The 72,089-nt window shown below is 42.9% G+C and overlaps 1 protein-coding gene across 1 annotated transcript; it reads right to left on the bottom strand.

The window, feature by feature from the left end:
- Positions 1–26,766: 26,766 nt before the first annotated feature.
- On the bottom strand, positions 26,767–42,799 carry LOC148146037 (NACHT, LRR and PYD domains-containing protein 3-like). Its single transcript, XM_087999237.1, is given in 6 exon segments — positions 26,767–26,895; positions 31,727–31,894; positions 33,690–33,776; positions 38,957–39,909; positions 39,911–40,704; positions 42,673–42,799. Coding segments are annotated over 6 exon segments (2,121 nt in total). The 5' UTR covers positions 42,704–42,799; the 3' UTR covers positions 26,767–26,807.
- Between the last annotated feature and the right edge of the window lie 29,290 nt (positions 42,800–72,089).

Below are 72,089 nucleotides of genomic sequence, written 5' to 3' on the forward strand. Positions count from 1 at the left end.
ATAGGGAAGAGAGAGAGAGAGAAAGAGAAAGATGGAGACAGAGAGAAAGAGAAGGACAGTGAGAGGAAGATAGAAAGACGGAGGCAGACAAAAGGACACAGAGAGAGAGAGAGAAGAGGAAAAGTCAGACAGGGACAAACAGTAGTTAAGACATGGACAGACTGAAATGGTGATACTCATATTCCAGTTAGTCCCAGCTCTCTTGATGGTGTCTCATATTCCCTCTCTCCCAGCCTGGGAATGTATCAGTGTGTTGTATATTTGTGAGTAATCTCTGTGTCTGTGTCTCTGTCCAATGGAGTGTCTTTTGTTTTGGGGATTAATTCCCTCTTTCTCTCTCTCTTGTGTTTACAATGATACCGGCTGCTGAACACCCCATGCCATTGCACAAGCATCAACAGCATTTTCTTCGAGTGAACTTTTTTGGAATTGAAGTAACAGGTTGTTATTCCATCAAAAAGTCTGATCCACTGCATTATTCCCTTGATGTAAAACATGCTGTGCCAGCAGCTGCCGTGACATATACAATGTACTGGGGGAATGTTCAGCTCAGTGTTGTTGTTACTGCAAACATTTATAAACTTTCAATTGTTAGCTGGCAACAACAAGTCCCTTCAATACTACCTTACTGCCACCCTGATATACTTTCCAACCATCAATAACCACAAAGCAGTCTGGAGTTATTCAGCACCTAAGTGTGATCTTCAATAAATCACCTCACTTTCACACAGTGATTCAAACAACATGAAAAATGACAAATAAAAACTGAAAGAACTGCAGACGTTGTAAATCAAAAACAAAAGTTGCTGGAAAAGCTCAGCAGGTCTGGCAGCATTGGTGGAGAGAAATCAGAGGTGATATTTCAATTTAAGTGGCCCTACCTCAGAACTGTCATCCAAACAGGAGCTGAACATACTAAACTGCCCTATGTGAGGTCAGTTCCCTGAATAGCCATCCCCAACCAGCAAAGGGTCTAGTCATGAACAACTACCCATAAAGTGAACACAGGCGAGCAGTCATTCCCACTCACCTCCTTTTCAACCACCCAGAATGCAAGGAAGATGCAATAAAAATTCTAAGAAGTAGATTGGCTAAAATTGCCCAGCAAGATCTTGAACTGACTTGTACTACAGCAATTATAACGGGTGGAATTTATATATCTATATAAATCTGCCTCTGTGGTGTGAATCACCATCACTGCTTGGACAGACGTCCCATGTGACAATCGGTGCAATGATGTCCCACACCATGATGCAAAGAGCATCTTGTAAATCACAGTTGACAGATGATTCATATTCTTTTAGCAGTGTGCTGCTGATGAACTATGAATCAACTGGTGATCCATTTACAGCTTCCAACTCATGAGTCTCTCAATGTTGTATTTCAGTTCAACTGGAGGGCACAACAGAGAGAAAGCACTGCAGATGCTGGAGATTAAAACAAAGTGTGGTGCTGGAAAAGCACAGCAGGTCAGGCAGCATCCGAGGAGCAGGAGAATCAACATTTTGAGCATTAGCTCTTCATCAGGAATACACACTAGCAGCACCAACTTTCATTCTGTCAGGCCAAATGTTCTTGATCCTAATTGAAGCCTTGGAGCAGCACAAAAATATCAAATATCCTAAATCACACGTCAGTCACCATAAACCAACTTGGCTTTCATCTGTGAAAAATCCTTTTGGACCAACCAATTTCCACAGTGGTGAGGCCTCTGGACCAGGTCCAATAACAGAGATTTCGCAAAATTGATGGAGTACTGCATCAAGGTGTAACACTATGGCCTCACAGTGAATTGGTCTAAAAATATATCCGGGCATTTATCTGTAAAATGTCAGTGCCAACAAAATAATAATAGCAATAATAAATACTTATGCAAATTAATAGCCTAAAATGAAATAACAATCCCAAGCAAATGTACATGTGTGTATCTTCACATAGACCATTATCGTTTGGGGAACATCAAAGGATAACAGCAACAAAGGACAAGATGGGAAACGTCCTGTTTGACAAAGTTGTTTGATCCTCTGTGGGACAGCTGCTACCACAACACTCCAGATCTCAGTGTTTGTCCTGTTAAATTGTGCACCACAGCACTTTGCCTCTTTCTACAAATAGCATAACTCACACGTCTTTTTGACAAACAAATAATTCAACAATACACATCATAAATGGAACCCTGTGCTTAACACTGCTCCCAGTGAGCTGTCCTCACAAATACTGTGTCTCCACACATCCACTAAATGATGAAATCACGCAGATAGTCAATGCCATCTGTGCTCACCATCAGTTATCACTACATAATGACTTGTTAAACTCACCTTTTGCTAATATTGTACCTGGGCTCCCATTTGGAGCAAGCTGCCTGAGCAAGATCCACTAACAACATCTCTTTCCATCAAGGAATGGGAAACACCAGGTGTCACTGAGAAGTGGGTCATTACAAAACCCATCTGAGAAATAGCAGGCTTTAAACTACTACAGGGAAAGACTGTCTTGCTGAACACTTTCTTGACCAGATAGGGTCAGTGCTCAGCTAAATTCCATCAATGTGGCCTCAGTGTATACACATTCTGTACAGCATAGAGAAACCCACAATACTGCATATTACTGAGGAGCCTCCAATCTGACAAACTATTCACTTTAAACTCAGTTAGTGAGCAGACTGTCATCTGGCATATCAAGCGTACAGTGGAAATGTAGAGATTTATATAACTTAAGTTGTTACAAGATTTACCAGGCACACTAACAATGTGAAGGAAGACGTAGCATACTTTCAAGATAATTAGCCTCGGAAAGTACATGTTGTTGTTTGTGAAATAACCTCTCCCTTCCTGCTGCTGGCAATGTCTCAGAATTGGAGAATTATCTCAAAATTGAAGAAGAGACTGTTTCAGAGACTATTTTATCTTGTGTGGTATCTCTTTATTTTTAAAATCATTGAATGACAGCAGGTTTATTTTAATGATGTGATATCATTGAGATTTATGTTTGTACTTCAATACTCCAAAGACTGGATTAATCTGACCTATTAGGTCTCAAATGCTAATTCCAACTTGTATTCAAACAACAAGACTTGCATAATTTCACCCACTATCAGTCCCAGCAATATTGAAATATCTTTCAATATTCCTTTCAGTGATGACCTTCATTTTGCTGAGGCTAGTCAGCCAATCAATACCTCACATTGTAGAACACCTTGAAAGCTGTTTTAATAAATACTGTTATCCCACTGCTTTTCTTGTTAATTCAGTTTTGCAACCCATTTAGGAAATTCTATCTGTGAATGAGCACTCTAGTACAGAACCAAAAGCTGATGCTGACTACAACAACTGATAGAACTCACTAGGTAATACTTTCTTAAAACAAATACAAAGAAAAACAGAAACAAATTCAGATCCTTATCCTCAGAATTCTCAAATGACAGAATAACATCGAATAGAAGAGGCCCTTTGGATCATCATGTTTGTCTCACCAAAATTACACTAAATCTACATCAGTCCCATTTTCCAGCACTTGGCCATAGCCTTGAATGTTATGACATTTCAAGTGCTCTTCCAAGTACTTTTCTGAGGTTTCCGATTTCAATTTCAGGCCCCTTACCAACTTCTAGGTCCCCTCTAAACGTCCTGCCTTTCAGCTTAAAATTATACCACCCTTTTATAGGCCCTTTGAGTGAGGGGAACAACTGCTTTCTATTCACCCTGTCTATGGTCTTCATAGATACTCCGATCTCTGTTCTTCGTGAAGCAACCAGAGCTTATCCAGCCTCCCTCTTCACAGCTAAATTGCTACACCGAAGCAACATTCTGCTGAACCTCCTTTGCACTCCCTCCAATGCAAACACATCCTTCCCATGCTGCGGTGACCAGAACAACACACAATCGTCCAACTATGGCCTAAACAAAGTCCAACAGCACTTCCCTGCTCTTATAATCTACATCTTGACTGGTATAGGCACATATCCTGTACGCCTTCTTAACTACCCTAGTAGTCAGTCCTGCCACTTTCAGAGATCTGTTAACAAGCACCTTAAGATCTTTTGGTTGCTTTATGCAGCCTGGTGTCCTCCCATTCATTGAGTACTGCCTTGTTTTGCAACTTCTGGCAAAATGTATCACTTCAGGGTTTCATCAGGATTAAATTTTATCTGCCGTTGATCTGCCTGTTTGACCAATCTACCTATTTTTGTTTGTCGCGTAAGAATATTTTCCTCACTGCCAACCACTCAGTCAATATTTGTGTCATCACAAACTTACTTAGTATCCCCAACCACCGCCACCCCCCAACAACACATTCACCCATATACATGAACACACACACATGCAGACATACACACACACACTCTTTATTATCATTTACGAATATCACAAACAATGAAAGATCCAAAATTGATCCCACTGGATACCAGTCTCCAATTACACTAACAGCCTTCTTTCAGCTTTGCCTCTGCTTCCTCTGACTGAGTCAATTTGCTAATTTATTCTGAATTTCATGTGTTTTTACTTTAGTTGTCAATCTCCTATGTGTGGCTTTGGGACAGTTCAGTGACTCAGTGCTTGGGTGACTGTCTGTGTGGAGTTTACACATTCTTCCTGTGTCTGTGCAGGTTTCCTCTGGGTGCTTGATTTCCTCCCACAGTCCAAAGGTGTGCAGGTTAGGTGAATTGGCCATGCTAAATTGCCCATAGAGATAGGTGCATTAGGCAGGGGTAAAGGTAGGGGAATGGGTCTGGGTGGGTTAACCTTTGGAGGGTGAGTGTGGACTTGTTGGCCTGCATGGCCTGTTTCTGTACTGTAGGGAATTGAATATAATCTTGTCAAAGGCTTTGCTAAGATCCATACAAACTACATCAATTGCCCTACTCTCATCCAAAGACCTGGTCACTTCCTCGAAAAATTTCACCACACTTGTGATGCATTTTGTCCCTCTGACAAAACCACACTCACAAAAAAGAACAAAGAAAATTACAGCACATGAACAGGCCTTTCACCCCTCCAAGCCTCTGCTGATCCGGATCCTCAATTAAAGTCCGTCGCCTATTTTCCAATGATCTGTATCCCTCTGTCCCCTGGCCATTCATGTAGCTGTCTAGATACATCTTAAACGATGCCATCATGTCCATCTCTACCTCCTCCCTGCGTCAAGAACTTTCCACTAATATTTCCCTTAACCCTTTCGCATCTCACCTTGAACTTGTGACCCCTAGTAATTAAGTCCCCCACCCTGGTAAAAAAAAGCTTCTTGCTATCCACCCTGTCTATACCTCTCATGGTTTGTCGACCTCAGTCAGGATCCCCCCCAAACTCCACCTTTTTAATGAAAATAATCTTATTCTACTCAACCTCTCTTAATAGCTAGCATCCTCCATATCAGGCAACATCCTGGTGAATCTCCTCTGCACCCTCTCCAAAGCATCCACATCCTTCTGGTAATATAGCAACCAAAACTGTATGCTGTATTCCAAATGTGGCCAAACCAAAGTCCTATACAACTGTAACATGACCTGACAAATCTTGTACTCAATACCCCGTCCGATGTGGAAAGCATGCCGTACGCCTTCTTGACCACTCTATTGACCTGCATTGCCACCTTCAGGGAAATATGGGCCTGACCACGCAGATCTCTCCGTATGTCAATTTCCCCAGGGCTTAAGTCCAAAGATGTGCAGGTTAGGTGAACTGACCTTGCTAAATTACCCATCGTATTCGGGGATATGTAAGCAAGGTGCATTAGATAGGGGAAGTCTAGACTAATTGGTGTAGGGGACTGGGTTGGTGTGGACTTCTTGGGCCAAATGGCTTGTTTCCACACTGTAGGGATTCTAATTTACTGTATAGTTTGCTTGAGAACTGGGTCTTCCAAAATGCATCACCTCGCATTTGCCTAGACTGAACTCCATCTGCCATTTCTCTGCCCAACTCTCCAATCTATCCATATTCTGCTGCATTCTCTGACAGTCCCCTTCACTAACTGCTACTCCACCACTGGTCACAGTTCTTCATTTTGAGAAACTCCCTTCCACTATTACTCACGACCTCCTGTTGTCCAGCCAATTCCCTATCCATCTAGCTAGTACATCCTGGATCCCATGCAACTTCACTTTCTCCATCAGCCTGCCTTGGGGACCCTTATCAAACGCCTTATTGAAGTCCACGTATATGACATCTACAGCCCTTCTCTCATCAATCAACTTTGTCACTTCCTCAAATAATTCTGTTAAGTTGGTATTATCTCAGAGAATAGATAAGGGAGATCTAGTGGACGTGGGTACTTGGATTTTCAGAAATCTTTTGACAAAGCCCCACATAAAAGGTTAGTTTGCAACATCAAAGCAAATGGGATCAGGATAATATACTGACTTGAATTGAGAATTCATAGCAAACAGAACGTGTATTGTTTGGAGTGGAAGGTAATGACATTGGGTCGTATAAAGATCAATGCTTGGGTTCCAGTTATTCGCAATAGCCTTCGTGAGATTTTTTTCATTCATGCGATGTATATACTGGGTTCTCTAGACTACTCTCAGATATGTTGTTTATTTATTAATTGGATAATTAATATGACAGGATACTTCATCATTTCTTTGACTTGCAATCTGAATTTGAACTGAGTGTTTATGCAGCAATTTAAATTCACCAGTGAAACGCCAACCATTGCAAATATAAATTCTGAACTGTTGTAATGTCTCAGGTATGTTCCCCGAATGTTATAATAAAAGAATTCTATCATTCTTGCACCGACCACAGAATGATGAAAGTGTCGGATAACGACAAAAGTAAAATCACAGACTTTCTTCTGCTTTCCACCTCAGGGTCACTGGGATTCTCTCCTTTGCTATGGCCCTTCAGTCTCTGATGGGCCCAACTTGTCACAAAAATATGTCTCACTGTCAGTACTGAGTGACAGAATGAAAGTGTATGGAACCAAGGGCATTAAAACCCAATCAAAACAGTCAAATCCCACCCAACCGGCACAGAAAAATAATTCTGCTTTGGATAACAGAAACAAATCGCAATTACCTCTGTCGGTTCATGTCTGTAGTAGAAGGGGATGTTTTTTAAAAATACACCAGAATGCATGTTATTCAGAGGACGACATCTGCATTTTTCTTGGCGCAATACTGTGTATCCACGTTCTGGAAACAGATGACAATTACATCGATCAAAGGAGGTGGTAACTGTCAACCAGACAGAACAGTTTTTGGGTGAATGAATCAGAACATTGTGTACACTACACATAGTGGTGAGATCCAGGAAAGACAGGGGAAATTAATACATTTAATCTGCCACAGAATAACCTCTGTGATTATCATAAATAGATCTGCCGTCACCACAGCCATGAGGTAACGGCTGGTGCAGGTTGAGAGGCTCCATTTTCCTTTGGCCAGTATCATAATTCCGAGTAAACAGGTCCTTCTCCTGTTTAAGATACCCCTTAAAATTCATGTCTTTGAATAAGTTATTGTCATCTAACATAATATAGACAATAGGTGCAGGAGTACGCCATTCTGCCCTTTGAGCCAGCACCACCATTCATTATGATCATGGCTGGTTATCCTCAATCAGTATCCTGTTCCTGCCTTATCCCTAAAACCTTTGATTCCACTATCCTTAAGAGCTCTATCCAACTGTTTCTTGAAAGTATCCAGAGACTTGGCTTCCACAGCCTTCTGGGCAGAGCATTCCACACACCCACCACTCTCTGGGTGAAGATGTTTCTCTTCAACTCTTTTCTAAATGGCCTACCCATTATTTTTAAACTGTGTCCTCTGGTTCGGGACTCACCCATTCAGCGGAAACATGCTTCCTGCCTCCAGAGTGTCCAATCCTTTAATAATCTTATACGTCTCAATCAGATCCCCTCTCAGCCTTCTAAACTCAAGGGTATACAAGCCCAGTCGCTCCAACCTTTCAAGTAAGATAGTCCCACCATTCCGGGAATTGACCTCGTGAATCCAAGCTGCACTCCCTCAATAGCCAGAATGTCTTTCCTCAAATTTGGAGACCAAAACTGCACACAATATTCCAGGTACAGTCTCACCAGGGCCCTGTACAGCTGCAGAAGAACCTCTTTACTTCTATACTCAATTCCTTGTTATGAAGGCCAGCAAGCTATTAGCTTTCTTCACTGCCTGCTGTACCTGCATGCTTGATGAGTCAAAATTAACTTCATTTAATTTGTCATGATAAAAGTGGGTACATCAGCATCAGGCCAGGATGGACTGAATGGAAACAGACCAAGTAAAGTATTGCTGAAAATATGTTTGCAATCAAAAGACACAGATTTTAAAAAAGTATGTGATTTAATCTTTATAATGGAGCATGTTGTCCTCTAAATTCTTGAATTTATATTCTCACCTGTTTACCTGTATTCAAAATCTTCCATGTTCATCATTAATTTATTTGCTTTCTTGGACAGGTGTGAATCACATTTTGTAAAATCTCTATGGAAGTGTCAGCGGTTCTGTTGTGATGTAAATGTTACGAGCTGGTGTGACCATGAAAGAAATGACCGATTTCATAGAATTAAGTGAAATGAAATGCAGGTAAGAATGCCAGAAACAACAGTAAGTTTGACAATTGGGAACAATCCTGTGTCACTGCGCTGTCCAAACTTCTCGATTCCTTCTCTAAGTCCTTCTGATTATCCAACTCCGTCTCCTAAACCTATACCCTCTAGTTTTGCACTCCTCTCCCCTGGGAAAAAGACCTTGGTGATTCAGCCTATCCATGCCCCTCATGATTTTAATAACCTCTATAAAGGTCACCCCTCAGCCTCCAATACTCCAGGAAAAATAGCCTCATCCTATTCAACTTCCCCCTACAGCTCAAACCTTCCAACCCTGGCAACATCCTCGTAAATCTTTCCTGAAACTTTTCGAGTTTAACAACATCTTTCCTACTACAGGGAGACCAGAATTGCGCACAGCATTCCAAAAGGTCTAACCAATGTCCTGTATAGCCGCAACATGACTTTCTAACTCTCATACTCAACACACTGAACAATAAAGGCAAGCACACCAAAAGCCTGCTTCACTACCCTGTCGATCTGCGACTTCACTTTCAAGGAACAATGAACCTGCACCCCAAGGTCTCTTCATTTGACATCACTTCCCATTAAGTGTATTGGTCCTTTCCTGATTTGCCATACCAAAATGCAAAACCACATACTTATCTGAATTAAACTCCATTTGCCACTCCTTGGCACATTGGCCCATATGATGACTATTCCATTGTACTCGGACATAACCATCTGTACTGTCCACTACACCACCAATTTTGGTGTGATTTGATTTTGATTATTATTTTATTGGCATGTGCATTTTACATAAAAAATACAATTAAAAAGTGAAAACATTTCATTTGTCACAATGACACAGCACTATTTTGAATAATTTAAGAATAAGAAAAAATGGAAAGATATGGCTGAAGATGAGCCGGCTAAACACGGTAATCAATGCCTATGCCATCATCCTCCAGTTCTTCCTCTTATGTAATGTGAACTGTTTTTAAAATATCAATATTTATTTCCCGGAAATCTCAAGCCCCCATTTCTTTTCAACAGTAAAAATTGATGTGAAATATTCAGTTACCATCTCTCCCACCTCCTGAGGTTCAACACAAAGACAACATTGTTGATCTTTAAAGGGTCCTACTCTCTCTCTCTCTCTCTCTCTCTCTCATTGCTCTCCTGCTCTTGAAGTGTTTGTAGAATCTTTTTTGGGTTATCTTAAATCTTACTTGCCAAAGCTATCTCATTTTCCATTTTTGCCTTTTTAAGCATGTTTCTACCCTCTTTATACCCTTCCAGCAACAGGACCATATGCTTCTGAATTCTCATTATCACACTTTTAAAGACTCCCACTTGTCAGTTATACTTTTACCTGTAAACGGTCTGCTCTAATCAACTTTTCAAAGTTATTGCATCATTCCCTTAAAATTTGCCTTATTCCAATTAAGAGCTTTAACTTTTTTGGAAGATTTATCCTTTTCCATAGCTATTTTAAAACTAACAGCATTACAATCACCAGTTCCAGTCACTTGCTCTGCCTTATTTTGCAAAAGATATTCAAGGTTTGCTCATTCTCTACAGGAACATTTATATATTGATAAAGAAAATTTTCTTGAACACATTTAACAAATTCTTCACCAACCAAAACTTTAACACTATGACAGTCCCTCAGAAATATCTATTCTAATTGCAGTAGTAATGTATTCCTTAATTAAATATGCCATTCCCTCTCCTCTCTTACTATCCCTCCTATAACACCTAAAGCCTGGAATGTTGAGCTGCCTCTCTTGTCAATTCCTCAGCCAAGCTTCTGTAGTAGCTTTGACATCCCAAACCCACATTCCCATACATGCGCTGAGCTTATCAGCCTTACCTGAAAGTTAAATCATTCTCTGACCGCTCATGTCTGTCTTTTCGAATTAACTTGCTCTTTTCTGATTCAGAACCATCCTCATATTTCTGTCTATGCACTTTACTTAGAAGCTCACACCTCACCACTCTAAAAATGTTGACAGGATCCGAAAGCAGAACTAGCAAATCTCCCCAGTCAGATATTGGTCCCTTTCCAGTTCAGGTGAAACCCATCCTTTTTGAACAGATCTTTTATGTCCCAGAAGAGATCCCAACGATCCAAGAGACTGAATCCCTGCACATTGCACCACCTTTTCAGCCATTGATTTATTAATCCTATCCTTCCCTCAAGAGAAACCCCCAAAAATGCAGAAATGATGTGCCGTCCACATTTCGGAAATAAGCCCTTCATCAGGAATGTGACTTGTTTTCAATAGATTCCAGTATCTGCAGTAATCTGCTCCTACATTTTCTCCTGTATCAGCTTTTATTTCTCCCTGCCTCACAATTATCCATCCCCTTTATCTGGGTCTCTTCTCTCTCTTTCTGGGCTCCATCTCCACCTATTGCAGGAGTGAGAGCCACTAACTGCACTTTTTTTCCGAGCTACTTTCAGGACTGATGAAGGGTCACTGAATCTGAAACGTTACCTTTGTTTTAACTCCACAGAAGCTGCCAAACCTGCCGAGTTTCTCCAGCGATTTCTCTTTTCATCCACATTCACTTCCAGATGACGTTCCCAACGCGGGACCGCACTTCTATTGGTTATAAGCACGAGATTGACAGGTTTTCTGATCAATCAGAGCTGGATGAGAGTAAAGGCCCGCCCCGAGGGCTCACGCGGGGTCTCGAGGCGCGGCCGTTTAACCGACTCTGCGCGAGCTCGCGGTTAGGAATTTGGAGAGTTTATTTTCAAATGTTTCCAGTGAGGGTAAGAAAACATCTATGATACTAATCAGTAAACTGTTAATGTGCGGATACACTGAGGAGGAAAGTTTTTCTATCCAATTACCTGTCCAAATGATGTTGGCTCTCGGGGTTAACAGGACACCAGATCAGGATGAGATACATCCAAGGATTCTGATTGAAGTGAGAGGGGCACTGGCCACAACATTACAGTCTCCTCTGGACTGAGAGGAGGTGTCAGGAGACTGGAGGGTTATCAACATTATGACCTTGTTCTGTGAAGACTTGTAAGTTAATCCTGGAATTGACATCCTTGTCAGTTTAACACTGGTGTTGGGAGAGCTTCTGGAAACAACTATTGTGATAAAACTGATAATCACGTGTGTGGGATATTGGTAAAGTAGTGTTACTTCTGCAAGCTTAATTGCTTATGCAAGGTGAATGAATTAATCTACGCCAGTGTATAATGGTTTCAGCAAAGAGCTGAGTAAGCTAAAATGTGCATACAAGAATGGAACATGCCTGCAAACACTGGAAGAGGTTACAGACAAATAGATAAGTTGAAAAAGAACATCAAGATACTCTAAGCTCAGCAAACTTCCCTCATGTCAGCACTGAGGCAAGCCAAGTCACTGATAGGGGGGAGGGTCGCCCGGCTTGGAGTAGGGGAGAAGTAAACAAGGGCAGAGCACAGCTGGGCAGGGGCAGAACACAATAAGGAATACTGATAGGTTTGAAGGCCAATGAGGTAAACGGGGAAGTACTGAGAATTAAACTGTATAAATTGTGGAGTAATTTTTGGATGGGGGTGGCTATCTGCTAGTCACCCCTTCTTGCAAGAATGTTTCAATAAAATTTGCTGCTTCAGAATTTGACTCAGACTGAAATTTATTATATTGTGAGCTCTGTTTCTCACACATCAAAAAAGGTGGGTTGGTTAAAAAATGTCAAGGGGAAATTGTGTAAAACTATCTTGCTGAAGTTTTCTGATGACTTAACAGAAAGGGTCAATGAGGGCAATGTCACTGATGTGATTAACATGGATTTCCAGAAGATAGCGTACAACAAATTGTGCGGAAGATTATAAGTCATGGTACAAGAGGCACGGGCAACATGGATACAACATTAACTGAGTGAAAGGAAAGAGAGAGTCAATGGTCAGTGGATATTTTTCTGGCTGGAGGAAGATTTGGAGTGGAGTTCCCAACGGGTCAACATTGGGACCGGCATGTTCCAGTAAGGAGAAAGGATAAGGATAGCAAGGTAAGGGAACCTTGGATAAAGAAGGAGGTTGTGAATTAACTCAAAAAGAAAAAAAGCAAATGCAAGGTTTAGGAAGCTAAGATTGGACAAGGACTGTAAAGAATATAAAGAAAGCAGGAAAGAATTCAAGCAGGGAATTAGTAGAGCAAGAAGGGACCACGAAATTGACAAATAGGTTTAAAGAGAATTCCAAGGTATTCTAGGCATACATTAAAAATAAAAACAAGAGGATAATGAGGGAGAAGGTAGGACCATTTGAGAATAAAGGAGGAACTTGTGCTTGGAGGCTTGCAAAATCCTAAATGAGTACTTTGTGTCAGTATTGACCCAGAAGAAGGATTGAGAGGATAATGAGATTAGTGTGGAGCATGCTAATATGCAAGGCCATTTTGAGATCAAGAAAGTAGTGGTATTGGGTTTTTTGAAGAGCATTAAGGTTGATAAGTCGCAAGGGCTTGATACTACCTATGCCAGGTTTTTGAGTGAGGCAAGAGAGGAGATTACTGGGACTTTGACCAAGACATTTGTATCTTCACTAGCCACTGGAGAGGTACCGGAGGACTGGCAAGCTGCTAATGTTGTTCCTCTGTTCAAGACTGCAATTAGGGATAATCCAAGAAATTATAAACTGGTGAGTCTTTCGTCAGTCATTGGGAAGCTATTGACAGAATTCTCCAGGATCTAAGCACATTTGGAAAAGCACTGCCTAATTAGGGGGAGTGAGCATGGCTTTGTGTAGGGCAGGTTGAGTCGTACTAACTTGGTTGAATTTTTTGAGGAGGTGATCGATGAGGATAGAGCGGGTGGATATTGTCTCCATGGATTTTAGTAAGATTTTTGACTAGGTCCCTCATGGTAGGCTCATCCAGAAGAGTATAATGCATGGGATCCACAGTAACTTGGCCGCATGGATTCAGAATTGGTTTGCCCATAGAAGGCAGAGAGTAGTTGTGGAAGGGTGTTTTTCTGGCTGGAGAATGGTGACTAGTGGTGTTCCGCAGGGAATCATACTGGGACCTCTGCTTTTTAACAGATATAAATGACTTGGATGGAGTTGTAGATGGGTGGGTTAGTAAGTTTGTAGATGATGCAAAGATCAGTAGAGTTGTGGATATTGTAGAAGGTTGTGAGAGGATGCAGCGGCATATAGATCAGTTGCAGAAATGGGCGGAGAAATGGCAGATGGCGTTTAATCTGTCTAAGTGTGAGGTGCTACTCTTTAGGAGATCAAATGTTAAGGAAAAGTATATAGTTAAGGGCAGAACCCTGAACATATCGATGTACAGTGGGATATTAGGGTTCAAGTTTGTAGCTCCCTGAAAGTGGCCACGCATGTAGATAGGGTGTTAAGAAGGTGTGTGTCGTACTTCCAGTATTGGTCAGGACATTGAGTCCAAGAGTCAGGATGTCATGTTGCAGCTTTATATTATGTTGGTTAAGCATACTTAGACTATTGCATTCTGTTCGAAGTTAAAAATCACGCAACACCAGGTTATAATCCAACAGGTTTATTTAGAAGCACTAGCCTTCGCAGCGCTTTCGATGGTCGTGGAATATAAGATCGTAAGACACAGAATTTATAGCAAAAGTTTACAGTGCGATGTAACTGAAATGATATATTGAAAAAGACCTGTGACTTATAATCTTATACTCCACAACCAACTGATGAAGGAGCAGCACTCCAAAACTAGTGCTTCCAAATAAACCTGTTCGACTTTAACCTGGTGTTGTCTGATTTTTAACTTTCTCTTCCATCATTGTATAATTTGCTCTAGAAATAGACTTGCCTCACCTATGAGATAGTATGCTTACTCGCATGACTAATGAACTGCCTTATCTGGAGACTGTTTTCAAATGCTGATTAGCGACAGAGTATTGACCCAAGTCGTGAGAACAATGCTCCATCAATACCCATTCTTGGCAAGGTCTCAACTCTGCTGCATGCAAGTGTAAGTCGGCCATCTAGTGGCTAATCGTGGTACTGAGTCTAGTTAAGCAAATTGTCGTTGGGCCATTTATAAATCCCCACTGAACTGGAGCTTTTCGATGCAGTCGCGATCCATTTGTTTTATGGACTGGCTGCTACCCATGACATATTTTGAGATGTAATAAGCTTGGTCAATTCAAGGTCTGCATCTGAGATTTTCTTCAACACCGTCCGATGAAGGAAAGCATGCCGTATGCCTTCTTGATCACTCGATCGACCTGCATTGCCACTTTCAGGGCCTGAACACTCTGTACGTCAATTTTCCCAAGGGCATTTCCATTTACCGTGTAGTTCGCTCTCGAATTGGATCTTCCAAAATGCATCATCTCACATTTGCCTGGATTGAACTACATCTGTCATTTCTCTGCCCAACTCTCCAATCTATTTATATTCTGCTGCATTCTCTGACAGTCCCCTTCATCATCTGCTAACCCACCAATCTCCGTGTCATCTGCAAATCAGACCACCTGTACATCACTCCAGATCATTGATGTATATAACAAACAACAGTGGTCTCAACACAGATCCCTGTGGAACACCACTGGTCACAGTTCTCCATTTTGAGGAACTCCCTTCATTGCTACTCTCTGTGTCCTGTTGCCCAGCCAGATCTCCATCCATCTAGCTAATACACCCTGGAGCCCCACCAAATGGGAAAAAGTGAGGACTGCAGATGCTGGAGATCAGAGCTGAAAATGTGTTGCTGGAAAAGCGCAGCAGGTCAGGCAGCATCCAAAGAGTGGGAGAATCGACGTTTTGGGCATGAGCCCGAAGAATATCCGAAGAATGAGCCCGAAGATCCCTGAAGAAGGGCTCATGCCCGAAACGTCAATTCTCCTGCTCCTTGAATGCTGCGCTTTTCCAGCAACACATTTTCAGCATTTTTACATCATCCTCAGTTGCAAAATGCAGTCCAATTACTGAGCATGGGGAGAAAGCAGAAAGGTTTCATATTTAGTATGATTTTTATTGCTTTTGTAGGATGTTTCAGACAAGCTGACCAACCAATTTAGTTTTAAAACCTGTTGTGTCTTATGAAAAGTTGTTGGAGTTGTAAGATGTTTACCTGTTTTAAGGACATTCCCAGAACAGCTCCAATTATCATGCTCTGCTCCCAAGGCAAAACATTTATTTCCCTCTACAGGAACTAAATAGTGCATCTACAGACCGAGTTATAACATAGATTAGACAATCAATCCAAAATTGCACCTCATAAATCCATAATTTGAAGGTCTCTTATGGTAAAATCCGTGTGTCTTGTCAAGGAGGCCTGGGATCAAATCCCACCTGCTCCAGAGCTGTGCAATAACTTTGAACATAGAACATATCTACAAACAATGCACCTGAAATGGAGCTCCATTTGTGTTGAGAGGTTATGGATACGTGATTTTCCAGCAATCTTGTTTTTAACTTACAGTTTAGCAACAGGGCCAACACTAGCAAGGCTTGTCATTCACTTCCATTGAGACAGTGCTGGTGAGTTGCCGACTTGAACAACTGGTTATCTGGTGAATGTGCATCTATACTGATGTTAGGCAGGGACTTCCATGACTTTGATTCAGTGACAATGCAGGAATACCAATCTAGTTCCAAATTAAGGTAGGACACGAATGTGAAGGCACCTGTCAACTTTGTCTTTTTCAATGATGGAGATTCCAGAATTGGAAGCAACAGCTTGACAAGTGGCTCCAGGATACAGTAAGGACAGGAGCTGCACATGGTGCTTAACATTGTACGGTCATCAGTAAATATTCTCGCCTCTGACATTATGAAGGAGCAAATAGATGCAAAGATTACAATAAAGCAAAAGATTTTCTCCCGATTTTGAAAAATCATTAGTTAAGTCCCAGTCAGAGAACTCTGCTCAACACTGGGTAACATAATATAGGACGAATGGCAACGCACAAAAAGGGGATTCTCTGAAATGGTATTGAAGATAAAGGATGATAGCAAGAATAGTTGGAACCAAGAGAAGCTAGGAATATTCTTCTTACAGCAGAGTAGGTGAAGGGAAGATTTGATAGAAGCTATTTATAGAAAAAGAAACAGGCTCCACTGACAGCAGGATGAATGGCCAGTGGATGTATTTGATGGAGGAATGATAGTTGATCAAGGGTGGTTTGGTTCCACATGGGACTTCCCTCCAAGTGTCCCTCTTCTCCATCTCCATTTACCTTTTCCCCAGGCAGAATTCAGCCCCGTTCCCTATTCTCCCCCCATTCACCAATCCTTCCATTTCCCCTGCTTCCTATAGTTCCTTGACCTCCACATCTCCCCCCAGTCTCCCTCAAGCCCTCCAACTTCCCTTTTGCTCCACCCTCAGTGAATGGAAGTTGGTTTCTCTTGCTCTGTGACTGCATGGATAGAGCGTGCTAAAGCAGATAAGTTAGGAATACCATGCAAGCAACAAGAGGAATTGCTTACCTCTGCAGGGGCTATCACCAATCCGGCCAACCAAGGTGTTGGTTAGGCCTCCAGTGGAGGTGGCACAGGCCACATTCCCAAAACTATCTAATGCAATAGCACATGGTCACTATGTTAGCTAAAAACGAAGCTTAAGAAATTGGAAATCAAAATTAAAGTATCAGTGCACAGCCCTTCAGTATTAAACTACCTTAACCAATTAAGCACAGCAACTAGGTTAAAATGACCTCTACTTGTCCACTTGAACTGAAGCAAGTGTTAATGCTCCAATAATGACATAATATTGTTCGCAAATAGTCAAACTTCAGGACATGAAGTTAGTGCATGGTGTACTGAAGTTATGCTCACGTTTCTGCACAGCCTTAGTCACAAAGATAAAATCTTTTATGAGTGACGGCAGAAATTGAACTCCCCCTCCCACTCTGACAAGGTCATGCAGGTCCTGGGCCTCCTCCACCGCCACTCCCTCACCCCCCAACGCCTGGAGGAAGAATGCCTCATCTTGCGTCTCGGAACACTTCAATCCCCGGGCGTCAATGTGGGCTTCACCATTTCCTCATTTCCCCTCCCCCCAACTTACCCCAGTTCCAACCTTCCAGCTCAGCACCTTCCTCATGATCTGTCCCACCTGCCAATCTTCCTTTCCGCCTATCCACTCCACCCTCCTCTCTGACCTATTGTACACTTTGCTACCTTCTCCCCATCCCCACACCCCTCCCATTTATCTCTCCACCTCAGAGGCTCCCAGCCTCATTCCTGATGAAGGGCTCCTACCCGAAACATCGCTTTTCCTGCTCTTCGGATGCTGCCTGACTTGCTGTGCTTTTCCAGCACCACTCTAATCTTGACTCTGATCTCCAGCATCTGCAGTCCTCACTTTCACCTAAAACTTTAACATAGCAGAAGGAAACTGCTGGTTACTGCAAGTATAAGTGATTAACTCTGATATCACATGCCTGGTGATCGTGTTCCGAGGATCTGTGTCCAATGTGATAAACACTATTGCGAATGTGACTATTTTAGGCAAATGGAGGGTGAATGAATAACATCCAAGTGTAAAAGTAGCTCTGGCCATAACCCAGGCTCGTGCTTCTTTCTACATTTTGGCTCAGATTCTGCAGATATGGGAATTCAGAAAATCATGCTCAACTGCAGCTCCACATCTAACACTATAGTGAAACAGGGAAGGTAACAGGCAACTTGATTCAAACAAGTACCATATTGTAAGAAATGCTAATTATATTAAATGAGCCCACACTAAAACCCCATAACCATAATGATACTGAGGTCAATAAAAATCATTGTACAGGATTCTGTACAAGGTATAGTTTAATGAACAAGATAAGATAGAATTAAATACACTTCCATTTGCGAATCCACTGGGGTGGAAGCTGCTTGGAGGTTTCGCTGCCATCAATCCCCTAAACGTTCTGTAATCAAAGCCTCCATTGGGACTTCGGGAAACCCCAGTGTTTCAGCAAATCGCGATGCCCCTCGGTCACTCAGCATCACATGATTGGTCTGGAACAGCAGCAGCTTCCAATCAGCATTTAATTAAACAAATCACAACATATCACCAACAAAAACAGAATTTGCTGGAAGACTTTAGCAAGTCTGGGTGGCACGGTGGCACAGTGGTTAGTACTGTTGCCTCACAGCGCCAGAGACCCAGGTTCAATTCCTGCCTCAGGCGACTCTCTGTGTGGAGTTTGCACATTCTCCCCGTGTCTGCGTGGGTTTCCTCCCACAGTCCAAAATGTGCAGGTTAGGTGAATTGGCCATGTTAAATTGCCCGTAGTGTTAGGTGAAGTGGGGGGGGGGAATGGGTCCGGGTGGGTTGCGCTTTGGTGGGTCGGTGTGGACTTGTTGGGCTGAAGGGCCCGTTTCCACACTGTAAGTAATCTAATCTAATATCACCAACAAAAACAGAATTTGCTGGAAGACTTTAGCAAGTCTAGCAGTGGCTGTGGAGAGAAATCAAGATTTAACATTTTGGGTCCAATGACTCTTCCACAGAGCTGCTAGTCACTAGGAAAGCGTTTTTTTATGCAGAAGATAAAATGGGTTGGGGGTGGGGGAGGGAAGGAGTAAAGTGGAGATGGAGCCCAGAGAGAGAGATAAACAGAGAAGTGGAGCAGCCTGGGAAATCAAATAGCTATTAGGGGGATAAATTAGTGGCTAATAATGGGTTGTATGTAATAGCAGGCCATGCAAGGACAAGGCTTGGGGTTGGGGCAAGGAATGGGAGGTGTTTTAAGTTCTAACATTGTTGAACTCAGAGTCTAGAAGGCTCTAGAGCTCTCAAATAGAAAATGAGGCACTGTTCTGGAACAATGCAGCAAGCCTGACACAGTGATGTAGGCCAGAGAGCAAGATGGGATGCTGAAGTTTCAAGCAACTGGAAGCTCAGGGACATTTTTTTGCACACAGAACATGGATGTTCTGCAAAGCAGTCACCCAGTCTATGCTGTTTCCCCAGTTTAGTAGAGACCACATTTTGAGCAGGGATTGCAGTAAACTAAATCGAGTGAAGTACAGATTAAGCATGACTTCATCTAGAAGGTGTGTTTAGCCGCTGAGATATTGATGATGGAGGAAGTAAATGGGCAGATATTCCACCTTCTGGGGTTGCAGAATGAAGGAGGAGTGCACCAGAGTCTCCCAGAGAGAATGGTCCTTGCAGAAGGCTGACACGGGAGGAGAGGAGAGGAGATGGGAGGACATATTTGTTGATGACATTTGGAGGTGGCAGAAATGGGGCTTAATGAGTGTAGAGAGACCTAACTCAGTTCTGCTTTTCTTCCCTTGTCCACATACCCCACAAAGAGACAACATAACTGGGCTCTACGTGGGTATTCATGGCCACCTCTCTGACCTGAAGAAGGTGAGTGCCATTAAGAGAAGCTGTTCAGGTGAGGATAAGCTCAGCCAGGTGGAGGAGGGTGGTGGTGGGTAGGGCCCATCAGGCTATTTTTCCAGGAAGACGCAGAGAGCCCTGAGACCACCCTGATGGGGATGGATGGGGAAAGGATTGCTTGGCCACAGTAAAGGGGAGGTGGCTAGAGCCTGCAAACTGAAAATTCTGAAACTGACGTAAAGTATCAGAGAAATTATAGATGTAAGTGGAAAGGGATTGGTCAATGGAAGAAAACCAGATGTGAGTTAGGTATCTCTACACTGCATAAGACCCATTTCTGCCACCTCCAAACACCATCAACAAACTGGTAACTGTTTGTGTGGAGTTTGCACGTTCTCCTTGTGTCTGTGTGGGTTTCTTCAGGATGCTCCAGTTTCCTCCCACATTCCAAAGATGTGCAGGTTCGGTGAACTGGCCAAGCCTCCCATGAGAGGAAACATCCTCCCTGCATTTTCCGTGTCAAAGCCTATGTTTCAATGAGATCACGGCTCATTCTTCTGAATCCCAGTGAGTACAGTCCCAAACTGTTTAATGTTTGTTCATAAGACAATCCATCCATTCTTGGGACCATCCGAGTGAATCTTCACTGAACTGCCTGCAATGGAATGATGCCTTTCCTTAAATAAAGGGACTGAAACTGTTCACAGTCCTCCAGATGTAGTCTCACCAACCCCCTGTACAGTTACAGGAAGACTTCCCTACTCTTATACTCCAACCTCCTTGAAATAAGGGCCAACAATCACAATTGCCTTTTTTTTCCAGAATCCCTACAATGTGGAAATAGACCCTTCGGCCCAACAAGTCCACGCTGAGCCTCTGAAGAGTAACCCATCCAGACCCATTCCCCTACCCTACTACTCTACATTTACCCCAGTCTAGTGCACCTAACTTGCAGAGCCCTGAACACTATGAGCCATTGGTTTAGCTCAGTTGGCAGGGCAGCTGGCTTGTAATACTAATAGCAGAAGTTCAAATGGCATCCTGGCTGAGGTTACCAAGAAGGACTCTCCTTCTCAACCTTTTCCTTTGTCTGAGATCTCGTGATCTTCAGGTTAAACCACCACCAGTGACCTCTGTCTAATGAGAAATCAGGACTATGGTCACTTTGCCTTTTCTGTTCTGTGTGATTTGAAATGGGCTTTAATGGAGTGTATTGCACATATTATTTCATAAAATGCTGCATACTTTTGCAACAAAAAAAATCATTGATTCACATAAATTATCCAATTGTATTACTTAACAATTCAGTATCATCATATTCTACCTCATCAGTGTTCTGACATGGATAGCTGCCAGAATTTGTTTACCCAAACTGTACACAAAATCTTTGAAAATGCTGCAATCTGAATGTCCCTGTGGAGATTTCCAGAGAATGTAGATAATTGGCTTCATTGACTCCAAGTTTAATTCAGTCGGGTTGTTCGAGGCAGAGTAATGCAGTCAGAAAATGCACGGAATTATTCGCAACGTCAACAAAATATATGACATGATCCTGGCCATCATTGGTATTCCGGGTAAGTAGGTTTGTACAGAAACTGTGTAAATATGCTGGTTTTACTGTGGGACTGATACTGCTGACCGTCTTTCTGCAGATACCAGGTCACTTTTTATCATATATTTTCAAACTGGTCGGTTCATCTCAATTAACTCTGGAGTTTTGATTTACTGCCTCGGATACAAGTGAGGTTCTGATTGTAGTTGGCATGACTGTTTAGTACAGTGATATCTAAACCAGCGATGCCTGCAAAAGAAAAATTGATATTATCAAATCAGAAACAGAAATTGCTGGAGAAACTCTGCAGGTCTGGCAGCATCTGTGGAGAGAAAGCAAAGTCAACGTTTTGAGCCTGGTGACCCTTCTACAGAATTGAATCTGTTCCAAAAGCTTTGGCTTTGTTTCTATTTGCTTCATCGTCCCAGCTCATCTTGCTCTCCTGCTCCCACCCCTACCCAAATGGGGAATCCAGAGCAAACTGAGGTCCAGCTGCATTTGGTCCACTTTGGTGACTGAGGTCACTGCTCATGATATGGTTCTTTGGCAACGTGTTTAAACTTTGGTCAGAAGACAACTCTTCCATACAGGGCTTCATCCTCGTATTTGGACCTTCTGTTACTCATCTGCAAGAGGCCACTCAAGTCATCATCCAGAGGTGTGATGGGAAATGGGGTAACATGGTGGAATCTGGAGTGGAATTCTGGTCCAGGTAATGTCTAAAATTAGGAATGTCTAAAATTCCAGTACGATCTGACGATACAACCGGAATGGGATGCATTTATTTGTGGGGCAACATAGTCCAAATTCAGGTACCAGATCAAGAAAGCAGTGAAATGTTCTTTTACATAAAACATAAATCAGCATTGTAATGAACAAATAGAACAGCATAGTGTCCAAATACAGATCCTAGTGTTTCCAAAGCAATGAAGATTTATTAATATCTTAACTTGACATTTGCATATTTCTAGTGGCTGATTTTGTGGGTGGATGAATGAGATGCTGCTGGGGAACGGTGTGTAGGGGGATGCAGGTAGTGTTGTAGATGGTACAATAATTGTGATTCTACACAGAGCTGGTATCCCATTATCAGGTCACCTTTTATCTACATGTGCACAGTACACCGACTGTGGGTAGCCAGCTCAGAATCAGTCCCTGAAGTGAGGAGACTGAATTTCCTATTTTTTTTTTTCTTTTCTCTTAAACTATTTCAGATGGTGGTAATTCTGTGTGAAATTGTGCTCTGTTATTATCCTTATGCAGCCTGTTTCAGAAGTCAATTGCTCATTCATTCTCTTTGCCCAATCTGTCTAAATCATAGAATCCCTACAATGCAGAAGGTGGACCGTTGGGTCTGTCCTAACCCTTCAAACAGCATCCCACCTAAACTCAGTGCATCACCTTAACACTGTAACCCCAATTTACCATGGTCAGTTCACCTAGCATTGTACACCCCTGGACACTACTGCACAGTGAATCCACCTAACCTCTACACCTTTGGACTGAAGGAGGAAACCCATATGGACACAGGGAGAACATGCAAACTCTACACAGACAGGGGGTGGAATTGAACCCAGGTCCCTGACACTGTGAAGCAGTGATGCTAATCACTGAGCCACCATGCCAACTTTCCCACAGATGGAAGAAACTGGAACCAAATCAATGAAAACAGAGGAGTAGTTATGGCTATATCTTCACCCCAATATTGTATAATGTTGCAGTACCATTGGCATTACCTCAGTGTCCCTTAGCTTGTTGTCAAGGAAGAGCTGAATCTCATGGTCATTTGTACAATTAACAGACTTGTATAACAGATCTGTGTAATCACTGGATGGCCATCTGTGAAAAGGATTGATGTTTACCCTCAGAACCTCAATCAAAAAGTAAAACTTGCTGACTTTACAGGTTCATGTCAGTCTCATTCATACCTTGTATTGATCCCGTGGGAATTGTGTGAAATAATTGCTGGAATAGGGAAGGGTCCAGCAATTCCTTTCCCTCCAGCTCAGTCTGAACAGCATCAAGAAGATGTGACTCTGGGACTGGAACAGATCTGCAGCAATCTCGACTGGTTCTAACAAGTCAGTCTGACAGAGAGAGAGAGGTTTGTGTGTGGATGTGGGGATGGCACGGGCTGGGTCCTGGTCACTGGATATCCCACACTTAGTCTTGGTTCAACCCTCCCTGTTCCACTAAGCTGCCTGGTCGCACTGTATACTGCAAAGGTTGTGCATCCTGACAACATCAGTCTCTAAAAATTGTGACATGCCTAATAAAGGTGTGCCAGTACAGCTACAGTGCTGGTTGTGGAATACAATGTCTACAGTATGAGATAACTGATGTATGGACAGTCCACAGTGTGCAACGTATTTACTGTCTACAGTAATACAATATCTACAGTAATGCAACATCTACAATATTTGATAACTAATATACGGACACTCTGTAGTGTGCAAAGTGTGAACTTTCAACAGTGATTGCTGTCTACAGTGTGTGACAATGACATGTGGACAGTTAGCAGAGTGCACGTTTGTATTGTCTACAGTAATACATAGTCAACAGTGTGGGAGACTGATATTTGAATATTTAGCTGAGTGCAGCCTGAATTGAACACACGGGTGCTAGGTCCTTTCCAGTCTTTACCATTGGACGATGCACCATTTGTTGAACTCTAAGACTGAATGGAGCCTTGTGGAGATCTGTGTTAGAGGCAAACATTTAACAGACAAATCGACAAAATTGCCGTTGGACACTGACAAGTTGACCCGACCCTGCAACCCGACATGAGATAGGGACCAGAGATGGTCAAAGTGAAATTACAGTGAATGTAGTGGGAGCATCAAAAAATGGCCTTTTAGGGACTGGGAGGGAGATTAATTAAGTAATCTTCCCTTACAAATGTGATTTCTTTCAAAGTTTTGTTAGCGGGATCTCTGCAAGTGTCGGGGTCTCCAGTGTATTTGATGAGAGTGGGACAGGCACACGTTGTGCAGATGGTCACTGGTTCCAAACTACGACCTGATCCTGACTGATTTTACACACACTGTTGATGCAGACCCTGTCATTCCCACAGGGGAACAGTTACAGCGCTGACCAATCTCTGACCCAGTATTTACACACACTGTTGATGCAGACCCTATCATTCCCACAGGGGAACAGCTACAGCGCTGACCAATCTCTGACCCAGTATCAAACACAGACTGTCACTAAAGTCTAACGCTGGGAAGAATTACACACTTGAACATATGTTTATTATACAAACAACAATATGTTTATGACAAATTGAATATAGCTTTATGTACAACTGAAGACAGATGATAATAAGAAATAATTAATAACTAACAGATTTATTGTACAATCGAACAAATTGCAGAGCATGGAGTACAGGAGTTGGAATGCCTTGTTGCAGGTGTACAAGAGTTCTTTGAAGAAGTAACATAGAGGATTGATGAGGACAGAGCAGTAGATGTGATCTATATGGACTTCAGTAAGGCTTTGACAAGGTTCCCCATGGGAGACTGATTAGCAAGGTTAGATCTCATGGAATACAGGAAGAACTAGCCATTTGGATACAGAACTGGCTCAAAGGTAGAAGACAGAGAGTGGTGGTGGAGAGTTGTTTTTCAGACTGGAGGCCTGTGACCAGTCGAGTGCCACAAGGATCCTCTACTTTTTGTCATTTACATAAATGATTTGGATGTGAGCATAAGAGGTACAGTTAGTAAGCTTGCAAATGACACCAAAATTGAAGGTGCAGTGGACAGCGAAGAGGGTTACCTCAGATTACAACAGGATCTGGACCAGATGGGCTAATGGGCTGAGAAGTGGCAGATGGAATTTAATTCAGACAAATGCGAGATGCTACATTTTGGGAAAGCAAATCTTAGCAGGACTTATATACTTAATGGTAAGGTCCCAGGGAGTGTTGCTGAACAAGGAGACCTTGGAGTGCAGGTTCATAGCTCCTTGAAAGTGGAGTCGCAGGTAGATAGCATAGTGAAGGCAGCGTTTGGTATGCTTTCCTTTATTGGTCAGAGTATTGAGTATAGGAGTTGGGAGGTCATGTTGCAGCTGTGCAGGACATTGATTAGGCCACTGTTGGAATATTGCATGCAATTCTAGTCTCCTTCCTATTGGAAAGATGTTGTGAAACTTGAAAGGATTAAGAAAAGATTTACAAGCATGTTGCCTGGGTTGGAGGATTTGAGCTATAGGGAGAGACTGAACAGGTTCCGGTCTTTTTCCTTGGAGCGTCGGAGGCTGAGGGGTGACCTTATAGAGGTTTACAAAATTATGAGGGCCATGGATAGGGTAAATAGGCAAAGTCTTTTCCCTGGGGTCGGGGAGTCCAGAACTAGAGGGCATAGATTTAGGATGAGAGGGGAAAGATATAAAAGAGACCTAAGGGGCAACTATTTCACGCAGAGGGTGGTACGTGTATGGAATGAGCTGCCGGAGGAAGTGATGGAGGATAGTACAATTGCAACGTTTAAGAGGCATTTGGATAGGTATATGAATAGGAAGGGTTTGGAGGGATATGGGCCGGGTGCTGGCAGGTGGGACTAGATTGGGTTGGGATATCTGCTCGGCATGGACGGGTTGGACTGAAGGGTCTGTTTCCATGCTGTACAACTCTATGACTCTATGACATGAGTGAGGTCACATTTGGAATACTGTACGCAGTTCTAGTCGCTCTACTATAGAAAGTAACTATTAAACTAGAAAGAGGGCAGAAAGGATTTACTAGGATGTTACCTGGACTGGAAGGTTTGAGCTACAAGAAGAGATGAGATAGGATGGGACATTTTTCCCTGGAGTTTAGGAGATTCAGGGGTGACCTTATACAGAACTATAAAATCATGAGAGGCGTAGATAAGGTAGGTTGCCAGCAGCTTTTCCCCAAGGGAGTCTAAAACTCTGGGGCATATGTTTAAGGTGAGAGGAGAGAGATACAAAAGGGCATAGAAAGGCAGTTTTCTTCACACTGAGGATGGTGAGTGTCTGGAATGGGCTGCCAGAGGTGGTGGAAGTGAGTACAATTTTATCATTTAAGAAACATCTAGACAGTTGTATGGATGGGTTAGATATGGGGGTACATGGACCAAACACAGGCAAAAGGGACTAGTTTAACGGTGAAAACTGGAAAGCATAGGCACGCTGGCCGAAAGGCCTGTTTCTATGATGGCGATCTCTCGGACTCTTTTATAAAAGCTTCACAATCACAGCTCCATCTCCCTGTGCTCGACGGTGAATATCACCCACATACCAACACACACCAGCTGCTACTGAAAGTTTCTACTGAATACTCCACATCGTTCCCATTCTACTTCGGAATTCCAGGAATTGTTTTTCTTGAGCCAATATAATATCTCATGTGTTTCACTTGATGGAGGTAAGAGATTTACACCTCTCAGTAATATCAAGTCCAAATAGTTGGCAATTTCTTGATCCTTTGATCACACAAATACTCGGACACCAGCCCTGCATTCTCTCAGTGATCGGAGCTGCTTCTTTCCATCTGAACTGAACTGATTCCTCCATAATCTAAGAAAGAAATTAATGATTAATAACCAACCAATTAATAAAGTTAAAATGACAGAATCATTCATAATTTTCCAATTGAAACACACATTTTGAAATCAAACTGTGAGCAGCTACACAGTAACAAATGGGTGTAAGTGGTGGGGGAAAGAGAATCTAATGAGCTGCTGCACACACAGACAGTGCTGTAAGAAACTAAGGTGTTGATATTTGGGGAATGATGTAAATTGAGGATGTAGTTGGAGGGGGAAATTGCATTGGACTTGTAATGCAGTGACCTAGAGTACAAATGCCAGCACCTGGCTGAATTTTATCTCAAATAATTAAACCATCCGGAATTGAAAGTTAGTTTCATAGTCACCATTTTCATAGAACCGAATCAGTGATTGCTGTAAATACACATCTGCTTCACTCATGTCCATCACCAAAGAGAATCTGGGAATCTTACCTGGTCTGGCCCAGAGGTATTTTCAGAAGACATTAAATCGTTCTGACTGATATACAATGTGTGGTTAAAGATGTATGTTTCAGATATGAATATGAAATGAAAATGGGATGGATATCTGGTTTCAACTTTGGCACTGAAGCTTACAACACACGTAATTAACACGGTAATGACTCCTTCCTAATGACTGGTATCAAGACAGATATGGGCAAGGATTTTTATTTTGCTGATTTTACATCACTTCACACTGAAATGTTGATTGCACTTTGAACACCATCTCAAAGAAGTGCTTCAAATGGCAAGGACGGAGAATAGATTCTGACTGGGGAGCATCAGATTCTCAGTAGCAACACAAGGGACCAAATTTGTTAATTCGTGAGGACATTGTCAACCAGACTAGACCTGAAACTCGCGTAAAGGGAACCAATAAGAGATAACAACTTGTTTCAACTTAATGAGATGGGAATCGTGGAGGCCATGGGACTCAGCAGGAGAAAGAGCATCCACCAGAGGGTGGTAGTGAGAAGTGACTGAGGAAAATTCTGGAAGTTGAATCACTCGAACAGGGAAGGAGATTGCTGAGTATTCAGTGTCAAAGAACAGCTGGATTAACTCCTGGAAAGGGAGGGTGAACAGCAGTGTGTGTGATTCAGATGGGAACTAACAATCAACAACTTTAAGGCAGAGCAAAGAGTGTCTTTCAGCAAGGTGACGGTCCTCCAGGAGCAGTTGATGTTTGTCTCGTTGTGCGTCCCAGGGAACAGACTGTAGAGCACAGAGTCTTGCGTCATGGAGCTGCTCAGGATGAACCTTGACAAAGGCCACTGCATCTTTCTCCAGACTTCCTTTGCAAAGACAAATTCCAGAAGATGTGTGACAGTCTCTCTCCCCCCTACAACCCCTTAGAGCATGCTGAGGCAAAGAGAGTCTGGGTTCGAGAGAGAGACAGACAGACAGACAGAGAGACAGAAAAAGAGAAAAAAAAAGAGAGAAGAGGATTCAACGACAGGAGCAGGGCTGTCTAGTTGCCTACATGCAGTGCCTTGGTGAGACCACACCTGAAGTCATGTGTATAGTTTTTGTCCCTTATCTAAGGAAGAACATTCATGCATAGAAGGAATACGACAAAGGTTTTCCAGACTGACTCGTGGGATAGCAGGACTGATGAATGAAGAGAGACTGGATCAGTTAGGACTATTTTCACTGTAGGTTAGAATAATATGGGGCACCTTTTAGAAACCTACAAAATTCTAACAGGAAAGGTCAGGGTAAACACAGGAAGGATGTTCCCAAGGTCCAGAACCAAGGGTCAATGTCTCAGGATCTGGGGTAGGCTATTTCGAGCTGAGCTGAGGATAAATTTCTTCACTCAGGTTGAGGTGAGTCTGTGAAATTCCCTGTCAGAGAGAGTGTTTGTTGGCTAAAACACTGAATGGTTGGAAAGAAAAAGTTAAATATTGTTCTCAAAAAGAACAGAAATTTCTGGTGAAACTCAGCAGGTTTACAGAGAGAGAAAAACGGAGTCAGCTGTGAAGAAGGATCACTGGACTCGAAACATTAACTTTACTTTCTCTCCACAGATGCTGTCAGGCTTGTTGAGTTTCTTCAGCAATTTTGGCTTTTGTTTCGGGTTTCTACTATCTGTATTTCTTTGCTTTAGTATGTCATGTTGTGGCTGTGCAGGCCATTGCTTTGGCCACTTTTGAAATGCTGCATGCAGTTCTGGGCTTCTTGCTATAGGAATGATGTTGTGAAAGTTGAAATGGTTCAGAAAGGATTTACAAGGATGTTGCTGGGGTTGGAGGGTTTGATCTAGAGGGAGAGGCTGAATAGGCTGGGGCTGTTACCCTTGAAGCGTGGGAGGCTGAGGGGTGACCTTATTGAGGTTTATAAAACAATGAGGGGCATGGGTAGGGCAAATAGACAAGATGTTTTCCCCAGGGTTAGTGGATACCAAAACTAGGGGGCAGAGGGTTAAGTTGAGGGGGCAAGATTTAAAAGGGTTCTAAGGGGCAACTTTTTCACACAGAGGGCTGGTATGAGATTGGAGTGAGCTGCCAGAGGAAGTGGTGGAGGCTGGTACAATTACAGCATATAAAAGGCATCTGGATGGGTTTATGAATGCGAAGAGTTGAGGGGGATTAGGGCCAAATGTTGTCAAATAGAGTCTGTGATGATGCTGCTCCTTTAACAAGGTTTTATTTTTAAAAGAATTTGTGCAATGAAAGGGGAATGGTCACTATCGCCAGCTCAGCTTTTCTCTGGTTTGATTTGGTTTTTGGACGTCTGGCTATTCACTGAAAGCAGGCAGGTAGTGTTTTGAGGCTGCTGATCCAAGAAGCAGGTTCGTGCTGATCCTCTCTGTCTGACATCTCTCTCCTGTAAGGCCCTGTGTTTGATGCTACCTTTTGCGCCACGAGGTGTTTATGGGGCTTGTTGCAAGTATAGGGAACAGGTAAAGTCTGTTTGGTTTTTGGATAGGTGAGGTTATTTAGTGGGCAGCACGGTGGCACAGTGGTTAGCACTGCTGCCTCACAGCGCCTGAGACCCGGGTTCAATTCCGGCCTCAGGCGACTGACTGTGTGGAGTTTGCACATTCTCCCCTTGTCTGCATGGGTTTCCTCCGGGCGCTCCGGCTTCCTCCCACAATCCAAAAGACGTGCAGGTCAGGTGAATTGGCCATGCTAAATTGCCCGTAGTATTAGGTAAGGGGTAAATGTAGGGGTATGGGTGGGTTGTGCTTCGGCGGGTTGGTGTGGACTTGTTGGGCCGAAGGGCCTGTTTCCACACTGTAATCTAATCTGTAATCTAATCTAACTCTGTATTCGGTTCTCTTTTGCTTCTATTTCATTGACTAATCTTGTAAATAAATTTGGTTTTGTTTAAAACGAAGTGATTTGACCAATGGCACCTCTCCTGGAATATCCACTTTACACCTTCTTAAAACAACGAGCAATGTCAGGGTCTGGGCTACTTTCTTGAAATGTTTTGAGGGGGTCTGGCCTGGTCCATAACAAGTCAGAGACATGTACAGCACAGAAACAGATCCTTCGGTCCAACTCGTCCATGCTGACCAGATATCCGAACCTAATCCAAAAATCATTCAACACCAGGTTATAGTCCAACAGGTTTAATTGGAAGCACTAGCTTTCGGAGCACTGCTCCTACATCAGGTGGTTGTCCGGAACAGTGCTCCGAAAACTAGTGCTCCCAATTAAACCTGTTGGACTACAACGTAGTGTTGAGTGATTTTTAACTCTGTATACCCCAGTCCAACACTGGCAGCTCCACATCCTAACCTAATCTAGTTCCATTTGCCAGCGCTTGTCCCATTTCCTTCCTATTCTTGTGCCCACACAGATGCCTTTTAAACATCATAATTGTACCAGCCTCCACCATTTCTCTGGCAGCTCATTCCATACACGCACCACCCTCTGCATGAAGAGGTTGCCCCTTAGGTCCCTTTTCAATGTTTCCCCTCTCACCCTAAACCTATGCCCTCTAGTTCTGGACTCCCCCATCCCAGAGAAAGACCTTGTCTATTTACCCTAACCATGGGACTCATTATTTTATAAACCTCTATAAGGTCACCCCTCAACCTCCGACGCTCCAGAGAAAACAGAGTTTATTCAGCCTCTCTGTACAGCTCAAAGCCTCCAACACTGACAATAACTTTGTAAATCTTTTCTGAACCCTTCCAAGTTTCACAACATCCTTCCTCTAGGAGAGAGACCAGAATTGCACAGAATATTCCAAAAGTGACCTAACCAATGTCATGTACAGCTTCAACATGACCTCCCAACTCCTAGACTCAGTCCTCTGACCAATAAAGGAAAGCATACCAAATGCCTTCTTCACTATCCTATCTACCTATGACTCCACTTGCAAGGAACTATGAACCTGCACTTCAAGGTCTCTTTGTTCAGCACAGTCCCCAGGACCTTCCCATTAAGTGTATAAGTCATGCCCTGATTTGCTTTTCCAAAATGTAGCACCTCACATTTATCTAAATTAAACTCCATCTGAACTAGATTAATTTGGGGTATCTGTTCAGCATGGACAGTTAGACAAAATAACCTGTTTCTGTGCTGAACATCTCTATAACGCCAGGCAGATAAAGTTCTTAAGGGTTAAAGGGGTCAAGGATATCAGGGAGAAAACAGGAACAGGGTTCAAAGTTGGATAATAATCCATGGCATATATATATATATATATATAAAACGATAGATCAGGGTCTATGGGCTGAATGGCCTGCTGCTGTTCTGATTTTCTATGTTCCGGTGAATTAATATGTTAAGCACCCCTGAAGAACTTGCTGTGGACATGACTTAAGGAAATTATTGTTTACAATACAATGGAAATGTTTAATGTTTTAACATATGCACTCACTGAATCAGCTCCAAATTCTTGCAGTTGATGATGAAGTTTCTCATTTTCGGAATGCAATCATCTGTGAATTTATTTCCATCCAGGTATAGCATTGACAATGATTCGCTCTGACTAAATGCCATCCTCAGGTCTTCAATGCAAGCAAATGTCAGATTGTTATCCTGCAAACTAAAGATTGATAATTACAAATCAGTTTTCAATACAGCTCGAAAAGATAAAAGAAATTCCACTGAGAAGGAAGAGCAATAATTGGATCAGCATAACAAAGTGAGAAAGCTTTTGAACCATCAGCCTCCTTTTCATTTTATTTGACTCAGTAATGACGAACTAATAATCAATTAACTTTAATGCTTTTAGTCTTTAACACCTTAATTGAAAGACCTTACTCTTAATTTTGAAAAGAATATGCGTACCTACAGCCTCACAGAATCAAACAGGGTACAATGCAGGAGGAGGTGATTCGAGGCTCCGAATGAGCAATTCACTTCCTGCCACTCTGTATCCCGTATCCCTGTGCACTGGGCCTTTCCAGACCAAAGTTTAATTCCTTTTTGAACACTTCAGTTGAACCGGCCTCTGCCATGATGTCAGTCAGGCACAACATTCCAACCTTAACCAGTCACTGTGCAGAAAAGATTATCTCACATTGTTCTTGCTTCTTTTGGCAATTTCTTGAATTTTTGTGCTGATATACTTGATCATTTCATGGCAGTGAACAGTTTATTGTTACCGACTCTTTCCACTGTCATTATCATTTTTAATACTTCATTCAAATTACATCACAGCTTCCTTTCCTTAATGGAGACGGATCCAATGTTTTCAATCTATCTTCAGACCTTATGTTCAGGATCCATGAAATCCTTTTCATGAGTCATTTCTTCCTTTCTCCGATGCCCTGCATCTCTCCTCAAGCATTGTAACAACGTGGGATGTAAACACATCAGCTTAGGCCAAATTGTATTAATTGAACAAAAAAATTAACTTAACTTTTTTACTTTTGTCTCTGAATCTTAACAACACTTTTTGTTGAGAATCTGAAAATTGTGCTTCTCTAGTTGGAAGAAGTGTGGTTTCAACTGGCTCCTGAATGAATGGCTTAACTGTAACTTTAAAATAATGCTCTTTCCTTGATCTTTTAGCTAACGATCCTGTCCCATCATTCAGCATTTTAAACATCTCCATTGGTTACCATGTGACCATAATTTCCACAAAAAGATTCTGATTCAATTTCTCCCTAATGTGGGCGGCACGGTAGCACAGTGGTTAGCACTGCTGCTTCACAGCGCCAGAGACCCGGGTTCAATTCCCGCCTCAGGCGACTCTCTGTGTGGAGTTTGCACATTCTCCCCGTGTCTGCGTGGGTTTCCTCCGGGTGCTCCGGTTTCCTCCCACAATCCAAAAAATGTGCAGGTTAGGTGAATTGGCCATGCTAAATTGCCCGTAGTGTTAGGTGAAGGGGAAAATGTAAGAGAATGGGTCTGTGTGGGTTACGCTTCGGCGGGTCGGTGTGGACTTGCTGGGCTGAAGGGCCTGTTTCCACACTGTAAGTAATCTAATATCTTCCTGTTGAAATTTGATTGCAGTCTAATATATACTTATTGTCCAGAACAGAACCGAATACTCCAGATGCAGTCTAGCAAGATCGAAGAATGTGGTGCTGGCAAAGCATAGCCGGTCAGGCAGCATCCGAGGAGCAGGAAAATTGACATTTCGAACATAAACCCTTCATCAGGAGTCCTAATGAAGGGTTTATGTTCAAAGCATCGCTTCTCCTGCTCTTCGGATGCTGCCTGACTGGCTGTACTTTTCCAGCACCACATTCTTGACTCTAATCTCCAGCATCTGCAGTCCTCACCTTCCCCTATATATTCAACAGTGGTCATGCCAAAGATACAGCAAATTCCCGACTTGCCACAAATCATTGCACATAAAATTTGGGGTTAATGTTGGGAAGATTACCTACTCCAATCGCTTTGTTTTGCATTCCGAATACGTCAATGATGCAGACAAAATGTTGACTCCTGTATCTCCAATGTTATTGTCATTCAGCCTAACAGCCAAGAAAAAAAAACAATCAAGGAATGGGAAATCTCTCCGATTAACATAACATAAACTTCACCTTACAGAAACTCCATTCAATTGTTTCTCATTGACACACTGAGGCATGGGTAGATAGAACAGTGTTGTGCAGTATTAGAAAACAGATTGAAATCTTGCATAACTATTCTCACTGAATTAGTTGGTGACCAGTGAACACATATTTCAAACAGTAGATTAATTGCTTGAATGATGAAAAATGAGAGGTGTACAGTTCTTATCATATATTTTACTCAGTAAATTGCTGTTACTCGTTCACTGACTGAAAGGCTATTGACAGTACAACCCAGTACAACTCTGAAAAGAGGAATTTGATATATACCTGAAGAGAAAACATGTGATAGCTTTGAGGGAAGAGGAGGGGAATAGGATGAAGTGTGTAGGCCATTTAAGGAGCCAGTGCAGACATAATTGGCCAGATGGCCTTATTATGTATTACCCATTTTATGACCTGGAAATAGAATATATATTTTAACCCAAAACTGGACACATGGGATTCAGGGAGAGCTTGCCAATTGGCTTAACAGCAGGAGACAAAGAGGAGGGTTGTTTTTCACACTTGGAGGCCTGTCACCACCAATGTTCCATGGAGATCGGTTCTGGCTTGTCTTTTGTTTGTCACTTATAGAAACGATTTGGATGAAGGCATGGTTAGTAAGTTTGCAAATGATATCAAAATTGGTGGCATAGTAAAGAAGAGGATTTTCTAAGGGATTTTGACAAAATGGGTCAATGGGTTGAGAAATGGCAGATGGAGTTCAATCTAGATAAATGCATTTTGATACAACAAACTTGGGGAGAGGTTAATCAGTTAATGGGAGGGCTTTGGGCAGTGTTGTACAACAGAGGGAGCTAAGGATTCAGGTACATAATTCTTTGAAGTTTGCTTTGGTGAGGCCTCTTCTGGAATACTGTGTCCAGTTATAATCACTTAGGTAAAAGAAGAATATTGTTAAGGTGGAGAAGGTTCAGAAAAAGTTTACCAGGAAGCTTTGATATGGAAGGTTTGAGTTATAAGGAGAGGCTGGATAGACTGGGATTTTTTTCCACTGGAGCATAAGAGGTTGAGAGGTGACCTCAGAGGGTTATAAAATCATCAGCGGCATAAAAAGGCTTAATGGTAGGTGTCTTTTCCCGAGGATGGAGGATTTCAAGACTAGGGGCACATTTTTAAGGTGAGAGGAGACAGAGTTAAAAAAGTCACAAGAAGAAATTGTTTTAAACTCAGAGGGTAGTTCCTGAGGAAGTGGTGGATATGGGTGCAATTAGTGGCAGATGGAGTTTAATTCAGATAAATGCGATTTGCTGCATTTTGGGAAAGCAAATCTTAGCAGGACTTATATACTTAATGGTAAGGTCCGAGGGAATGTTGCTGAACAAAGAGACCTTGGAGTGCAGGTTCATAGCTTCTTGAAAGTGGAGTCGCAGGTAGATAGGATAGTGAAGAAGGCGTTTGGTATGCTTTCCTTTATTGGTCAGAGTATTGAGTACAGGAGTTGGGAGGTCATGTTGCGGCTGTACCAGACATTGGTTAGGCCACTGTTGGAATATTGCATGCAATTCTTGTCTCCATCCTATTGGAAAGATGTTGTGAAACTTGAAAGGGTTCAGAAAAGATTTACAAAGATGTTGCCAGGGCTGGAGGATTTGAGCTATAGGGAAAGGCTGAACAGGCTGGGGCTGTTTTCCCTGGAGCATCGGAGGCTGTGGGGTGACCTTATAGAGGTTTACAAAATTATGAGGGGCATGGATAGGCTAAATAGACAAAGTCTTTTCCCTGGGGTCGGGAAGTCCAGAACTAGAGGGCATAGGTTTAGGGTGAGAGGGGAAAGATATAAAAGAGACCTAAGGAGCAACCTTTTCACACAGAGGGTGGTATGTGTATGGAATGAGCTGCCAGAGGATGTGGTGGAGGCTGGTACAATTGCAACATTTAAGAGGCATTTGGATGGGTATATGAATAGGAAGGGTTTGGAGGGATATGAGCTAGGTGCTGGCAGGTGGGACTAGGTTGGGTTGGGATATCTGGTCGGCGTGGACAGGTTGGAGTGAAGGGTTTGTTTCCATGCTGTACATCTCTATGACTCTAAAAGATATTTCGATAAATACATGAGAAGGAAAGGTTCGGAGGGATATGGGCCTGGAGCAGGCAGGTGGGACTAGTTTAGTTGGGATTACGTTCAGCATGGACTGGTTGGACCAAAGGGTCTGTTTCCATGTTATTTGACTCTATGACAAGTTGAACGCAAGACAGAAAATTGATTGTCTTATATCCATTTTTTTTTAAACATTTGTGCAATTATATCCCATTGAACTCATCCATATGTAATCCAGCAAAGAGTAAAAGTAATGGTTAATTGTGAGGCATTATTGCCCTGCTTGGATAACACAACAAAGAAAAAGACTTATAGACATCAATCAATCAATAAATTCCTGCTTCTCTGATGCATTTAACAATCACATGCCATGTTTTCAGTTCCAAGCAGAATGGATAATAGTTTATCCCAACAGTCAGGTAAAATATGTGGTGATGAGCTGCCCAATCTCCCTGCTGCTGAGGTGAATGGTGAATTTTGTGCTACCACAAAGGGCAGATCATGCCTCCTGTAAATCACAGACTGTTGAACCTCTATTTCAAACCCACCCTGACCCTCACCCGTAACAGTTTCAGATACATGAATGGCAGCCTTGCTGTGTTAGCAACGTATTCTGCATTGAACTAGGTACAGCATTCACTTACTCTTTATCTAGTGAATGGTTGGGTCAAATACAATATCAGATTAGCTTTGGTTTGTAAAAGTAAACTACAAAGGATGATATTCATCTCTGCAATGGCACACAATTGGTGACAGAGGTTGGGTTCAACAGTTTGATTTGCCACCTGATCTCCATTGCTATTCTCTGTCAGTGAACTGTGTTCAGTCACACACCAGGTCTGTTCATTTAATTGAGGGCCTCTTAGGATTAGTGTTCAAACCTTCGCCAACTTTTCGTTTAATTTATTATTTTATTGATTTTGATTTGTAGCTGTGAACTGCAATGAGCTGGAGATGATCTTTGGATTGTGAACAGCAACTTGTGTTTCAACAAAACAAACAAACAAGCTGCTGTTTGTTCGCGAGGTGGGGCCTCACAGTTAATGGCAGGTTAGCTCTTGATCAATAGGATCCTGTAGATGTTTCAGCACAGTGGGAGAGCAGCACATTGAACTAGATAAGAAATGTTTGGGAATTGATCAGGCCAGTACCTGGGAATTGTTGTGAACAAGCCTGGGATAGAACATAAAATCAAAAGAACTGTGGATACTGGACATAAGAAACAAAAACAAAAATTGAGGGAAAAGCGCAGCAGGTCTGGCAGCATCTGTGGATAGATATATTTCGGTCCAATGAGCTTTCCTCAGAACAGCAATTTCCATTTGTTTTTGGGAGAGAACGAGATGGTCAAACATAGGCATAGATCACAGTTTAAGTTGGTTTTTGGGACTGTGCTTTTGAGAGAATGAACTTCGCTATTGACGTTACAGCATGAAGATTTAAATGCTCCCTGCCTAACCTTCCACTTTATTTCAGAATTTCAGTTCTCAGAGTGAATTCAAAGGTGGCACAGATCGATATCTTCAGAAAATTAACAAAGAAACCATTAAATATACATTGAGAGTAAGATATGAAAACCACTTAATCTGGCCAGTTTTGTTACTTTATTTTAATTATCCCTTCACTGTGTTTACTTGTCTGTCTGTCTGTCTTTTGTGTGAATTGCCCTGAAAACAAGGTTATTGGTTTCAAACTTTGTTGTTTAAGTTTGCTATGCTAAAGTTCCTATATTGATAATAAATTGCTTTTTTTTTTGTTGTTTCAGTTATTAACCTACCGTCTAGGTTTCATTATCAACAGAGTCTGCGATTGGTTATAAAGTCTGGTTAGGAATTGCTGAGGTTAAAATCTTTGAAGGTTTTAATTTTACTCTGTTGTGAACACAGAGGTACGATGATTTGGCTCGGTTCTTTGTTTCCTTGTCATTGCACTAGTTAAAGACTCTGCCAGACTCCTTGTGGCTTTGAATGTCTCACAGTGTAAGACCAACCAAGTTCGCCTGGTGCTTTTTTTTTGTTATAGTTAGAGCACTCAGTATCAAGGTCAATGCGGTAGTAGCGTTAAAAATAAATAAAAAGCATGGAAAACACCTTGACTCTCAGAAAATAAACGAATAGTAATTGTGATTCAGCGACTATAGTGACAAGTGGCTCAACAGTTAGCATTGTTTCCTCACAGCACCAGGGATCTGGGTTTGATTCCACCCCTGGGTGACTGTCTGTGTGGAGTTTGCACATTCGCCCAGTGTCTGCGGGGGTTGCCTCTGGGTACTCCGATTTCCTCCCACAGTCAACTATGTGCAGGTTAGATGGACTGATCATGCTAAATTGCCCATAGTTTCCAGGGATGTGCAGACCAGATGGGTAATAGAGTCATAGAGATGTTCAACAAGGAAACAGACCCTTTGGTCCAACTCGTCCATGCCGACCAGATATCCTTAATTAATCTAATCACATTTGCCAGCATTTGGCCCATATCCCTCTAAATGATTCCTATTCATAAACCCTCCAGATGCCTTTTAAATGTTGTAATTGCACCAGCCTCTACCACTTCCTCTGGCAGCTCATTCCATACCCACACCATCCTTTGTGTGAAGAAGTTGCCCCTTAAGTACCTTTTAAATCTTTCCCCTCTCACTCCCAGATCCCAAGGAAAAGACCTTGCCTATTTACCCTAAACATGTTCCTCATGACTTTATAAACTCGATATATAAGGTCATCCTCAGCCTTCAATGCTCCAGGGAAAACAGTCCCAGTCCATTCAGCCTCTCCCTATAGGTCAAACGCTCCAATCCTGGCTTCATCCTTCTAAATCTTTTCTGTAGCCTTTCATGTCCCTTGGGAAATGCAGGGATCGGGGAGGGGTCTGGATGGGATGCACTTCAGAGGGTTGTTGCAGACTAGATGGTCCAAATGACCGTTTTCTGCTCTGTAGAGATTCTAAGTTCCTATGAAATTCATATCAGGTGGAATTTATAAGAGAAAATCAGTGGGTCATTGCTGACATGTTATCTAATTTCACCCGGATCAATACATACCTTAGAACTTTGCACTTGTGGATTGCAGGGGCCAATCGTTTGATCCCCTCCTCCTGAATATAACATTTCTCCAAATTCAACTCCATCACTGACTCACAAAGTTGTACAACATGAGACATTACAAAACAGTCCATTGGGTTTAATCTCAGTGCATTTTTTGGATTGGAGTCCCCAAAGTTCAAACGCTCCACAGATCCAATGGTCTTCTGAACTAAAGCTCTATTCTGAGACTCCGACAAATAATGGAATATGTTCAGCAGTTTCCTCTTTCCAGTGGCTCTGTCCATGTTTTTGATTTCTGCCTGAACATTGGCCTGCAGCCAGTCTATCACCTGACAGGTCGTGTGATGAGACAGCGGACCCAGGAATGGTTCCAGATTTCGGGATGAAGTGGGTGTTGAAAGACCAACTAAAAATCGAATAAAAATCTCAAACCGACCATCATCCTTCTTAAAAGCACAGTGAAGCATTTCCACCATGTTCTGATGCTTTGGACTCAAATACTGAGCCAGGGCGGCCAAGAATTCCTGGATGGTAAGGTGGAGAAATGTGTACACAATGTTTTTAGCTGTGTCATCCCTTTCCAAGATCTCCATCATGAATCCTGAAATGAATTTGCTGGACTCCAGCTGATGCTGAATGAAGTGATTCTCATTAAAAACAATTCTCCTTTTCGAAACTCCCTGGTAAGCCAACTCCCCGAGTCGCTGTAAAACCATCCGCTGGTCCTCAACATCTCGCTTGTGGTTGTCCAAGAGATTGGAAAGGTAGATGGAGAAAAGTTGAGTGATAGTTTTGGGAAGAGGTTGCTTGCACTTCATCTGTGTAAAGAGTGGGCCGAAGGTTGAGCAAATGATCCAGCAATATGAAGGGTCGTAGCACATGGTGTACAGGATCTCATTCTCCTCGAGGTGTTTGAAGACATTGGTAGCGAGTTGCTCACTGCCAAAAAAACTTTCTGAAAAATTCTTTTCTTTCATCAGCAAGAAAGCCCAGGATCTCAGCCCAAAGGTTGACATTGGCCTTTTCCAATGAGTCAAGGGCAGTCGGCCGGCTGGTAACCAGCACAGAACAACCTCTGAGCAGCTGTTGCTGTACCAGGGAGTGCACCATTTCAAAAACTTCACATCTGCAGTCAGGCGCAACACAGTGATTCGCAGAGACATCACCAGCCACGCGGCCAGTGAAATCAATCTGGTGTTTGTACTCATCTAATCCATCAAAAACCAAGAGAAGATATTCAGGTTTCATCCAGATATCTTCAATTATCTTTTCTAAATAAGGGTACTGATCCAATACCATTTCAGTCAGAGAAACGGCTCTGTTGATGGCATTAAGATTTCGAAATGTGAAATGTAGAACAAATTGGAACTGAGGATAGATGTTTCCTGCTGCCCATTCATGGACCATCCTCTGCACCATTGTTGTCTTACCAATGCCAGCCACTCCACTAACCACCGTGGTGCCAGACAGGCTGGAGTGGCCAAAACTGCTCCTGAATAATTGATCAATCCGGATTTTTTCAAGTTCGCTGGTGAGGTACTTCCGCTGCCATTCTTCATGTTCCCTGCCTCTGGAAAGGAGCTCGTGTTCCACTAGTCTCTGTTCACGCAGAGTGCAAATAATGATAAGCTCTGTATATCGATCAGTGAGGGAAATGGTCGTAATTTTGCTGTCTCCTTTGATGGTGTGTTTGACCACATGCTCGGTTTGGTGGAGGAGGTGTTGCTTGTGTTGATCTTGTATACCTTTCATGACAATGATCACAATTATGTTGGCATTGTTCTTATTTGTTAATTAACTACATTAAAACAATTAACGAGAAGCAAGGAGGAGTTTGAGTTGGGTAGCAATACAAAATATGTGAGTCGAATCCAAATTTTACTACGCTGTGCTAGAAATTAATCTTATCGAATAAATATTGAATTAAATTAAATATAAATCAGGGAGAATCAGATGGATTATAGTAGACTTTACATTATAACAGACAAGCCCCTCCACTCTATCGTCATCTCCATTTGAGGAGAATTTACCATTGGAACATGTGAGAAGCCAAATATTATCACATTGTTCACTTATTATTATTTACTGTATTCATTTTTGTTTTGTCTGTTGTCCCCAGTGGAGATAGTATCAGAGTGTTTATAAGATTGATGTCTGCTTCAATCTCAGACAATTTATACCTAATGTAAACATATGGCCCACTGGCTGAATAGGGACTGTGCATAATACTCACTTTTTCAATGCTTAATGTTGGGAACAGGATGACAAACCAGTGATACAATTAAATGTGCTATGTGAACCATAATTATAAAATAACACTGTCGATGTATAAGGATAACATTGGGATCTTCCACCAATTTTATCAACTCATTGTCCATTTCAGTGCGAAAGCTGAAGCCTCTCATTGTACAGTCTAAGATTGTATGTGAATGGACTCCCTATCTATTCTGAATCTTCATGTTAATCTACCTATACCCAGCTTGACCCCATATTTGATTTCATGTTTTAACAAGTCCGCGACATAGACGAAGCAAATCTTACCTCGATATGAGCCTAAATATGTTTCCAAGCCAACTAATTGCCTGGCCAGACAATTGAGTACAGTATTTGACACAGCTACTCTATGTCAGTAAGATTTCAGCAAATATGGGCTCTTCACAAATCCAATGTTTCAGCACTGTGTGTAGAAATGTGTTTCTGGGATATGTGACTTATTGAAAAACAATTCCTTATCTAGTCCTGGTTGATCAATTAGGTCAAGCTAATATCATTGTAGCCCTATTTGTGCCTTCATTCAATGCCCAAACAACATGTGTGCAATCTGATACATGTTGAACTCTAGTACATATGCAGTTGGTAGAAATATGACACTTGGATGTTTAAAGATTCTGTTTCTATACGTGACCCATATCCACACTTTCTTTAGGTCACTGTGCGTTTCAAGTCATTGCCCAGGGTGGAGCCGACATATGAATCAAGACCTTCTTCAACCAGTACATACATATCAGTTCAGTCTGTCCACACTATGGGACCACACTCTAACTTCTGTATTCATCAGATCTGACTTCATCAGTAACTAGTCTGGAACCAATTGTGATCCTATAAATGACATCATCTTTACTCAGTCTGTCATGTATTTGATTTAAGCTTTAACTGGGTCTGGAGCTTTATGTGACTCCAGCCCAATACAGACTTTGTAGACTCCGAGACTCTGGCAATATTGAGGTTTACATTTGCATAAAGGCACCCGACGGCCTTGTATTGACAGTAAAAGCAAGACTTCTTTTCAGACCCTGATGTGACTGAAGGAAAAAGAAATAATGGCCTGACAAAGTACCAGGGAAGATCTTGAAACCAACTGACTTGCAAAACTGAATGTGACTTTGTGGTTCAGCATCTAAAACTGGAAGGTTGGGCTCAGTCTGCTCCAGAGCAGCTGGGAATATCAAAATGAGCATTCAGCAATTTCCAACAAAGCTCAATATCACACATGTGGCATATAATCTGTGTCAGTTGGAACACTGTCCATGCCCAAGTTCCAGTTCATTTGCTTCGTGTTGTAACTTGGATTGCATTTTATAGAAACAGTTCATGGTAATAATTTGGAGGGTTTGTTTCCTTTCAGTGATGAAATGTGAGACACAAATAAAATGTTAGAACTTAATTAATGCGGTACGTTTTTATGATTAACGATTACTTTTATTTTGACTTACCTTTGAGGTGATCTGATAGCTCTCCTTCCATCTCTCCGATGCGTGCATTATAAAGCAAGTCAAAACCTGGGAAAGATGTTTCATTTCATTAGTAGTGTGTGGCAGCCTCACCCATTAAAGAGGCAACCATGTTTGATTGCTAGAAATACTTGGACTGTATCATCAAGGCCATGGCTCATACTTGGCCATGACATCAAGGAGAGACCGTTAGTGGAATGAGAATATGAAAATGGAAGTGTTCCTACATCACAAACCCGAGTAGGTCACTGAGGACAGGGCTGATGGGTGAATGGGTCTCGGTGTGAACTGTGGAACAGTCAGTAGAATTGAATTGCAGATATTGCAACTCAAACGGGGCATTCATGTGGTGCTGTAGATCACAGTAGCAGCAGCAGAATTGTATTCAATCGCAATCTGTAACTTCTCCCCCAGGATAATCCCTCAGACTACCATTACCATCAAGCTAATCTATTGTTCAGTGACAAGTGAGGGTGAACATGCCAGAATTAGAACTCTGTGTACCTAAACCTGATGATAAACTAAAGTCCTGTACACCTACAGTAACGCATCCATACTCCTGTTCACAAATCATCCTAAAATGAAAGTCAACACATCATTTATCTTCCGAACTGCTTCTTCTTTCAGAGTGAAACAATCACAGAAGCGTAGATTCTGTTCCATCAAAAAACACAGCATGATCTACATTAGTCTTACCTTCTTACATGCGATCCATAGCCATAAATGGTATGACACTTCAAGTGTTGGTCCAATTACTGTTCAATGTTTGTGAGATTACCCATCACAACTTCCTTCTCAGGAAGTGCATTCCTGACCCCAACACCCTCTGGGTGAAAAACATTCCTCAAATCCTCTCTAAACATCAAACCCTTCAGTATAAAAGTCTGCTGCCTGTTCTTGGTCCTTTGACTAAAAGGAACAGCTACTGTCCATCCATCCTATCCATGCCTCTTGTAATCTTATCATTGTAAATCACGTCCCCTCAGCATTTTCGGCTCCAAAGTAAACAACCCGAGCTTATCCAGCTTCTCTCCATTGCTGATATGCTCCATCCCAGGGAATATCCTGGTGAATCTCCTCTGCAGCCCTAGAGTGCTATCACATCCTTCCTATAATCCCAGAACTAACACAGTATTCCAAAATCCTGTATAACTATTATAACTATTATAATCTATGTCTCGTTGAATAAAAGCTATGCCAACAGTCGCATGTGCCTTCTTAACTAACTTATTACCCTTTCCAGTCACATTCATGGTTGTGTGGAGAAGCACCGTCTGAGCTTCCCAGAGTGCTGCCACTCATTGAGTCCTCCCCTGCATGATTCCTTCATCCAAAGTGCATCACCTCATATTTATCAGGGTTGCATTACATCTGCCATCGATCTGCCCGTCTAACCATTCCATCTGTATCTTCCTGTAACATAAGACCTTGCTCCGAACTGACGAACTACCCGTCCAATTATTGTTTCAAACATACACTTACTTATTACATTCAACCACCCACTTCCACATTACCATTTATATTATATATGAATACCACAAATAATCAGGGACACAGTATTAATCCCTGTGGTACACCAGGGGACACCGGTCTCCAGACACACAAACAGCCTTCTCCCAAGACCCTCTGTCTCCTGCCACTAAGACAATTTGAGTGCCACTTACCAAGTTTCCCTTGATACCATGAGATTGTACTTTCTTTATGAGTTTCCCCGGTGCTGCTTTGTCAAAGGCCTGGCTGAAAAAAAAATATAAATGACCTCTTCGAAAAAAATCAATAAAATTCGTTTGGTATGACTTCCCTCTGATGACTTCATGCTGACGATCCCTGATCAAACATTCAACTGAATGAATCCAATCAGCCACTCGTTCATCTTACATAGCAATTGGAGCAGATCTTTTACAGCTATCTGCTTGTTTCACAGGGATTGAAAGAGAACGTGCGGGTTATAGAAAGGTAAGAACTTAGAATAACCAACTTCACTAAGGAATGGAAATTATTGGGCAAATTATTGGGATTGAAGGCAAATTGTTAGAATCTGGAATGAAGGAATTAATAACGGGATATTTTCAATGTCAAGCCACGCTCCATGAGAGTTAACATAGTATTACTAAGGATACATCATGTTTGAATGATTTGACTAACATTTAAATAATGTAATAAGCAAGATGGATAAACGGAATCCTATAGATGTATTATATCGGGACTTCCACAAGCAATTGCAAAACATGCCGCACAAAACATGAATAGGCAAGACAAGAGCACATTGAATTCGAAAGAGAAAAAGGCTAGGAGAGAGTATTGGCTAACTAATAAAAGCCATGATATGAAGATGCTGGTTTTGGACTGAGTTGGACAAGGTCAAAATCCACACGACACCATATTATAGTCCAACAGTTTTATTTAAAAACACTAGCTGTCTGTGAGCTGGTTCTTCACCAGGTGTGAGGGAGCGAAGAAGACCTTCGAGACAGGATTTACAAGGAAAAGATCAAAGTATGTACAACTCATGCGCATGAATTGAACACATCTGAGATGGCTCTTAAACCTTTAATCAATTAGAATGGAGGGATTGACTTTGCTTGATTAATATGCAAGTCTCTGCTTTACTTTCATGTCGCTGCCTGGAGATAGCTTCAGGTATTATCGATGGAAAGGAGGTGACCCCTCCGATCAGACAATGTATTTTAGGCGTGAGGTCTAGTTTGGAGTCTGTCTGTGTCTTTACCTGGAGTCAGACTGGGTTCATTTGCAAAGAAGAAGTTGATAAATACCACATTGAACAATTGTCTACAAATTGTATGTATGTATGTATTCCTGCCAGAAGCAAGGAGGGAGCCAGTAATTGAACACGTTCCCTGATGCAGTTAGTAGTGGTCTGCAGAGAGAATATCTGGATTCGGAGACGCAACATGAACAATAATGGTGGCAAAAAGTGAAGACGATATTAAAGAACAGTAATGCAGTTATAACTGGTTCATAGAAAAACATAACTGGACGGTGAGACTTACCAGGGACACCAACGATAGACAGGAGAGGATAATAAAAATATTGAAAAATGCGAAGAGCATAATAGATTCGTAATGATATTGAAAACCAAAAATAATATATAGAAAGAGACCAAACATAATCAGATAAACCACTGTCCATTGTTGGAACATTCCAGTCCACTGTTCTCAGATTCTGATCCATTGTTGGAACATTCTGGTCTAATGTTCTCGGATTATGATCTCTCCTCCCCTTCTCTATCTGGAGCTGCTGATTCCTGTTACTGCTGCCGGTGATGCTCCTGCTCATACTTTGGGATAACACATTGAACAGTGCCCATTTATCATTAAAAATTGGGAAGTCTCCACTGGGATAATTAGAATCCATGGAGACTGACATTAATCACAGTCACCGAACAAACAGTCTCCGTTAATCCCTTCCTTACATAACATTTCATATCATAATAAAAGGGAATATTTACTCAGTCTCGATGGAATGGATGAGGGTTGCTGACGGACTGACTATAAATCTTCCAATTTATTTTTTACTTTTTCCTTGCATGTGGGAGTATTGCCAGAGCACTGCAGGAGACAGGGATAAAATATCAAACCAGCTCCATAAAAAGTCTTGTGGGTAAATTTCTGGGTATATTAACTTAAGGGAGAAAGTGAGGATTTCAGATGCTGGAGATCAGAGTCGAGAATGTGGTGCTGGGAAAGCACAGCAGGTCAGCCAGCATCAGAGGAGCATTGGCATTTGTTGTATAAGCGCTGCATCAGGAACGAGGTTTGTGGCCCAAGGGGGCTGAGAAATGCATGGGAAGGGGAAGGTGTTGAGAAAGGTAGCCGAGAATGTGATAGGTAGATGAATTTGGGATTGGAGGTGATATGGCAGAGAGGAGGGAGGACAGATAGATGGGCAGGAAGGTGGACAGGTAGGACAGGTCATGGGGCAGTGCTGATTTGGAAGATTGGAACTGGGAAACGTTGGAGGGACGGGAAATGAGAAAACTGTTGAAATCCACTTGGTCCCATATGGTTGCAGAGTCCCAAGTTAAAAGATGAGTGATTCCTCCTCCAGGCTTCAGGTGGTTAAGGCTTGGTAGTGGAGGAGGCCCAGGACCTGCATGTCTATGGTGCAGTGGGAGGGGGAGTTAAATTGGTAACCAACGGGGTGGTGGGGTTCGTTGGTGTGGGTGCCCCAGCAATGTTCTCTGAAGTGTTCCACACATTGGCTTCCTGTCTCCCCAATGTCAAGGATACATCAGAGCAGCGGATACTGCAGGCAACGTGTGTGAAAGTGTAGGTAAAACTCTGAAGGATGTGGGAGTATCCTTCGGGGTCTCGGATGGAGGTGAGGGGGAGGTGAGCGTGCAGGTTTTCCAATTCTTGCGGTTGCAGGGGAAGGTGCCTGGAGTGGAGGGGGGGGGGGGGGGGGGGGGGTTGGTGGGTGGCGTGGACCTGACAAGGCAGTCACGCCGTGAATGTTCTTTATGGAATATAGGTCGAGTATGGAGGGAAATGTATCCCTGGTGGTGGGGTGTGTTTGTAGGTGGATCAAATAGGGGAGGATAATGCGTTGTACCTGGAGGTTTGGTGGGCTGGAAGGCGAGGAACAGGATATTATTTTCCTGTTGAGTTTGGATGAGTGGAATCGAAGTTCAGGAAGTGGATGTGATGCTCTGGATGGCATCGTTCACCACATGGGAGGGGAAATTGCTGTCTTTGAACAAGTAAGCCATCTTGGATATACACTGGGTTCAGAGTGTTGTGCTGGAAAAGCACAGCAGTACAGGCAGCATCAGGAGCAGGAAAATTTGACGCTTTTGGCAAAAGTCCTTCATCAGGAATCACCTTCTCCCTCACATTTATATACTTATCACGTTCTCGGCTACCTTCCCCCCAAACCCACTCCACTCCCATTTATGTTTCAAAACCCCTGGTCTCATTTCTGATGAAGGGCTTTTGCCCGAAACGTCGATATTCCTGCTCCTCGGATGCTGCCTGACCTGCTGTGCTTTTCCAGCACCACACTCTCGACTCTAATCTCCCGCATTTGCAATGCTCTCTTTCGCCTACACTATAGATTCAGCCACTTCTATAGTACTGACTTCAATTCTGTTCTCACTGCTTTAGGAAAGATGTTGTTAATCTTGAAAGCATTCAGAAATATTTTCAAGTACATTGACAGTGTTGGGTAGGGTAGTGGTGTCGAGTGATGTTGAGCTGCACGGCGAGTATAAATGGGCTGGGGCTATGTGCCCTGGAGCGTTGGTTCTGAGGAGTGATCTTACTGAGGTTTATCGCAGAGAATCCCAATGCTCCAGGGTGAGAATTCCAAAGGCCAAGGAAATAGACAGGACAGTCATTCGCATTGAAAGTGGACAATTATTCATGATACAACAAGTTGCTGAACTATGCAGATAGACTGAAGAATGGGACTGGCAGTAGGAATCAGAATTTTGAGGGTCCAATCACATGAATGAAAACAAAAATAAAAACATTGCAATATTAAATGAAATGATTAGTTATATCACATTCTCAATCCACATCACAGAACGTGACGAGACACCATGAACCCAGAGGAGATATCTGTTCACAGGGGAACACTGCGCAGACCAGGTTAGGATACTGGTGAAGACCACCCTGCAATCTGTCCAGGGCGGAACACTGTGCACACTATCGCACTGCATTGATCTATAACCCAGATGAGTATGTGCTTGGCAGGGAGCACTGTGCAGACTGGACTGGTGCACTGTGCAAAACAACCCACAATCTACCAAGAATGGAAAGGTATACAGATCACAGCAGTGCATTGATGTATAAACCCAGATGAAATATGTGACCATCACCCCAGTATAATTCTCAGAAAATTGCGTTAGACCACTGCCCAGCTTGGTGAAACTTGCAGCCCATGCTGGAAGTGATAGGATGTCTACCTCCCTCCATTTACAGATCCATATCTCCATTTTGCCATGACAAGGGGTGCTAAGGGTGTGCACATCACTGCCAGGGAGAGATGGCGGGGTAATCAGTTTAAGTATCAACAAACGGGAGGGTGTTGGGCAATAGGCAGAGAGGGGGTGACTGAGAGACAATGTCATAGAAGGACGTGATCACAGGTTCCAGACTGCTCAAATGAAGGCATTTCTAGAGTATCCTCCAACATGAGCCAGTGTTCCCAGGAATGACGAGTGAATGGGATACTGGTGTGAGTTTAGGTGTTGGAGAGTATTGGATGAGCATTTGTTCTGCAGTTTTGTAATTGGAAGTAGGGTTAGCGCAGACTTCGACTCATTGGGTTGAACCTAACAATAATTTGTCTCACTGAGTATGACAGAGGGACTGTTTGTACGAGGCTGAGCTAGTTTCCTGGAGACGCCTTATCGGACTCACTTCATTAACTATCTACCCCACCCCATGGTGTCCCTCTCATTCAATGCCAGCCCGATTCTCCAACCAATCATGGCTGTAGGTACTCACCATCGCCGGGATGCCCCTTGATAATCCGTGATCCCTGGCACTGGTTCCATCTTGAAAAGGTCAATAGGCACACGGTTGAGCTTTCTCAGTTTGGAACTGCCCTGCACAGTTTACCCCGAGTATGACAGATAAGGGACAATTACACCACGGTTTATCGACACGGGCACTGAGGACTTGGTGGATGGGCTAGTACAAAGGAGGACCATTCTCTTCCCAGAGTGGGCTACACCACCAGACCCACCGAGCATGGTCTGAGCACACCACCCAGCTCAGTGCAGTATCTACGGTCTGAAGAAATGTCCAGCCATACAGGACAAGCATCAATAACCTTCCCCGTTCTGACAGGATAAAGGTCACTGTATTCTCTCTATTCCCTCACCCTCACAGTCCATCTGTTATAGCACCGACCCCCAAACAAGGCTCATGTTCCACCACTCTCCCCCACAACTGCATGCAGCATCTTCGTTCTCCCTCTCTCCCTCCACTTTGCCCCCAACACTAGTAACACGGCATGGATATAGCACTGTGGCCTGACAGCTTCCGGACACCTCACCATATCCCCCCTCCCCACCTGCACCAGCACTAACAGCAGGGCCACCCATTCCCACTTTTCCTCCCTTTCCCCCATTCCAGGAGAAACAGCCTGAAATATGACAGAAAGGGCTAAGCCGGGTGGTGGAGTGCCCGATATCCGTTCCCCTACCCCCATCACCCCCGCCATGTAGGGTGGACCCTGGTAAGAGCCGGAGAGGACTGGGATGCCTCGTGTGGAGATTCTGAACCATCCACGTCCCTCCAATCCAGTAAGGAGCAATGTTTAGTGAAGGGCAATTCTCACTTTAAACCCACTGGCAGCTCTGTTTCCCTCCGGCACAACTTAGAAGCCATGGCCCTGATACCATTTCCCTTCTGTGTTGAGCTGGTACATATGGTATCCCCACGGTCTCGGTGGGCAGGAGGGTGGGCTCACAACACATCGTCACCATCACCTCCCAGGAAGGGAGCACGGAGACTCCCTCCTACACCTCATCCTGCAAACAGCTCAGATACTGAAAGTAATTTGTGATATTTACAGCTCTCCCCACTTGTCCAGACATGTTATATAATCTGTGCACATATATAATCTGCTCCTACACCCCGTTAAAATGGTACAGAATGTTTTGTATTGACTTTCGGAGTTATTCCTACCAAGGTGCATCGCCTCACACTGCTCTGCATTGATCCTGATCTGCCATAAACCTGAAAACTACACCAACGTGTCACTGTCCTGTTAGAGTACCACACTGTCTTCCACACACTTTATAATTCTTCCAGGTTTGGTATCTACAAACAACAAATTGTCCTACAGTCACACGCCACGCAGAAATACTGACTCATTCACTATTGTGAGCAAGTGCAATAGAAACATGCTCCCTGACGACAGTCACTCAGTCTTAAATACTGACACACACCAGACAGAGTAAGTGAAGTATTGACAAGTTTACGGTGGAAAAAGAGAAATGCTGACAGACGCTCTATATCTGTATTAGCTTCTCTATATTACAGAGTGTCTCGATACGTATCTATCTGTGTGTGTCAGCGTGGAGCGAGTCTACCCGTCTCTATGATACTTAAAGTGATGTAATATCCCCCTGACACGAGCTCTGAGGCTGTGTCATTTCACTTCTGTCCGCCGACGCTGGCAGACCTGCTGAGCTTTATACTGCTATCCGTCTCTGCTGGCCTCCCCACACCACTGGGAGTGGACGGTGAGAATCATCAGGGAGTCAGTTTGGGGGGACAGAGCGAGGGAAGCACCAACAACACACAAAATCACACACAGATACACACGCACACACACACACACACTCACAGAAACAGGCACAGACAAACGCAGACACACACACACACACAGACAGACATAGACACATACACAGATAAACATTCATGCAAACACACTTACAGGAAAAGACACATACAGATGCAAACACACACGCACACACAATCAAATACAGATGCATACAAAGATGCACACACACTCACAGAAACAAACACACACGCACACACACATACAGCTGCACGCAGACACACACGGCACACATACTCACAGCCACCCCACACACACTGACACACCAACCCACCCACCCACACCCTGATGCAGAGAGACACACAGATACACAAACTGACACAAAGAGTCGTACTCACGCCAACTGACACACATGCACACACACACACACAGACACAACACACACAGCCACAGATTTCCCCAGTTTCCTCATTTTCCCTCCCCCAATCTTATCCCAGATCCAATCTTCCAACTCGGCATCTCCTTCTTGAACTGTACTACCTGCCCTACTTGCTTCCCACCTATCCACTTAACTCTCCACTCCGACCTATCAAATTCACTCCACCTTCATTTAACCATTGTCTTCCCCGCTACCTTCCCCCCAGCACCAGCACCTCCCATTTATCCCTCAGTCCCCTTGGCCTACAAGCCTCATTCCTAATGAAGGGGTTATGCTCGATATTTCGACTCTCCTGCTCCTTGGATGCTGCCTGAACGGTTGTGCTTTTTTAGCACCACACTCTTTCATCACAGCCACACAAACGCACACACACAGGTACAGAAACACGCACACAGACAGACACGGACAGGCAGTCAGAGACACATACACACATACATACCGACACCCGCACAAACACACATACAACAACACTTTCCACTCACGAAGACATCCACACTCACACCCCCCCCCCCACACACACACAGACATCCACATTTCCCACACATGCACACGTATGCTCATACACAGGCACACACAGATACATACACATAGACATACTCAAACAGTCACATACAGCAACAAACACATAGATACCCACACTCCCCACACATGCACACATACGCTAACGAAGACATGCACAAACAGATATACACACTCAAACGCACACACATTAACACGCAGTCAAAAGCTAAAACACACCTGCGTACAGACACACAGATGCACACACAGACAGGCAGACACACAAAGGCACACAGACAAAGGCACACACGCACTGACATACATCACACAGAACACACACATGTACAAACCAACACACAGGCACACACCGACTCACTCACACGCACAAACAGGCATGGATCCACAATTTCCCCACACACAGACATCCACATTCCCCACACAAATGCACACGCATGCACTCACACAGATGCACACGGACACACACAGAACAATGACACACACTAACACACACAGACACACAAGATCATGCACACGCACATACATACACACAGCTCCACACACAAACATATAAACACATAGGCACACACACATTGATGCACACACGCACACGCACACACGCATCCTGTAAAATGCAATGTTTAGTGACTTTCCCTTACAAACAATCTTACATGTAAGAAAGGATTGAAAATTCCTAAAGCACACCAGCAGAGGATGGCATTGCATCACTTTCAGCAAAAGAGGGAGAGACAGAGGGAGAGGGAGGGTGAGGAAGGGAGGCATGGAACCCCATTCAACGATTCACCCCAACACAAAACAGTTCCCATTGCACAGGGTTGTAGAGATTAAGATGCAAACATGCATACACACACTAATGCAGAACACACAGAGAGATAGATACACACAGATACACAAAGAGACACACACACAAATCGACAGAAATACGTAGATACATTCTTGGACATACAAACACACAGGGATCCATCGAATTATGCAGGGGGATTGAAAAAGACCTATTGGCCCATGCACTCAATAATCTCAAACGATAACGATAATCTCAAACAAAATTAGTCCCATGTTCCTGCCCTTGGACCATATTTTTCTAAACCTTCTCTTGTTCTTGTACTTAATAAAATGCCTTTTAAACGTTGCAACTTTACCCACATCTATAACTTCTGAGGACGTTCATGCCATACATGAACCAAATGATGTGTAATAAAAATGCACATCATTGGTCCTGATCAGTTAGACACAAGAACTCTGTGCCAAGCTCGAGAAGTGATTTCTGGAAATCTTGATGAGATGTTCTTATGATTAATAGCCACAGGTGAGGTGCTAGAATACATGAAGCTGACTAAGGTGGTGCCAATATTACACAAACTGGCAAGGAAAAGCAAGGGAACAATAGACCAGTGAGCCTGGCATCAGTGGTGGGCAAGTTGTTAGGATAGGATTTACATGGATTTGGAAAGGCAAGGACTGATAAGGGAAAGTCAACATGTCTTTGTGCATGGAAGATCATGTCTCACGAACTTGATTTTTTTTCTTGAAGAAGTAACATAAAGGATTGGTGAGGGTAGAGCAATGGACGTGATCTATTTGGACTTCAGTAAGGCGTTCGAACATGGGAGACTGGTAAAAAAGGTGAGATCTCATGGAACACAATGAGTACTAGCCATTTTGATATAGAACTAGCTCAAAGATAGAACACAGATGCTGGTGGTGGAGGGTTGTTTGTCAGACTGGAGGCACGTGACCAGTGGTGTGCCGCAAAGATTGATGCTGGGTCCACTGTGTTCATCATTTCCATAAATGCTTTGAATGTGAACACAGGAGGAATGGTTAGTAAGTTAATATTTTACACCAAAATCGAACGTGCAGTGGACAGAGAAAATGATTACCTCAGAGTATAACTGGATCTTGATCAGATGGACCAATGGGCTGAGGAGGGGCAGATGGAGTTCAATTAAGATAAATGTGAAGTCTGCATTTTGGAAATGAAAGTCAAGGCTTGACTTATACATTTAATGTTAAGTCCCTGGGGAGTGTTGCTAAACAAAGAGACCTTGGAGTTCAGGTTCATAGTACTTTGAAAGTGCAGTCACAGGTATACAAAATAGTGAAGAAGGCGTTTGGTATGCTTGTCATTGTTGGTCAGTGCATTAAATGTAGAAGCTGGAAGGTCATATTGTAGCTGTACAGGACATTGGTTCGGCCACTAATGAATACCTTAGTGTCGCGCTTCAAGGAAGGATGTGTGAAACCTGAAAGAATTCAGAAAAGATTTTCAAAGATATTGCCAGGGTTGATGTTTTTAGATTTATGGAGACGCTGATTATGTCGGGGTTATTTTCTCTGTAGCATCAGTGGTTTAGAGATGATCTTAGAACATAGAACATAGAAAAATACAGCGCAGTACAGGCCCTTTGGCCCTCGATGTTGCGCCGATCGAAGCCCAACTAACCTACACTAGCCCACTATCCTCCATATGCCTATCCAATGCCCGTTTAAATGCCCATAAAGAGGGAGAGTCCACCACTGCTACTGGCAGGGCATTCCATGAACTCACGACTCGCTGAGTAAAGAATCTTCCCCTAACATCTGGCCTATACCTACCACCCCTTAAATTAAAGATATGCCCCCTCGTAATAGCTGACTCCATACGTGGAAAAAGATTCTCATGGTCAACCCTATCTAAACCCCTAATCATCTTGTACACCTCTATCAAGTCACCCCTAAACCTTCTTTTCTCCAATGAAACCAGCCTTTCCTCATACGATCTTCCTACCATAACTGGCAACATCCTGGTAAACCTACTCTGCACCCGTTCCAGTGACTCCACATCCTTCCTATAGTATGGTGACCAAAACTGCACACAATACTCCAGATGCGGCCGCACCAGAGTCTTATACAACTGCAACATGACCTCAGGACTCCGGAACTCAATTCCTCAACCAATAAAAGCCAGTACGCCATATGCCTTCTTCGCCGCACTATTTACCTGGGTGGCAACTTTCAGAGATCTGCGTACATGGACACCAAGATCCCTCTGCCCATCCACACTACCAAGTATCCGACCCCATCTTTTTGTTACTCTTACCAAAGTGAATTACCTCACACTTACCTACATTGAACTCCATTTGCCACCTTTCTGCCCAGCTCTACAGCTTATCTATATTCCGCTGGAACCTGACACATCCTTTCTCACTGTCAACAACTCCACCGACTTTCGTATCATCCGCAAACTTGCTCACCCAACCATCTAGACCCTCCTCCAGATCATTTATAAAAATGACAAACAGCAATGGTCCCAAAACAGATCCTTGCAGAACACCGCTAGTAACTGCACTCCAAGACGAACCTTTACCATCAACTACTACCGTCTGTCTTCTTCCAGCCAGCCAATTCCTAATCCAAACCTCCAACTCACCCTCAATGCCATACCTCCGTATTTTTTGCAGTAACTTACCATGGGGAACCTTATCAAACGCCTTACTAAAATCCATATACACACATCTACCGCTTTACCTTCGTCCACCTCCTTAGTCATCTTCTCAAAGAATTCAATAAGATTTGTGAGGCACGACCTGCCCTTCACAAAACCATACTGACTATCGTTGATCACATTATTCCTATCCAGATGTTCATAAATCCTATCCCTTACAATTCTCTCTCAGACTTTGCCCACAGAAGAAATGAGACTCACTGGCCTATAGTTGCTGGGGTTATGCCTACTCCCCTTCTTGAACAAGGGAACCACATTTGCTATCCTTCAGTCTTCTGGCACTATTCCTGTAGATAACGAGGACATAAAAATCAAGGCCAATGGCTCTGCAAACTCCTCCCTTGCTTCCCAGAGAATCCTAGGATAAATGCCATCAGGCCCAGGGGACTTATCTATTTTCACCCTTTCCAGAATTTCCAACACCTCTTCCCTACATACCTCAAAGCCATCCATTCTAATTAATTGTGACTAAGTATTCACATTGGCAACAATGTCCTGTTCCTGATTGAATACTGACGAAACGTATTCATTCAGTGTCTCCCCAATCTCTTCAGCCTCCACACGCAACTTCCCACTACTATCCTTGACTGGACCTATTCTTACCCTCGTCATTCTTTTATTCCTGGCATACCTATAGAAAGCCTTTGGGTTTTCCCTAATCCTACCAAGTAAGGACTTATCATGTGCCCTCCTTGCTGCTCTTAGCTCTCTCTTCAGATCCTTCCTGGCTACCTTATAACTCTCAATCACCCCGATTGAACCTTCACGCCTCATCTTTACATAGGCCGCCCTCTTCCCTTTAACAAGGGATTCCAATTCCTTATTAAACCACGGCTCCCTCACACGACCCTTTCCTCCCTGCCTGACGGGTACATACTTATCAAGGACACTCAATAGTTGCTCCTTGAACAAGCTCCACATATCAATCACGCCCTTCCCTTTAAGTCTACTTTTCCAAACCACGCATCCTAAGTCGTGCCTAACTGCATCATAATTTCCCTGCCCCCAGCTATAACTCTTGCCCTGCAGTGCACACTTATCCCCCTCCATCACGAGAATAAAAGTCACCGTATTGTGGTTACTGTCCTCAAAGTGCTCACCTACCTCCAATTCTAACACCTGGCCTGGTTCGTTACCCAGAACCAAATCCAGTATGGCCTCACCTCTTGTTGGCCTGTCTACATATTGTGTCAGGAAACCCTCCTGCACACATTAGACAAACACCGACCCACCTAACGAACTCGAGCTATAGCTTTCCCAGTCAATATTTGGAAAGTTAAATTCCCCCATAACAATCACCCTATTACTTTCACTCTTCTCCTGAATCATCCTCGCAATCTTTTCTTCTACGTCTCTAGGACTATTAGGAGGCCTGTAGAAAATTCCTAACAGGGTGACCTCACCTTTCCAATTCCTAACCTCAGTCCAAACTACCTCAGATGGCGAGTCTTCATCCATCGTCCTTTCCACCGCTGTAATACTATCCTTGACAAGCAATGCCACACCTCCCCCTCTTTTACCCTCACCTCAGACCCTACTAAAACATTTAAACCCTGGAACCTGCAACAGCCAATCCTGTCCCTGTTCTACCCACGTCTCCGTAATAGCCAAAACATCGAAACCCCAGGTACCAACCCACGCACCTACCTTATTTCGTATACTTCTTGCATTGAAGTATACACACTTCAAGCCACTTTCCTGTGTACAGGCACCCTCCTTTGAGATTGATGCCATGTTCCTAACCTCCCTACACTCCAAGTCCTGCACGCAAAAGCTACAGTCTAGGTTCCCACGCCCCTGCAGAGTTAGTTTAACCCCCGCCCCCCCCCCCCCCCCACAAGAGCACTAGCAAACCTCCCCCCAAGTATACTTGTGCCCCTCAGGTTCAAGTGTAGACCATCCTGTTTATAGAGGTCCCACCTTCCCCAGAAAGAACCCCAGTTATCCAGATACCGGAATCCCTCCCTCCTGCACCATCCGTGTACCACGCATTTAACTGTTCTCTCTCACTATTCCTCGACTCTCTATCACGTGGCACAGGTAACAAAACAGAGACAACAATTCTGTTTGTTCTACCTCTGAGCTTCCAACCTAGCTCCCTGAAAGCCGGCCTAACATCCTCAGCCCTCCTCCTACCTATGTCGTTGGTGCCAATGTAGACCACGACTTCGGGCTGCTCCCCCTCCCCCTCTTAGAAGTTTATAAAGTCATAAATGGAATGGATAGTGTCAATAGCCAAGCTCTTTTTCCCAGGTTCGCACTCTCCAAAGTTAGAGGTCATAGGTTGAAGGTCAGAGAGGAAAGGCTTATAAGGGATGTAAGAGGCAAAGTTTTCAAAGTTTTTAACGAGCTGCCAGAGGAAGTTGTGAAGACAGGGACAATTACAACATTTAAAAGACATCTGGATGGTCACATGAATAGGAAGTGTTTAGGGGTATATGGGCCAAATGCTGGCAAATGGAACTACATTAATGTAGGACATCTGGTCAGTAGGGATGGCTTGGAAAGAAGGGTCTGTTTCCATGCTGGACAGCTCTATGCCACTATGCCTTCAGTAAAACTTGCTCCTCTCATATTAAAGTTATCCCCAGTCTTGAAATCCACTACCCTAAGGAACAGACACCTGCCATTTAACATTATCTATACCCCTCATGGTTTTATAAACCTTTGTAATGTTTAGAAGATCTCAACCTTCTCCGCTGCAGTGGAGAAGGTACCAGTCCATCGAGCCTGTCCTTATTACTTAAACACTGCATTCCCAGCAACAACCTGGTAAATCTTTTCTGAACCGTCTCCAGTTCAATAATATCTTCAATGTGACTGGGTGACCTGAACTGCACACAATACTCTAGGAGAGACCTCACAAATGCCCAGCACAACCTGAAGATAATGTTCCACCTCCTGTACTCAAACTTCTGAGCAATGAAGGCCAGCAACCCAAATGCATTCACAACCACCCTGCCTACATGATGCAAACTTCAAAGAAATATAGCAGAAACCCCTCTGTTCTACAACACTACCAATGGTCTGACATTTAATTGTGTATGTCCTCTCCTTGTTTGTTTTATCAAGTTGTGATACCTTGTATTTATCGAAGTTAAATTCCATCTGCCACTCCTCCGCCCAGTGAGTGATAGTATTGGGGAAGAAAGGCTGGAAAGTAATCCACTGCCTTAAGTCATTTCGTGGTTTTAGGAAGAGGGCAGTCACACGTTACAGGCGGGAAAGAGCAATTAGTGCTTTTGGTCCAGAAAGTATGCGCTTTCTTCATCTCTGGAGTTTAGTGATAAGTATCTGTTCCAGATCCTTTATAGTGCAGACTGTGTCTGCAGGATGTCTTTCACTTATATTGTAGATATCAGATAATAGCCACTTATGGTGGAAATCATAGCCAAACAATTAAAGATTTTCATAGTTTATCACGAAGGCAGAGCACATAAACTCAACATTCTACACTTGAGGTGAGTACCTTTCATCTGTTGAAAAATGTAATTCTTTCAACTGTGTAATTCAGTAAAAGTGAACCAAATTTTAATTAATCCACACTGAGCTCAAAGCTGACGTTTAAAATGTGACCCAAAATCAGGGAATGGTTTAAATCTTGTACAGTGGGTAATGCCCATGGATCTGAGCCGGAGCTCTGGGTTATATTCCAATGCCTGAACTTGCGTGGTAGTGTCTCTCACTCTGCACCAGAAGGTCTGGATTCAACTCCTGTCTGTCACGGAGGTATGTCACAGTATTTTAAAACAGACAGATGAATAAACACAGATGGGAAAAATTTTGCAGCTTTAGGGACTATTGCCAAGTGGTGGTACTGTCCCTACCTCTGAGCTCAAAAGTCTAGATTCAAATCCCACAGAGGTGTTTCATAATGTGGCTGAAAAAGTTGATTAAAACGATGTTAGGATTGTGATGTGTTGGAGAAGGAAGAGGTGTCAGTATTGAATTTCAGAACTTCGGCCCAAAGTTGACAGAAAACACAGACAGAAATCATGAAGACCATAGATAGTGTGAATAGTCAGGGTCTTTACCCCAGTGCAGGGAAGTCCAAAACGAGAGGACGTACATTTAAGGTAAAATGGACCTGATTTAAAAGGGACCTAAAAGTGACCATTTTCACACAGAGGGTGGTGCGTGTATGCAATGGGCTGCCGGACGAAGTGGTGGAGGCTGTTCAAATTACAACATTTAAAAGACATCTGGATGGGGACATGAATTGGAAATGTTTAGGGAGATATGGAACAAATGGTGGAACATTCAACTAAGTTAATTTAGGACATCTGGTTGTCACGAATGAGTTGGACCAAAGGGTCTGTTTCTGTGCTGTACAACTCGATGAATTATCGATCCAATTTGTAAAGCTCTCTTTGTATTCTTATGTAACCTTCTTCACCTTCCATTTTATTACTAATCTTGGTATCAGCCATAAACTTGCTCACCATGCCTTCTAGAATTTTCGAGGAGAAAGTGAGGACTGCAGTTGCTGGAGATCAGAGCTGAAAAGCGCAGCAGGTCAGGCAGCATCCAAGGAGCAGGAGAATCGACGTTTCGGGCATGAGCCCGAAGAAGAGCTCATGTCCCAAACGTTGATTGTCCTGCTCCTTGGATGCTGCCTGACCTGCTGCGCTTTTCGAGCAACACATTTTCAGCTTTAGAATTCTCATGTAATTCATTGATATAAGTGACAACCAAAAGTGGATCCTGCACCAATCCCTGTGGAACTCCGCTGGTCACAGGCCTCCAGACCAAAAGACAACCATCCTTCACCACCCTCTGCCTCCTGCCAATAACCTGAAACACACACACATAGACATACAGAGACATAGACACAGTTCTGTCTTTAAGATAGAGATAGATATATTCTGATTGATAAGGGGAGCAAGGGTTACAGTGAAATTGTGGGTGAATTTTTTGAGACAAATGTCAGCCATGGTCGAACAGCAGATCAGACTCGATGGAACAAATACTATAGTTTTGCACCCATGTGATTTGCTCTGTGGTTTATGCTATCTGAAATGGCGACACAAAAGAGCAGTGGAGGCTGAATTTGATAAATACTTTACCGAACAGTGTAAATGGGAATGTGGGATAGGTTACAGGGGCTGAATGGTCTCTGTCTTTCTTATTGGTTGTGCCTTGGTTTACAAAACGAGAAGCTGAATTGCTGTGAGGTTCAGACACTTTTAAATTTAGAGGTTCTACAATTTAAAATTGAAATAAGGATGTTCCTACCTCCTTAAGATTGTTCTGTCTGTGGTATTCTCAAACCCAGGGAATGACTGGGCCATAGAATCATAGAGATGTACAGCACGGAAACAGACCCTTCGGTCCAACTGTTCCATGCCGACCAGATATCCCAAGCCAATCTAGTCTCACCTTCCAGCACTTGGCTTATATCCCTCCAAACCCCTACTATTCATATAGCCATTCAGATACCTTTTAAATGTTGCAATTGTACAAGCCAACATCACTTCCTCTGGCAGCTCGTTCCATGCACGTACCGCCCTCTGTGAGGAAAAAGTTGCCGTTTCGGTCTCTTTATCTTTCTTCGTCATCCTATACCTATGCCCACCTGTACTGAACTCCTCCACCTACGATAAAGGCATTGTCCATTTATCCTATCCATGCCCCTCATGATTTTGTAAACCTCCATAACGTCACCCCTCAGCCTCCGGTGCTCCAGGGAAAACAGCCCTAGTGTATTTAACTTCTCCCTATAGCTGTAATCCTCCAACCCTCGCAACATTCTTGTAAAGCTTTTCTGAACCCTTTCAAGTTTCAAAACATCCTTTTCGGTAGGAAAGAAACAGGATTGCACGCAATATTCCAACAGTGGCCTAACCATTGTCCTGTACAGCTGCAATAGGACCTCCTAACCCCTGTACTCAATACTCTGACCAATAAGGGAAAGCATACCAAACGCCTTCTTCACTATCCTATCTCCCTGGTACTCCACTTTCAAGGTGCTATGAACCTGCACTCCAATGTCTCTTTGTTCAGCAACACTCCCGAGGACCTTCCCATTAAGTGTATAAGTCCTGCCAAGATTTGCTTTCCAAAAATGCAGCACCCTACATTTACCTAAATTAAACTTCATCTGCCACTTCTCAGACCATTGGCCCAACTGATCAAGATCTCATTGTTATCTGAGGTAACCTTCTTCATTGTCCACTACACCTCCAATTTTGATGTCATCTGCAAACGTACTATCTATACTTCTTATTCTCACATCCAAATCAGATATGTAAATGACGAAAAGTAATGGGGGGGGGGGGGGGGAGGTCATTGAAGATATTCATCGCTCACCTTGACTGACCTTTGTTGGACTGGGGAGTCAGTGTTTATTGGGAATAGACTGGAAAGGGGTTTTCAGCCGCAAACAGACCAGCCATGATCTGTATAAACTGAGCAGCTGTCTGGAGTTCCTCTCCCATGTCGTTCTCTCACTGCACCCGTTGAGGCTTTTACAGAGGGAGAGGAAGACCGCATTCAGCCAGTCAGTATCACTGCAATGAGGTAGGAGGAACCCCATTCTGCACGTCTAAGGAGATATCTGGGAACAGAATGAAGGATTCAGTCACAGTGCAATAGAGACATACATCAGGGAAACCGACACTTTGGTCCAACTCATCGTGTCAACCAGATGCCTTCATTTGCCATCATTTTGCCCATATCCCTCTGAATCATTCCTTTCCATAAATCCATCTGGTTGACTTTTAAATGGTGCAATTATACCAGCCTCCAACACTTCCTCTGGTAGCTCTTTCCACACACACACCATACACTGTGTGAACAAGTTGCCCCTTACATCACTTATATATCTTGCCCCCAACCATAAAACTATGCCCTGTAGTTCTGGACTCCCTTACCCAAGGGAAAAGACCTTGCCTATTTGCCCCATCAATGCCCCTCATGATTTTATTAACCTCTATAAGGTCACCTCTCAAAGAGAATAGTTTATTTTAATGTGTCGTGACTGCGGCAATTATTCAACACAGCAGCAACAACCAACAATGAAATGAATGAGGAGGATAATTGGTTGTGTTGTTAACGGGACACATGTTCATCAGGCTACAGGAAATCTCCCCACTCCTCAGTGTCTAAAACTCAAATTTGAGCACATGACTGATATTCTAGAATGATTCTATTGCTGCACCAGAAAGACAGCGTGTCTGAAAGGATAACGATCCCCCCAAATGTTAGTCCATATTCTGTGTTCATCTTTTAAACTCTCGGGATCAAGAACATTTACAATACGAACTCTACCTGATTATCTGATAACAAATGACCGGAAAGAGGATCACTGAGATCAGAAATCGACAACCAGCTACACAGCATAGCAGGAGGCCATGCAGTATTTCTAGGCTGCTACACTGGAACAGGGAGTCCTGGTCAGCTACCAGGAAATACAGAATAGAGATAATTACTTATTTTCAGGTTGGAAAGCTGTCACTAGTGAATTTCATCGGGGATCAGTGTGAGTTTATCACCGGTTTACAATCCAGAATAATGATTTGGACGACGGGGCTGAATGGATTGGAGCTCAATTTACCCTCACACCAGGATAGTCATTTAATAAGATGTCAAGTGGAGACACAGTGTCTGCAATGGGATACAACAGGGGAGGGTCGTGAGCAAACTTTCAGCAAATAAAGTGTACAATATGGGTGATGGGAAGTTTGTGTTTTGGACGAAGCATGAAACAACAGTAAATAATATAACTGGAGGCAGAATGCAGAACTCGGTGGTACAAAGGGATTGGCGTGTTGGTTGATAAATCACAACACGATAGTCTGGAGATGCAGCACGTGATTTGGTAAATAAATGAAGTGATGCTTTTGTCTTGATAAAGAATATTGTGTCTGATTTTAAGGATGTTTTCCTGCATCTGTACAGGCCAATGTTGAGACGGCATCCGATGTATTGTGTGTGGTTGTAATTCCACTGAAGTGAAAAACAAATTGCTTTTGAAATGTTTCAAAGATGTTTCTCTTTACTCGTTCTTGCAATGAAGGCATTATGTTATGAACGATTCGAAGTTTAGACCTGACAATGAGATATGTTCTTCTTGACCATATAATATTTTGAGCTGGTGAATACCTGATGAATATTTTATCTTCGATGTGAGAATAAGACTGGGGAGCTAATTTAAGAATAAGGTGCATTCATTGAAATGCAGATATTGTGAAGATATTACAAGTTGTATGATAAAAGTATACGGGAACATATAAACACATCTTCAAATCTAATGGCGCTATTTGTTCCGAAAGAAATGTTTGGGTGTCCAACAGAAACAGTGATGTACCGACATGGAACAGGGAATGCGCCGGAGTGGTACAGTTTAGTCACTGTTCAAATATACCTCATTTCATCCAGTTTGGGGTAGGATAACGTCATAGTGTGATTCAGCTCAAGGAGGGAGAAAATGCAACCTTCCTGAGAAGGAACAGTCTGTTGCTCCCTCTCTCTGTTTGTTCCTCTTCCCAGCAATGTGTGTGAGCTGAAAACTCCTCAGTCATCTTTACCACTCATGGAGGATTCCTGTCGACGATTCACTAGAATTGCCCCACTACCTGAAGTAAAGGGAAGTCAGCTAAATCCACCTGTTCTAGGAATTAACCCCATTGCCAGCAGCTTGTAAGAGCAGAATAGCTATATAAACTGAATGATGTTTGGAACAATCACTTATGTTTCCTTTCGTCGTGATTTCAATTAATATTTGGGCACAGTTCTTCCAAGTTAACGTTCTGCAGAGATTATATTTTTCAGTTTCTCATCAAATGTGTGCATGTGTCAGTATTTTTAGAGAGGGAAACATCGACGTACAGATTTGCAATATTCAAACCGTTTGACATTCATCTTTTTCATCGGAGTTTGAGTAACTTTGTTTCGGTCATAAACGTATTAAATTTAGCAGATTAAAGAATCCTGCCCTGACTTTTTCCTAACCCTCACACACTCTGAGATCCATTTTGTTGGTCATATCACCAACCCGGTTCCATTAACATTTGCAGTGAGCAGCGGAAGTGTGGGTCGAGGAAGGAGAGTAATGTCCTGAACTATCGATCTGCCGTCATTAGTGACCATTTTGTTGGAGAGCATTGAGAGGGTCAGGATTTGTATGTATTTGCAAACGTGGCACCTCAGGAAGGATTGTCAACATGCATTTGGGCATGGGAAATCAATTCTAACAAAGTTGATGGCATTTTGTGAAGAGGAGACAAAGAAGATTGGTGATGGCAGTGTGGTAGACGCTGCCCATACAGACTTCCGCAAGGCATTCGACAGGATTCGAATAAATAGGTCATAAATAGATCCAAGATAAGCTAGCCAAATGGCTACAAAATTAGTGTGAAGCTAGGAGACAGAGGGTGGTAAAGGACTGTTTTTCAGACTATGACCAGTATGTGCCACAAGGAGCAGTGCTGAATCCACTGCTTTTCATTGTTTATATAAATGATTTGAATGTAAATACTCGCCTGCTTATTATTTTTGCAGATGACATTAAAATTGGAGGTGCAGTGGCCAGCAAGGTTTACACCAGAGTACAATGGGACCTCGATCAGATGGGCCAATGGACCAAGGAGTGACCGATGAAATTAAATTTAGGTAAATGTGAAGTGTTGCATTTTGGTAAGGTAAAACAGAGCAGGACATATAAAATTAATGGTGAGGTCCTGGGGAGTACTGTTGAACAAAAGTATGCTGGCTCATAGATCCTTGAAAGTGGAGTCGACAGGGTGGTGAAGAAGGGGTTTGGTATGCTTGCCTTTATTGATCAGTTCATTGAGTATGCGAGTTGGAAGATCATGTTGCAACTGGGCAGGATGGTGGTGAGGCCAGATTTAGAATACTGTGTTTAATTCAGTTCGCTCTGCTATAGGCAGGATGTTGTTAAACTTGAGAGGGTGCAGAAAAGATTTAGAAGGATATTGCCGGACATGGACTGATGAGCTACAGGGAGAGGCTGGACCAACTGTGGCTTGTTTACTCTGGAGCATTGTAGGCTGAGACGTGACTTTATAGAGGTTTATAAAATCATGAAGAAAATGGATAATCTGAATAGCTAAGGGCTTTTTTCCAGGATAGGGGAGTTCAAAACTATCGGACAAAAGTTAAAGGTGAGAGGAGAAAGATAGTAAAGGGACAATATTTTCATGCAGATTGTGGTGTGTGTATGGAATGAGCTCTCAGAGAACGTGATGGAGGCTGGTGCAGTTACAACATTTAATAGGCATCTGGATATGCATATTAAGAGGAAGGATTTGGAGGGATATGGGCCTAGTGCAGGCAAATGGGACTAGATCAGAGTTATGTGGACAGGTCTCCGTGCTGCATGACACTGTAAGGGAGTTGCGGACAAATTCTAAAAGGACCTTTTGAGTTGGAAGTCTCTTCTCCAGAGGTATGTGGTGCCTCTTTTTTTCACATTTATCCAAATGTTAGTTAAACATTTGACAGAGAAGTGTGTCACAGATAATGGGATACAGACAGGAAAGTGGGGCTGAGACCATAACCTGATCAGCCACAATCTTAGTGCCTGGTGGAGAAGGTTTATAGTGTCTAACGATCTAACCCTGGTCCTGTTCTGATGTTCCATTCAGACCCTCCAACCGACGAGACAGGAACGGTTGGAGGCCACGAACTGCTATAGCTCCCCTGACTCTCTGGAATAGAGAATTCCTAGCATTCACTACCCTCTCTTTAACATCACTGCCTGCTCCTACACCATGACCTATCAATATGAGCGATAGAATACAAGGGCCTACCAAAAAGCGACTGGCCCTGATATCAAGGCAGTATTTAATTGAAGATGACATCAAGGAGCCTGAGTAAAATTGCACCTCATCAGAATCCATTGCAAAATCTCCAGTGTTTGGAGTCATTCACAGCACAATGGAACATGTTTATCATCTCAGCCGTGGAACATCTCTGCAGGAAATCCTCAGAGCAGCTACCTCAGCCTAGACAAACCCAGTTTGTCAGCAAGGAATCCCTGTTGTGTGGATACAGGCCATTCATCCCAGTGAATCCACATCAACCAGAAGTGGGGATATTTACTGTATGTTACACCATATTCAGAAAGCTTCGTCATCCCTGCCCTCCTGATGCAGTTTGTGTCCATGTGCAACAAGACTGAGACAACGTTCAAGCCTGTGCTGTTAAACTGTCGGCAACATTCATGAAACAGCGCTGCACATTTCCACAGTAAACGGAGGAGTTCACTCAGTACCTCAATCTGGCATCACAGGAATATGGGAAAGGCATTCAGCCCATCAAAACTACTGGACCAGAAGAGGGACAGCCCATTCAGTCCCTCGTGCCGTTACACAGGAAGATAAGGAGTCTGCTCACGCCCACACATCACTTACAGGGGTCAGACAGTGACCATTTCACACCTGGAATCAGTTACAAAGGAACAGGAAGAGGTTATTCAGCTTCTAATGTCACTAACACAGGAAAAGGAAGGTGTCAGAGATGCTCCAACATTACAAACAAATGGAGCAGGGGCTGCACAGAGGGACTGTTCCATGATATTCCTCGTGGCGTCATTACTGCTAGTACATTCATGTTATGCTAGCATGGTTTTCTGGCAGTGGAACTGAAACGATGTTTTAAACCAGTTTAAAAGGCACCTTCCATCGCTGAGAGAGCAGACCTACATCCTATCTGAAAGTCAGAAGCTGTTGGAGAACATCTAACTGTTTCAGAATGAAGGTATTGTGACTGTTGACAGGATTGTGAAAAATGCAAATTTGAGTGGAGGGTCACACCGTGTTCAGAGTTCATTCAGAGCCTGTACCTCTCTGTTAATAGAAATGAGGTCTCTGTAGAGGCACGTAAGCTATTAGGAATCTAGCATCCTATGGAAAGTATGGAATTTCCCAACTTATCAATGGCTATTGGGACATAATGAATGTCCATCCATAATTATCAAGTTTCAATTTAGTATTCACTCACAGTGCTACAGGTTAAACACATACTTACTGCACTCTCCCCTGATAGTACCATCATGCCAGGGTTCAATGTGGTGAAACTCCTTTGCACTCTCTCGGTGACGTGGTGATAATTATTTATAAAACAGACTCAATCTGTACCCAATACTCCAAATAATCTTTCAACAAAACACTACCATTGAGTAAGGTATATTTACTGTGGTACTTCAAGTATTTTGCAATAAAGACCAGCTATCATTTTCAGTTATTCTTACTTCTGTCCCATCAGGATCCTGTTAGTGACTTATAACCAAGGACATCCAAGTCCTTTTCAACAACAGCACTTCCCAACCTCTCACTATTTAATAAACTTAAATGAGAATCTTTACATTTGTTGCTCCCATCCGCATCACGTTAAAACTTGTGAATAGCTATTCCCCAAGCACTGATCCTTCTGATACCCCACAAGCCTTCTATCCAAAGAAAAACATTTCTCCATTTATTGTGACCATTATCCAACTTTTAGAACAAAGAACATAGAACATAGAACAATGCAGCACAGAACAGGCCCTTCGGCCCATGATGTTGTGCCGAAAATTTGTCCTAGCTTAAGCACCCATCCATGTACCTATCCAATTGCCGCTTAAAGGTCACCAAAGAGTCTGACTCTACTACTCCCACAGGCAGCGCATTCCATGCCCCCACCACTCTCTGGGTAAAGAACCCACCTCTGACATCTCCCCTATACCTTCCACCCTTCACCTTAAATTTATGTCCCCTTGTAATACTCTGTTGTACCTGGTGAAAAGGTTTCTGACTGTCTATCTATTCCTCTGATCATCTTATAAACCTCTATCAATTCACACCTCATCCTTCGCCGTTCCAACGAGAAAAGGCCTAGCACTCTCAACCTATCCTCGTGCGACCTATTCTCCTTTCCAGGCAAAATCCATTCTGTGTGTTCCACCCCTACCTACCCATGGACTCTAACATCCCCCACTCACCAGTATTCAACCGTATCAAACAGTTTTCTGAAAATTCAAAAACTCCACACCCACTGGTTGTCAATTGTCGATGTCACAAAGAACAATCTCCACAAATACAGCAGGTTTATCAAAAATCATTTCCCTTTCCTGGATCTAGGCCGAATGTAATCATATCATTATTTTACAAGTGTCTAGTTGTCACATTCCTTATAAAAGGTTACAATGTTTTTCTCACAGCTGACATGAAGCTGTTTAGTTTTCTGTTTTCCGTCTCCGTCCTTTTTTAAAATATTTAGGCGAACAATAGCCGCTTTCTAGTCTGCAGGATCCCTCCAGAATCTAACCAGCTTTGAAGAATCATCAATACTTTAGTAGCTCTGTTGCCACCTCCTCAATACTCTGGGATATAGCTCATCAGATCCAGCAACATACAAAGTTTCAATTCAAATAGGTTTTCAAAGACATACACTTCATTAATTCTAATTTCGTGCATCCCGTCATTTTCACCAGGACCCCTGTTCCCTAGTATTTCTGGAAGTTAGTTTCTACACCTTCCTCTGTGGAGGCAGAACCAATGTATTCCTCTCAACAGACAGGTGGCTTCTATCAGCTAGTAATATACCGGAGGACTGCACTCCAGGCATGTCACTCACTTGTGCCTGGAAAGTTCCAGAATCAATCCAGTTCGCTTCATGGTGAGTCTCAGCACAGTCCTGTCCCTGCTGTGAGTTTACAGGCTATATTGAAGGAGGGGAAACAACTCATTTACTACCTCATTTTTGAAAGAAACTGGTTTCACATTTTAGACTTGGAATGGGCCCAGCTTAGACAAATATTCCTGGAAATCCTTGGGGGGATCATGCAGTGCCCTGCCCCTCCCCGTGTACGGAGCTTCACTTCTGTGTACCCACGACTCCATGTGTTTACCATGGACCCAGAACACTCTGTAAATACAGTGCTCATATCGCGTCCAGAGTGGGGTCACCATACCCTTGGGTCTCTCTGAATGGACGCGGCAGCTGATAACACAAACCCGAGAAAAGCGTCCACACAACCTCCCTTTATTCTGTAATGACAGAAGTCAAATCCCCACACACACGGTGCACCCATTCAGTGTTGAAAATGTTTCTGTTCTTAGCAGAAAAAAAGTTACATCTCTGCACAGTCCTACAGTTACAGTTCCCTTCTTCAAAAAAATCAGTTGACAATGGAACATTTCGTTTCTATGTATCTGAGCAACTATAAGGGTAGAACCAGTATTGCCTATGGAGTTGATCATCACACACAGAGGAGAAAGACAGAGGGAATATAACTCAATATAAACAGGGACACACCTAAATTGGCATGATATTCAGGAATATGGGAAAAGGGAAAATTTTAGTATAAGCTCCCATTTTAGTTTCCTCCTGGTTCATTATCAGCAGTCTCTGTGTTTGCTTTTCATTTCTCTCTCTCTCTCTTTCTCGCTGGACATTTCTACATCCACTCAGCTAACCTCTCCCTCACTCATCCGATCATCCCTGATATAAATAGTATTATTTCCCAGTTGCTTTCAGTTATGGTATAGGGTCACTAATTCGAAACTTTATCTGTTTTTCTCTTGACAGCGGCTGCCATACTTGTTGAGATTCTCCAACTTTTTCAGACGCTGGAGAATTTTATTTCGGATCTCCATCATCCACAGTTCCTTTATTTCACCTTTAATGCTGTTATTTAACAGGATGTCAGCATCACTGGTAAGGGCAGCATTTGTTATCCGTCACTAATTGCCGCTGACTGCGAGACCATTTGTCAAGACAATATAAAGCCAATCTTTTTTGTCACACTTAGTTTCTTTACCAAAGGCTATCAGTGAAATAATAAAAGAAATCCTAATGGTTTATGGTTGTCGTTTGTAAAATGAGATTTCATTCCAATTATTGCCATTCGAATTTAACTTCTGTCATCGGCTGTGGAAGGATTTGAAACAATGCATTTAAAGTCATAACCTGTGCCTTTGAATTACACGGCCAGTGACATTATTACTCTGTTATGAGGTCCCTATTATGAAATAGGTGTATTGACAAGAACAAGTTTGTGGTCAAAATATTTGTAACTGGAAGAGTGGTCAGAAAAGAAGTGGAGCCATAAAATCAGAAGTTAACAAGGGGGCAGATGATGGCTTATTCAGCAACAGCATTGAGGCAGAGGTGGAGACTGGGGATATTATCGAGGTGGGTGTAGGCAGGTTTGATGGTAGAGAGAATATAGAGACATAAAACTGTTTCAGGCAAACGGAAAACTCAAGGGTTGGAACAGTGTTGTTCCTTCTTAGGTGTTTATGAGTGAGGAATCTGAAATTGATGGAAATGAAGTGGAGTTTGTGTCTGAAAGTGAAGATAGCAGATTATGTATTTGTTAAATATAAATAACAGAAATAGCAATAATCTTCACCATCGTTTATAGAATTGATAGAGATAGGCTTACCAGGAACAGCGACTATAGCGAGGATGGGATAGTAATCTGCTTGAATAATCATCAATATGGCTCATATCCGCAATTCTAACCATGGCCAATCCCGAGACAGATAATAAAGACCATCAGATAAACTTCTGTCGATTGTTGTAACATTCCAGTCTAATGTTCTCAGATTCTGAGCCAATGTTGGAACATTCTAGTCTGTTGTTCTAAGATTCTCTTCCTTTCCCTCTTCCTGTAACTACTGAGCCCAATCTTCTTGAGGATGACGCTGCCGCTGATACTATGGCATAACAGGTTGAATGAAGCCCCTTACTAATAGAAGAGGGAAACCCTCTAATTACAAAGTTAGGATCCATGGAGACTGACATCAATCACAGTCACAAACAGCGACAGTAAACCCTTTTCACTACAACCCTCATATGTCACCACAATATTGGTCTGGTTGAGATGTTGACATCGCTGACTATTGGGCTAATAGCACATCTCCAGTTGTAAAGTTAGAGGTGAGGTAGAGTGATGATGCTTTTTATTCATTAGCTCAATGATCCTACTATGTTTTGGCAGGATGGGAATTGCTGGGGTCCCAAGGCCGACTGTGTCTGATCACCAGGATTGCTGCATCCTTTCGTTTTATTTATTTATATTTAACTTTGACATTTATCTTACCATAATGTAACGGCTTAGTTGAGGTTAGGCAGTTTTGAGAGGCTCCTACAGTGGCATAGACGGTGGATATACAGTCCATTCCTTGTGGTCCTTGCAGCTGCAGCCTGGTCCTGTGGAGTGATGGTCAAACTCTCACGGAACCAGAATTCTTCGTTTTACCTTTCACCAGTTATTGCTGGGGTGTCAGCAGGGTTGGAAGGGTGGAAATCTTTCCTAGCTGCTACACACTCTCTCCGAGATTTCTCTCAGAATTGCCTTTTGATGTTCTTTAATCCTGGATTGGAGAACTGCATGTGAGACGATCTGTTTCCTGAATTTGTTTTTTGACAAGTGTATGTTTATGGGATGTTACTATATTGGAGCAGTTACTGTAGAGTAGGCAAATAACCTATAATTCTTTTAGGTTTTCCAGTAGAATTAAGTTATTCCAAGTTCCTCTTGCTGTTGTTGTATTCTGTTGACGGTGTTTGAATAGATTGTGTTTTGCTTAATGTCAATTTTTTTTATGTCAAACGAATTGTATCTCGAACACAGCACCTCACATTTACCTTTAAAATAAGTAAACGTTCGGGTCGAGACTACCTTCATCATGTATTGAGAGGGGTGGTCTGCTCGGGTCCATAACAAAAAAGGAAAGATTTTGACGTTTTAAT

The sequence above is a fragment of the Chiloscyllium plagiosum genome, unplaced genomic scaffold (genome assembly GCF_037043375.1).
Source record: "Chiloscyllium plagiosum isolate Xiang-an unplaced genomic scaffold, Cpla_swu_hap1 HiC_scaffold_22, whole genome shotgun sequence".
In the NCBI taxonomy this organism is placed as follows: domain Eukaryota; kingdom Metazoa; phylum Chordata; class Chondrichthyes; order Orectolobiformes; family Hemiscylliidae; genus Chiloscyllium; species Chiloscyllium plagiosum.